We start from the raw sequence: 72,089 nt of genomic DNA on the forward strand, positions 1-72,089 counted from the left end.
TTGTGTATAAGCTTGTATTGTATGTGGAGATCTGATGTCCTGGTATGTCTGATCATTTATCAGTACAGTGGTGCGATTAAATGCTGGCCAGTAACCTTGTAGTTGTGTATAAGCTTGTATTGTATGTGGAGATCTGATGTCTGGTATGTCTGATCGTTCTTGATGCGCCTGAATGTGAAGACGCATATTCAGTATATTGTGTGTATTTGCAGCCTCTTGTCAATTCAGTCATCTTTAAAACTTTCAGCCTGAGCAGTGTGTGATGTTGCATAACATTCATAGGATAAGTGTTTTTTTAACATTTTTCTTCTTTTTTTTTTTTAACTCCGCTAGACTGGAGCTTACTTTAATCAGTCACTCTGACAGTATAGACTTCAATTTTTGTCCGTGTAATGTTTGCAGTCATTGTTTACATTACTTATAGTTTTGATGATGAACAGTTTGTAATATTTTTAGTTAGTCACAAGTGATAAAAGTTCAGAAATGTGTCTCTATAGATGTAAGCTGGCAGATTAATATCAACTAAGCTGTATCCCTGTTGTAAAAGATTCACTGTGTAAATAAAAATGCCTGACCAAGGGGTTGACAAGAACTTGCTGTGTTAAGTGGTTTGACTGAGTGGGCCCCCAACTAACAATAGAGGCTCTGTCCAGTAGTCCAATATAAAGGCAGTGCAAATTGCTAATATTGTTTGGAAAGAAAGCAGGTTTAAACCAGGTTGTATAGGTGCCATGTATCTTTTCATCGTGTAATTGAAAAAGTAAAAAACAGTTAGTTGGTGGATTTTTTTCTTTTTTCCTTTGTGCATGTACATTGTTAAAACATTGGAAAAGGGACCATCTCCCACTCCCTTGTTTCTCTGTACATGTGTGCAGTCAGCAGGGGGGTAGGAAGGGGGTGTCTCCCACTACCTTACTTCTCCTGCTGGTTGGGACAGTTGCAGAGAAAACACTGTTGGTTGTAGTGTTGCTTTTTGCATGTATGAATGTGTATAGCTTCTCTCTTCAAACTACATGGTGGTCTATCTTGTTTTATATATATTGATGTATATTTTGATTGGACTCTGTAGTACTATATATTTGTTTTATCTGTGAAGGCCTTTGGGAAGAACAAATAAAGATATTATTATTATTGTACTTGTTATTATTATATATTGTTTTGTATGATATTCTTCTTTCAAGGTTTTTACCTGCATAGACCAGGTCATATCTGATTGCATCTTCTTTGAAGGGTTATGGCTTAACAACATGCGTAAGAAAATAATTGTGTTTCAGATATGGGTGTCTGCAGTTCTTGGGTCAAGTGTACTAGGCCTCATACTCTCTTATGTTGCGATTGTCTGTCATGTCTGTGCTTGGGTCAAGTGTGCTAGGCCTCTTACCCTCTTGTGTTGCGGTTGTCTGACATGTCTGTGCTTAGGTCAAGCATGCTAGGCCGGTGCTTGGGTCAAGTGTGCTTAGCCTCTTACACATGGGATGTGGTTGTCCTGTGCTTACATGTAGGTCAGGTGAGCTGGGCCTCTTATTCTCTAGTGTTGTGGTTGTCTGTACTTGGTAGAGTGTATTTCAGATTGACCGCTTAACCTCTTGTGCTTCAGATAAGGTTGATAGTGTGGGATTAACTCATGAAGGCATTGTAGTTCATTTCTGAACACTAAGTAAATGCCTGATGGTATAAAACCGTACATGATTCATGAGTAGCGAGTGAGCAGAGGGGTTGCTCACGTAGCGAGTGAGCAGAGGGTTGCTCACGTAGCGAGTGAGCAGAGGATAGCTCACATTAGCGAGTGAGCAGAGGGTTGCTCACGTAGCGAGTGAGCAGAGGGTTGCTCACGTAGCGAGTGAGCAGAGGGTTGTTCATGATATGTGGTGTCTACATCTGTGTTCCAGATGTGGTTGATGGGGCTTGTATTGGGGCTGCTGGGTTACTGTGTGTGGTCACTTCCTCCAAGTCTCTCCTGCCCCCAGGGTGGAGTCTACAGACAGCCAGGTGAGAATGTTTCCTTGTTTATACAAGGAATTTCTGTGTCTGGGTTCACATGTCCAGTTGACCTATAGCCAGGCTTTGAAATGTTGTTGTTTGATATAAAAAAAGCACTTTCAGAATCACATACATGTAAAAGCCTTAAAATGACTTAACTTGTAAGAAATTACTCCAACTTTACTGAACAGTTCTAACTGGCACTGTAAGATGAATGAGTCTATCAGAATCAAGGAAAATGCGTCACTTAAGAAATCTTAAACTTTAGGTAAAATACAGTAAGTTCTATTTCATTCTAAGGGATGGATATTTGTTTTTTCAGATTAATTCACTCATTTTATTATTTATATAATGTGAAATGTGAGGATTTCCTTCACTAGTAAAAATGATATCTCACTGGCTTCATAGGTTATCATTTTCATCTCTCACTTGAAAAATATTGAAGATATTCAACTTTCACTGTGCAATATCTTCTATATATTTGGCTCTATGCGAGAATAATTATGAAGGTTCCCACTCTAACTGCTGTGTATTAGATTTGTCTGCAACAGATGGAAGTTCCATAATTATTCTAGCATTTATAAAGCAGGATATATAAGAAATGGATTAATTAAATATGACAGTTTGTTAGGTATAGTTGAAAGACATGCATTATTTTTCTTGTCAGGTCGTTGGTATTTGGTGAAGAAGATTGTGTTTTACATCCTGTTCCATGTGAGAAAATGGCAGCAGAGGCCAAGATCACAGGGTTCCGTGCGCGAAGTCTGGGGAGGTGGGCATGGTTATGGGGTCAGGTCACGCCCCTCTGTTGAAAGTATGGAGCGAGTCCAGCCATTAGCAGAACACCCGCAGGTATCATGGGCGTGATATGCAAATACAATGAAGGCTGTATGCAGATATGTTAAGTGTGTTAAAATCTACCTAATGAGAACATCACAGTGAGGCAAATCAGGTAGAAGTTTGCTCCGGATTTCATCCATTTCCTTTGCCTGTAAATTAAACCTAATTCTTTTCATATAAATAAATAATATTCTTGAGTACTGTATTAATCAAAGAAATGAATATCATAAGGATTGAAACTGCACAACTCTGAATTTTGCAATATGAATGATGTGGAGAACTGAGTGAGCCAATGCTTGAGGTACTTAACAATTTATCAGTCATGCGTTGACAAAGGAGTCCTTAGATTGCATGTAATGTTTCTCCTTGTTGCATGATGGATTTTCACAGCTTTTTTATCTATTGCTGCTTCACTGAGATGACTTACCGAAGGCAAGTAAGCCGCCCCACCTGAGCGATGCTTGGCTTTAAGGTTTTAGGTGTGACCCGACTCAGGACTGACCTGGATCTACCGCCCCCTGATGCTCACGCCCTACCAACTTTTATTGGGGCCGGTGTGTATGGGGAACTGAAAACACATGCACAAGACATGCTTCAGTCCCCAGTGTCATGCTGCTGGTTTAATTATAATGGACTTGTGGAAGCGGGTATTTTCACATATTCTACTGATTTGTACATTTTCATGATGTCAAATCCTGCAGGCCTTAGACGCTGTGTACTTTGCTGGCTTTAGTGAGGACGGCACGAGTATGGTGTGTCGTGTGGGTCGCCGTCACAACCGCAGAGCAGAAGTATGGCTGTTCCTGGAAATTCCCGGGGTGGGGTGTCTTCAGCACCCAGTCCACCCTGATACTCTGGTCTGTAATACTGATGGGGCCAGCTTTACTGCAGGAGGTCTACGACTGGAGATGTGTGAACCAATGAGAGCATGGAGGCTTAGTTACTGCGGCCCTCTCAGGTATCTGCCATAAACCTGTAGTAAATCAGGTGTCAGGAGTGGAAATCAGGCTTGGGACCTGAAAGTGAAGTAATAAGTACTTGGTTTCTTCACACGGTTTAGTATGTAGTTTAATTTTTTACTATAGAACTGGCAGATCAAAGGATCAAACGGGAGACAAAATCTATTTATTTATTTTGTTTGATGATGTTTACAGCCAAACTCAAGAAACTCAAGAAACCCAAACACTCGAACATTAAACAGGTCAGTTTATTGCGTGGAAGAAACCAGAATACCCCAGGGGTGTAAATTACTGCCAGTCCACCTCACCAGGTACCTGACATACCATCAGGTGGAGGAATTCTAATTGCTATGTCATTTTTACTTTGTCATTGTAATTAATCTTCAATGTATGTTTACCAGACATCATAAGTTTTCTGTTTTAGAAAGGGACTGAGTAATGCTGTCAATAAAGATGGAGGAGAGTTTGTACATGTGAAGTTTTCATTTTTGTAAGTGTCACTAAGATGGTTATATTCTGTTAAGAAAAGTGAAAAAAGTGCTATACATAATCAGAACATTAGATAATGTAAAGAGGTTCCTCTGTGATGTTTAAACAGTTTGTTTTCTGTGGAATATCTCATGTAATGTGTATCTAGTTTATAATGTGTATCAGAGTGACTACAACAATGCTCAACCACATTTATGTATCAGTGTGACTACAAAAATGCTGAACTACATATACATGTATAAGTATGACTACAACAATGCTGAACCACATTTATATGTATCAGAGTGACTACAAAAATGCAGAACCACATTTATGTATCAGTGTGACTACAAAAATGCTGAACTACATATACATGTATAAGTATGACTACAACAATGCTCAACCACATTTATATGTATCAGAGTGACTACAAAAATGCAGAACCACATTTATGTATCAGTGTGACTACAAAAATGCTGAACTACATATACATGTATAAGTATGACTACAAAATGCTCAACCACATTTATGTATCTGTGTGACAACAAAAATGCTGAACTACATATGCATGTATAAGTATGACTACAAAATGCTCAACCACGTTTATATGTATCAGAGTGACTACAAAAATGCAGAACCACATTTATGTATCAGTGTGACTACAAAAATGCTGAACTATATATACATGTATAAGTATGACTACAAAATGCTCAACCACGTTTATATGTATCAGAGTGACTACAAAAATGCAGAACCACATTTATGTATATGTGTGACTGTAAAAATGCTGAATCAGGTTTATATGTATGAGTGCAACGACAAAAATGCTGAACCAGGTTTATATGTATCAGAGTGACTACGAAAATGCCAAACCACATTTATGTATAAGTGTGACTACAAAAATGCTGAACTACATATACATGTATAAGTATGACTACAAAATGCTCAACCACGTTTATATGAATCAGAGTGACCACAAAAATGCTGACCGCATTTATGTATAAGTGCGACTATAAAAATGCAGACCCAGGTTTATGTGTTTAAGTGCGACTGTAAAAATGCTGAACAACGTTTAGATGTATAAGTACAACTGTAAAAAATGTTGAACGACATGTACATGTATGTTGTGTATTACTTACCAGGCTCTGTTTTTAAATTGGATTGCAATGTACTCTTTGCAGGTGGAAGTCTTTCAATGATCCGTTTGATTATGATGTTGATGTTCATCCATGGTGCCTCTCTGACGCCATTGCCCGTGAAATTTGGACGCAACAGTTATGGGATGAACTGAAGAGGTACATGAAGTAAATGAAACAATATATACACTTTACCGTCATTTCCCCCACTTTTATGTTATGCAAAAAAAAAGAAAAAAAAAATAGAATAAATATACTGAAATCAACTGTTATTTAAACTAATCCTGTAAAAATCTGAAGTACATGTTATTCTTTTGATGGCATTATGTCCCATGCATTTGAAACTAAGTGGACTGAACGTTGTTACCCTGTAAACCCATCCAGTATTTAGGAAAAAGTCCACCCCAGTTATCTTCCCTGATACACTTTGTTTTGATTATCCAGCACACACCAGAGCCACTATGAGCAATGGGGAGAGTTGCGAGGCCGACTGGTGATTGAGGGTGTAGAGGGAAGGTCTCTCCTACTGAAAAGTGTTAGAGATCACACCAACGGTAAGCTTTGAGATAATGTAGAAACCAAACAGGAATCTTCGGGAACTAGTAACCTACTGAGTGGTACGTTCTTGAAAAGTGACGTACCCTCCGTTCTCTGCTAAAGTAGATGGTTTTGAGCGTGTCTATCTGCCTGGAGAGTATTTTGCAGATGTTTTACATATGTCACTGTTTATAACTTATCACTGAGTTCACAACACAAGATCATTCTCTCCGTTCACAGTTGTAATACTCCATTTGCCACAGCAAAATAGAACTGCTCACTTCCCGCCAACTTCCCACGACTTACATGATTTTACATTGGTCTCGTAACTCTTCTGTGGTGAAGGTATTAAAGTAACCATTAAACGAGGAAGTGACTGTTGTCAACAAATGGTTGACACATAATCCATACTCTATCTAAATGTTGGAATATTGAAATGTTGATTGTGTGAAGCTCATGTTTCATTATTCATATTAAAATACACTGTAGTGCTGATCACTACAGTGACTCCCACTTTAACCATGGAGACATCTTGTGAATGTGGAAGAAATGACATTCCTGCTGATCTAAATCTTTGATTGCGTGTTGCTTTAGTTGAATCTTGTTGTTGCACATATACGCTGTTAATTGATTGCAACTCTGGAACCAAGTTCAAGGTTCAAATAACTTAATAAACGAATCAAGTTCAAGCTATGGCCTTCTTTGTTATGGCCTTCCTTCTTATGGTAACACAGGTGTTACCTGAATAAAAATAGAAAGTCTTGTGCAAAGCTTATAGCTTTTGCAGATGTCTGTTAAACTCTTCAAGTATCAATACCAGTAATAATAAGCTTGTGATAATTAAGTTTGTCTGATGGGACACAAATCAAACTTCACTAAAACTCCTGTGTTACCCTGTAAAGTGGATGAATCAATCAGAATCAAGGAAAATGTGTCACGTGAAGACAGCAAAGTTTTAGGTGAAACACTGTAATTTACTTATGAATAATACTGATATAGAGGTCTGTGCATGCTTACAGCTGTTTTGATATGAATATAAGAAATCTGATGGAAAAGAGATAAGTTTGCCCTTTATGCTGCAGGTGTAAGAAATTGGAGTTCATTTCATCGATATATTCTCCACTTCATTTATGTAGAGGTAAGCATAAAACAGTATTTACACTAGTCACATGCAAAGGTTTAAAATGTTGTTTGCTCAAATTATAACTCAAACACATCAGTTTTAAATATGCACTGCAAATTTACTTTGGATGAAATATTTTAAAGATTCCTTGGGAATTTACGCTTCAGATAATACTAGATGTACATGTAAGCGTTATAATACAACATGGCAGGCATTACGTTATACAACATCTCATTAGACTCACATTTGTACTTCAAATGCACTTCACGATTTGCACTTATTACTAAGGTATGGTAATACATGCATTGTAAATACAGGTAGGATTTAATGTAGGAGGGATTATTTGATAACGCATGTGAACATTAATTTTAACATTTTTCTAATTATCATCAGATGTAACAAAGGTTTAAAGTTTTATACATGTATTATGGTTACGTATTGAAGTCTTTTTTTTTTTAAACTATTATTATTTTAAACTATTTGAGTTATGAGATATTTATTCATTTGTTGCATGTGGATTCTTTCTTCCCCAGACCGGCATGACGCTACAGTGTGGGATAATTAGCATTCCAGGCAACTTGTCACAGTAAGTCAGTCAGTCACTTGTTGACAACAGTGAGCAGGGGATGTGTTTTTTGGTTTAATGTACGTGAAGGGCTCTTTAGCAGGATAAGAGCATCTTTTATTCAGGTGCTGAATATGGCTGGATTAGGTACTGTTTCTGGTTTGCTGAACTTTATTGATGACAGTAATGTTACAGTATTATAAATTAACAGGCCAAGATTTCCTGCTGCATTGCTAACAGTTTATGTGTAATACTGTAGCTTCTGCATACATTTTCACCTGTTTTTTATTGATTAGCTTGATGGTGGGCTACCTGTCCTACCCGAGTGGTGACACTGTAGCAGTGAGTCACGTGTCACTAGACATGACAGAAGTAGGAGAATATACCAGCCCACCTGATCAGTACACCTTCTCCATCATGGCAGGTATGACACCTCAGTTGACACAATTCACTATAGACAGATGACTTGTTGTAAATTGATGATGTGTGATCCCTCTAAATTGTGTGCCCATGGTTCTTTCTTTTGGCTAGTTTCTAGTGGTGTTTTTAAAGTTTCTTTTAAAGTGAACGTAGAATTGAAATGAAATGAAAATGTCACAAATTACTTATCAAAGTTAAAAGAATCACTGAACTTTTTTCTTCAGGATGTAAATATTCTGTCCATTTGTTACATTTGTATTTCCATTGTAAAAGGTATACATTTTGTTATGCAGATGGAAAGTTTTATTTGATTGAAGTACATGGTAGGACCAGTCCAGTGTGGTACCATGATGATGACAGGGGAGCAAAGGTGGTGGAGAAACTATGTAACGTTATTATCAACGGGAAGAAAGGGTTTGGAATTGCAGAATTCTTCTATAGGTACATTTGGGAACTTTCATCAGGTCTGACATTAATTCTGTCCATTTTCAGTACTCAGAAATGTCACGAAGGGGCGTGATATAATGCTAGAAAGCTGAGGGATTAAAATTGTATCAAAAATAGGAAGACATTTGCACCAAATACAGAATAGGATATGTTGAAATACTGTATTAAAACATGGTTACGTCTGGTCAAGTTGTTATCAGTCTGCAGCAAGCAGTTGCCATTATTTGAAGTTTATTAACTCACTTAATAAAAGTAATAAAATGAATTAAAACACAATAATAGGAGCCCTAGTTGACTTACAGGCATGCGGCTGTTGAGCCCTTGACCAACAAGGTCACAGGTGAGGTTAGCTCTAGCTACGTTGGCTGTCATTTAAAGTCAGGATGAATTTGAGGCTTGTCTGATTCCTGCATGGGGATGGGCGGTAGTTTACCTCGGGTACTCAGGTTGCCTCCACCCATGAACCCGAGAGCCTTCGTATTGGTGAAAAGTTCTTGTTTTTAGCATTAAACACCTATGAAATAAATAAATAAATCAAAAGTGTATCAATTGTCCATAGTTTTTGTCCTCTACTTTGTTGTACAGATAATTGATGCCAGTACAGGCCACAGCCAAAAGTACAACCTTAAGACAATTACACAGGCCATGACAAGACTTCTCTGCACGTATCTAAGCGTTCGAAGCACTACACCTTGTTGAAATGGCAATGTTTAATTGGCTCTAAGAACGTAGTACTGATGGTGTTTTCACAGCCTTTCTTTGGTTTGTAGGCTGACCTTGTAAATTTGTTATGTACAAAGATGGCATAATTGGGGCCTTTTATAAATTGAGTAATTAATGCAGAATTCTTTGAATTGGTCAAAATTTAAATTCACAGACTGGTTTTAACTTTTTCCTGCAGAAATCCAGATGGGTCTGTAATTACCTCCCCTGAAGCCCCTCTCCCACTGGTGACAAGTGTAGATGACAACCTTGTAAAAGGGAGACAATCAGCCCTAGTGTTGCCATTCACTGACCCGGCATGCTGTAGCTCACAACTAGTTGGGGGAAAAGGTGCTCAGTTAGCTCAGCTGACAAAAATACAGGAAATGGTGAGCAGGAAACAAACATAAGACCCCAGTTTTCAAATGCACTATTAAAGGAATTCTTTGATGAACCTCATAGGGTTTCACATCCATTTTTTAAAATAATTAATGTAATCATTCTCTGACAGAACATTGAGTATGATCATAGCCAGGCTTCACTATCCAGCAACTATTAACTGCTTGAATATAATCGTTCTTATGGTTCGTAACTTAATTGCTCTGCCAGTGGTGTTTCGTAATTGCTTTTCAGTATGTATATATATATATATATATATATATATATATGCATTATTTTGCATTACCTTCAGCTTGGGGTGTGTGTTCCTAAGGGATTCTGTGTCACAACATTTGCCTACCGACAACATGCCAAGGTCAGTCCATATGATGCACAGTAACAGTCAAAAAAAACCCCATGGACAAATATGGCTAATGATTTACAAACCATCACCCCTTGGGCAGTCTGGTCCATTGCATGAATCCAGCTGCTGTCAGTTCAGTTAAAGCTTAATTTAGGCCAGGAGGTTTGTCAGGTACCTGACAGAGTGCGGTGGTTTTCTCCAGACTCTGTGACGTTTCTACCAACCATAAACCTGACAACTGTTATATAGTGATTGAATTTGTTTGAACCTATGTTTAATAACTAAACTAATTAAACTAAAGATATTACAACAATGACTTAAGGAATGTAGTATGTAAACAGCAGTTTGGACAAGTACATATGTATGGCTGTAACTAAATTGATGGTATCAGTATACTGATTGTCTTTGTTTTATAACTAGACCTATAACCTCATCTTTCTGACTTAATGTGAATTTAAGGTACATTGTAACTGTATCAATACTTGATTGGTACACACTATATATGCATTATATGTCTGGATCAGGTATAGATATATTATGTGAATGTGTTTAGCATTCAGTTATTTATAATTGTGGTCTTTAAATCTCATTTATGATTAAATTAGCATGATTTTTCATTATGAAAATTATAAACTATCTGAAGTATTTTTTAAATCAATTTCAGAATTCGAGATGTTTGTCCAGTGTCATCGGTAAAGTGATTGAGAGGTACATACATGTAAATGAATCATTTAGGATCAACTGTTCTGAATCAGTGATATTTATAAACAATGAAGAAGCAAGCACATCTTTTGCTGAAAGTCCATTGTATGGGATGATAATCAATTTTGTTTCAAGACATATATTTGACTGCAATATTCTCAAGGTATGTCAAATCTGTACAACATGACAATGCCAGAGTATGTTTGAGAAGTTTTAGTGATGAAATGTATACCATTTTTTTTTTCAACTTTATACATTAGTCACTTGAAAGGAGAACAGGCTCTCAGATCTGTATGTGAGGAGATAAATCAAGTCTTCAGACAAGCTGGTATTACCTCTGACATTAAAGAGGCTATAACAAGGGAAGTAAGCCACATTTGGGGAGATGAGATGGAGACAACAAGATATGCTGTTAGATCATCTGCATCAGGTGAGTATAGCTTGTTACTTTTTCATCTTACTTAAAGTAAAGCTGTAATTATGCATATATTGTGTTAAGTTCACATGTAGGTTGAATTAGTCATACTACATGTGGGTTAAATTTGCACAAGCCTTGCTGACAATAAATTGTTTAGCAAGTAAACTAGTGATTTATTGCTTTGACATTTTCTTAGGAACCTAACAAATCTCCCAGCTTTATGCTGCAACCGAACCAGCAAGAGGTGGATTTGAAGACGGGACAAGGCCTCATAGTTGTAGTCAGCCAGAGCTTCATTCATGTGAGCCAGTGAGGCTTCTGTTTACTTTTTAAGAAGCCAGCTGATATGTACATGTATTTCATTTTGTAATGAATTTTTGTTGTTGTTCAGGCGAGGATGGAAGTGAATCATCCACGGCTGGTCAGCTAGACAGTTACCTGGGATTGATTGGCAGTGAACAGGTGGGTGTTCTGTATAAACTTAGCTACATTGGTCAGTGAGGGGAGATGAATATGTTTATGAATATAGGACAGGAGACCTTAGAACACTACAGCACTTAGCCCTTGCTTCAACTAAATGTAGTTCTGGAAACGAGCCCACAACTATGTATTTTAAATGTAGCAATGTGTTTTTTATTTGAAAATTCTGAAACATGTTACAGCATGCTTTTATGATACTGCCACTTGTCCAAAATTGAGACTCTCTGAGGAAAGGAATGTTTAAATTGCTCTGTAACCCTTTTCCCCCTTTTCTTGATTCTTTAATACTCCCAGAGAGATTAAATATCTTTCTAGTTCTTTACAAATGTTGTCTAAAGTGTTATTAAAATGTACTGGTATTTTCCATTTTTTTGGCCCAAAACCTGTTTTCGTGTCTAGTTTATCTAAAATTCATATATATATATATATATATTTTTTATTGAAATATGTTGTTTTTAATGTTTCTATCTCATTATTTTTATATTATTTCAAACAAAATAATTTTGAAATAAGAAACACATTCACACATATAAAACACATAGTTGTTGGCTCGTGTTCAGGATTATAATAAGGGTGAAAGCTTGTCCTTTAAGGCTCATTTTTCCATAAGGGCTCATATCCATAAGGGGTCATGTTCGCGCACCTTCTTTTGTGTATTGGAAATCTTATGATGTTTTTGTCACTGGTGGCTAGCTGTCTACTGTATGTTGCACCGCTTTGTCCATCCATGTACATAGATGAATCATAAAGCTGTAAATGTAATAAAAATTCTTCAGTCCCATAACAGAATATCTTTGTAATGCAGATTCATGAGCGTAAGTAAAATTTGTTGGTCAGGTAGAAAAACTCAATGGAAATAAATGTCAGCTGGCATACAATTTATTTTATTATAAATATGCTTCTGAAAAAAAATACATTGCAATTTTTTTGCATAATACATATATCTGCTGCCTTTATCATGATTAAGTTGGTGAAATTTATTTGTGCTCAGATATTTTAAAGAAAATGGCATATTTTGACACATTGTAATTTTTGTCTGATGAACATATTAATTTTAGTAAAACGTGAGTTTCTGTCTAGTGTAATGATGCTCTGTAAGAGTGTATCTTGTGGATTACAACAATTGTCATTAACTATTTGCTCTGTGTTGTCTGTTCAGGTGTTAGAAGCTGTGGTGAAATGCTGGGCCTCTGCTTACTCTTACCAGGCTGTACAGTACAGAATGTAACTGAGCTCTTTCAATTATGTAGACAATTCAGTCTTTTGTTCAGTTTGTAAATCATCTTTTTAATGACCTGCTGTCGAAAGTAATTTAAAAAAGATGTAGAAATAACGGTTTCAAATTTTACCGACAAATATTAAACATTTATTGACTTGCAACCAGATTTTCAAATCCAAGTGAATTTCAAGCATTAGTGTAATTCCTCTATGGACATTCATTACCATGTATAATTTTTGCATGTAATTCTATTATTAAACGTTTATTCCTTTGACACCAACTGGCTTCAGTGCAGATTAAAGGTTTAAATGTCTACCCTTTGTCACACTTCAGTGCACACATACCTGTAAGCCTAATGGTCATGCACAGCAGCCAGTCCCTGTTGATTCTTTTACGCAGTCTTAACTTCTTGTTTTGTTCTGCTCTTTGTTTTGTTTCCTGCAGATTCTGTTGGTTTCTTTGGGGATCTGTTTGTATGGTTTCCTCTATATTTTACATGGTTTCCTAGGCTGCCAACATTCTCCCCTCTTGTTTGATTAGTTTCCTGGGAGTTGCTTGGTTTTCTCTGGTGTTTATTTGGTTTCCCTAGGGATCTTCTTGGCTTTCTCTGTGATCTGCTGGGTTAATTCCTCTGTTGTCTGCATGGCTTCCCCAGGGGCCACTTTCATAAAGTGGCGTACAACATTTATTTATCATACATTTGTCATACGATATTTTGTACGTCAATATTAACGTACCATTGTCCTGTATGTGCAATATCATAAAAGTATGACAAAGTGAAAGTGGCCCCTGGCACATATAAGCTTGGTTTGCTCAGACATGTGCTTGCTTTCATCACTGTCACATAAGTGAAAAAATCTGGAGTGTGGTAAACATCAATTTAATAAAGGCCAGTACATAAATTCGAGAAACTTTGTTTTTCTTGGGTCTTCATATACATCTTACATGTGTTATGTATACCCCAGACAACAGGGTCAGGACATGGGCGTGTCAGTGGGTGTGGTCATACAGGAGATGGTGGCAGCTGAAGTCGCAGGTAAAACCTCATTATTACACCCATGACATTCTGTGATGCTACCCTCATTGTTACCCCCATGACATTCTGTGATTGGGTACCCTCATTGTTACCCCCATGGCATTCTGTGATTGGTACCCCATTGTTACCCCCATGACATTCTGTGATGGGTACCCTCAGTGTTACCCCCATAACGTTCTGTTATGGGTACCCTCAGTGTTACCCCCATGACATTTTGTGATTGGTACCCCGTTGTTACCACCATGACATTCTGTGATGGGTACCCTCAGTGTTACCCCCATAACATTCTGTTATGGGTACCCCATTGTTATCCCCATGACATTCTGTGATTGGTACCCTCATTGTTACCCCCATGACATTCTGTGATGGGTACCCTCATTGTTACCCCCATGGCATTCTGTGATTGGTACTCCATTGTTACCCCCATGATATTCTGTGATGGGTACCCTCAGTGTTACCCCCATGACATTTTGTTATGGTTACCCCATTGTTACCCCTATGGCATTATGTGATGGGTACCCTCATTGTTACCCCCATGACATTCTGTGATAGGTACCCTCATTGTTACCCCAATGACATTCTGTGATGGGTACCCTCATTGTTACCCCCATGACATTTTGTGATTGGTACCCCATTGTTACCACCATGACATTCTGTGATGGGTACCCTCAGTGTTACCCCCATGGGTACCCCATTGTTATCCCCATGACATTCTGTGATGGGTACCTTCATAGTTACCCCCATGACATTCTGTGATGGGTACCCTCATTGTTACCCAATTGTACCCTCATTGAGCTGAAGGTTTTGATTCCTGTGTTTCAAACAGGGGAGCCCTTTGGCATATAGCCTTACTGCCAATTCTAAGTTATTTTGAAGACCTACATATATATTTAATGACCTGTGGAGCAAGTATAGCTATAACATTGTGTGATGTATTACCATGGTAATATGTGTCTAAAATATACACAGATTCAGAATTGATTTTAAATGATTGAATGTGACTGTCACTGGTTGTGGTTTGTATATTTCTCCGCTTAGACCATGCTTTTTGAGTATCCAGGTCTATGGCTAAAAGTTGGCAGCAGATTTTCCAGGTCTGTCAAGTACATGTACGTGTCAAAGGACTTTGTCTGGGTGAAAGTCGTATCGGCTTCACCCAGCGGCTCGACTTATAAAACATAACTCACCGTGTAAATTCTTCATTCTGTCATACAGTAGTATTACACATGTTTCTGCAACAGCAGAATTATGCATGTGCAGTACATAAATTGAAAAGAGTCAAGTTGGTTTGAATATACCTCATTTTTAATTATAAAGCTCCACATGAAGTACGTAGTTATCGCCTTCAGGTTCATATACCCGTGAACAGCGTAAAGGCTTAAAAACTGTATACTCATTGTACATTGATATGGTATTTCACCTTAAGTTGAGTAGTTTTTATGTGACACAGTTTGCTTTGTTATTTTTATTGATTCATCCACCTTCTGGGTTCTCTAATTTTGTGAAGTTTGGTTAATTTCCTGTCAGAAAAACTTACGTGTTGGCATCAAAATATCATTTTAAGACCTTTATGTGCTTCTCAAAGTGAATTTTTACATAATATATTTTAAGTGAAATTTGGTATATGCGATTTGGGGTGTATATATTCTTTTGATAACAAACAAATTGTAGAGACAACCCAAAGTCACACATGTATATATTTTTTCCTATTGATAGGTGTGCTATTCACCAAAGACCCTGTGACAGACAATCCCAGTATGATGATCATCAATGCTAACTATGGACTTGGGGAGGTACCTAACATGCAGTGAAGCGTTAATTAATATGTTATGACATTTTTCCATGGTGACAAAAATCACCATGTATCTTGTTATGTTTATTCGTGTGGATTTACATGAAGTCAAGAAAATTACCTGAAATTGTACCAACCTATCTTAATGTTTAAATGATGCACGATGATGTTCTGCTGCTGCTAATTATTAACTGACACTTTATAATGCTTTCAGTGTTTCTATATGTTAACGCCATTCATAGCATGTAAATCTTTACTAGTTGTTTTGCAGATGATAATTAATTGTCTGTCTAATTAATTGACTGTTTTGACAGAGTGTGGTCACTGGTGTCCAGTGTTTCTGATGTTGATCTCATTCAGTTGATTTACAATACTGACACTTGTTGACAGAGTGTGGTGTCTGGTGTCTCTGATGTTGATCCCATTCAGTTGATTTACAACACTGACACATGTTGACAGTGTGTGGTGTCTGGTGTTTCTGATGTTGATCCCATTCAGTTGATTTACATCACTGACACTTGTTGACAGAGTGTGGTGTCTGGTGTTTCTGATGTTGATCCCATTCAGTTGATTTACAACACTGAAACTTGTCGACAGAGTGTGGTGTCTGGTGTCTTTGATGTTGATCCCATTCAGTTTATTTACATCACTGACACTTGTCGACAGAGTGTGATGTCTGGTGTTTCTGACGTTGATCCCATTCAGTTGATTTACATCACTGACAATTGTTGACAGTGTGTGGTGTTGGTGTTTCTGATGTTGTTTCCTTTCGGTTGATTTACAACACTGACACTTGTTGACAGAGTGTGGTGTCTGGTGTTTCTGATGTTGATCCCATTCAGTTGATTTACATCACTGACACCTGTTGACAGAGTGTGGTGTTGATGTCTCTGATGTTGATTCCATTCAGTTGATTTACAATACTGACACTTGTTGACAGTGTGTGGTGTTGGTGTTTCTGATGTTGTTCCCTTTCAGTTGATTTACAACACTGACACTTGTTGACAGAGTGTGGTGTCTGGTGTTTCTGATGTTGATCCCATTCAGTTGATTTACATCACTGACACCTGTTGACAGAGTGTGGTGTTGATGTCTCTGATGTTGATTCCATTCAGTTGATTTACAATACTGACACTTGTTGACAGTGTGGTGTCTGGTGTTTCTGATGTTGATCCCATTCAGTTGATTTACATCACTGACACTTGTTGACAGAGTGTGGTGTCTGGTGTTTCTGATGTTGATTCCATTCAGTTGATTTACATCAGTGACACTTGTTGACAGAGTGTGGTGTCTGGTGTTTCTGATGTTGATGCCATTCAGCTGATTTACATCACTGATACTTGTGGACACAGTGTGGTGTCTGGTGTTTCTGACGTTGATCCCATTCAGTTGATTTACATCACTGACAATTGTTGACAGTGTGTGGTGTTGGTGTTTCTGATGTTGTTCCCTTTCAGTTGATTTACAACACTGACACTTGTTGACAGAGTGTGGTGTCTGGTGTTTCTGATGTTGATCCCATTCAGTTGATTTACAACACTGAAACTTGTCGACAGAGTGTGGTGTCTGGTGTCTTTGATGTTGATCCCATTCAGTTTATTTACATCACTGACACTTGTCGACAGAGTGTGATGTCTGGTGTTTCTGATGTTGATCCCATTCAGTTGATTTACATCACTGACACCTGTTGACAGAGTGTGGTGTTGATGTCTCTGATGTTGATTCCATTCAGTTGATTTACAACACTGACACTTGTTGACAGAGCGTGGTGTCTGGTGTTTCTGATGTTGTTCCCTTTCAGTTGATTTACAACACTGAAACTTGTTGACAGAGTGTGATGTCTGGTGTTTCTGATGTTGATGCCATTCAGTTGATTTACATCACTGACACCTGTTGACAGAGTGTGGTGTTGATGTCTCTGATGTTGATCCCATTCAGTTGATTTACAATACTGACACTTGTTGACAGTGTGGTGTCTGGTGTTTCTGATGTTGATGCCATTCAGCTGATTTACATCACTGATATTTGTTGACAGAGTGTGGTGTCTGGTGTTTCGGATGTAGACACTATTTGGATAGAGAGGCACTGGGATGGTCACATGACAGTACACAGCAAGGAGATTGGACAGAAGTCCTCTGTGATGAAACTATCAGGTAAAGCTTGTGTTGCCTGAGGTAGCACAGTTGATAACATCGTTACATGTCTGCCCAGTTTTTCACAAGTGTATCATTTTAAGATCTAACCATTACACCAAGGACTGGTATTAACATTTTATACTGGCTTGTCATTCAGTACGCTTTTGAATAATTGGCCCTTGATTACATTTATCAGACATGGTAATTTTCCGCAGATCCGCCGATTTCCACAAATTTTAAAATCAGCAGGGGTTATTTTTGTGAAAGTTTATTTTTGCTGAGAAAATGAAAGACTTGGGAGGTGTGTTGATAGGCCCGCCCGTATCAGGTCAGAACGTCTGTAATCCAGAACAGCCGCTACTAAAACGTCCGCTAGCTGGATTTATAACGTGCGTTTTCATTGGTTCCTGGAGTACCATTCTGTCCTTTCTCTTGATCTGTTACATTCAGTACTTTATGTTTACCGCTCTTGTTTAAAACACGTGAAGTTTAGGGTGGAAAATGGCGAAAACATTAACAAGAGATCTGGAATCAGGTGTCTGTGAAATAGATTAGACTGTTAAGAACAAATTTCGATGGGAGTGGCTTGACAGAAGTGTTACAGTTCGAGTTAAAATCGGCAAGAATTTTGAAATTCGAACAGAGAAGTTAGCTAACTTCATGAAGAAATGCGACATTCCTGGCAAAGCAACCTGCTCCTACTGCAACAAATTTATCAATTACGGCTCTCGTTGATGTGATGCGTTCTTAGACGATGACACGAAAGTAGCCAAGCACTTGGAGAATGTTAAAATTTGTTTGACAAACTATTCATTTGGATCAGTGTTCGTTAAGAAAAGTGCCAGTGGCGTTGTTTGGTCCGATACTACATGATGGGGCACATTTGCAACACCCGTCCCGAAGAGGGACTCGGGGACTGAAGTCTTGCTGATAGGCAAGTTCATAAATTGACTTTTTTTGATTTTTTTATTATTTTTTTTTTTTATTGTTTCGTTGCCAGATCTTGTGCTTGTGCGATTTTTTTATTGATGGTATCACCCCAGAGTGATTATAGATGCAGACAAACTCGTTGTTGTTGTTGCACATATTGATCATCAACTTAAAACAGGCATTTTTACTAAAACTTCAAGAACTATTCGCTGTATATTTTAGAAACTTGAACTATATTGTATAATAGTTAACACCATAAAACAAATTTACTGAACGAATGAACAAATTATGAACAAATGGGCTACCCAATACTAGTTGAAAAGTTTTTTTACTCCATTTTTAATAACCTTTGTTTTCGTGACATTTAAAATGCTGTCTGTTGTTTTAATTTTTAATCTCTAGTTTTGCTTTCATAGCAGTTATATTCCCATGTAAAACTTCAGGTTCCGAGGGGCTTCAGCCCCTGAAACCCCCCACCAGGACACCGCACTGGACCTGGAAAGGGCTTGCAGCTCCCAGACCCCTGGCTAATTTTCAGCTGATTTCAAAATTTACTGTTGCCATTCCTGATTTATGTGAAATTTTACATGAAAATTTATTGAATTCCTATGTTATGTTTATTTTTCTGTTAACACAGCTTATGAAGTTTCTTTTATGCGTACATGTAATGTTTTGATCACATAACTCATCTTTCTTTTTTTATTTCTGTTTTTTTTATTTATTTATTTATTTTTTATAATAAGAAAGTGATTGAGTTATAATTTCTTCCATAACCCTTGTTTATTTTGTGTGTCATTAATCAACATGTTGCTTTGTTAACCCTTAACCATTGTAATATTTGTTGTACTCTCTAGCAAGTGGAGGTATAGAAAATACTAGTGTAGAAAGTCACATGTCCTCTGGTTGCTGTCTTACCGATGAGATCACTTTGAAACTTGGAAACATTGGAGTCCAGGTGAGTTTCCACAGGTTTTTATTTGAAGAATTGCATATATGTGTACTTAGTACTTTGTGTGAAACATGGGTGGTGGTTTCATAGTGGTTCCTTTTTTTTTTTTTTGACTTTTTAAAGTGTTATAATATTTCAAGAGGATATATTCTTCCTGTGAAAGTTTGATTTGGAATTTAATGCCACATACATGCAGTAGCTAATAATATAGGACTTAAGCGGATTCCTTGGAAGCCATGCCTGGTGGTGCTGGCGCATATAAATGATCATATGCTGTGGGAATAGCAAAGCAGTCCACAACAAATATGCATACATGCGATTTTGTTGAATCCAGGAAGTCAGGAAATGGACATATGTACACGTACCAGATTCACTTTTCATTTACTCTATTTCACCTAGCTGTTTCCAAGTGACACATTTTGCCAGATTCTGCATTGTTCATCCACCTTATAGGACCAATTGAGATTTTTTTTGTGAAGTTTGATTATTTTCTTATCAGAAAAGCTTAAGTACTGGCATTAAAAGTATCATTTAAAGTGACGTGGTCACCCAAAATTTTGACTTTTAAACAAATTCTGATTGCAAGATCTTAGCAAAATTTCAAAGTTTGTTCATAAGCTAAGTCACTCACGTTTGAATAAAAAAATTCATTGAGTATATAGTTTGTACAAGTCCGGAGATGTCCTGCCGCTATTCGAATTCAACACAAAGAGCGCGGTCCATTTTGCCTCATTAATATTCAATCAAAAGGGCACGAAGCATATGAGCAGTGTTTGGAAAGTTCCAGGCAAAACAAAACATGTCTTCTCTGTGCGAGTAATCTCTCCTACACAACCGATATTGCTCCATCTACGTATTATACCGAAGATATACATATTGTACCAAAACTGGCATGCAATAAAAAGAGGAAACTTGGCTAAAAGTGCTACTTATAATAGAGTTTTAAGGCTGAACACAGTCATCCACGAAGTAAACTGCAGGTACATGTAAGTGGCAAGTTGGAGAAGCACTAACTAAGCGACATCTTCGTACTTCGTGATACACTTTTCTTTCTTTAGTGTACTCCACCGTTGAAACTGACCACCAGTTACAACTCTAGACTTTTTTTTATGTCTCTTTCAGGCCGATCCTGTCATGAGCGAGCAATAAGTACTTCTTTTTATGCGTAAAATCAGCGTGTGCTCCATTTCCACTGAATTAACAGCGCCTCATTTACATATTCTGGCAGGCTTTTCAATGTTCAGCTTTTTTGTTGATTTTAAACATTCACTTAACATACAATGCTGGGTGTGGGATTATAATGAAAAGCTTGTAAGTTTTACTTCTTGAGAAAAATAACCGATACTCATGTCATTGTGTAATAACGCATATATTTTGGCGACCGTGTTGCTTTAATGGTTGATATGTCCTTCTGATTGTGTATGTTTACATACTAAATATGCACTGTATTTGTTTTCTTTGAGACTTTTTGTAACTAGATGAATATGTGTCAGCCAATAGTGTGCCAAACTAAGATAAATTTGGGAACCCGCCTAGAGCCCTGTTCAAGATGATTAACAATCAACCTCATGCCATTTGCAGCAGGGTTAATACTTTCATGAGATCAAAATTCTTTTCACAAACCAGTATAAATCCCGATAATCATTTTTATTTTTCCAATAGGATATTATCACATGTTATACTTTTACATGTATATTCATTTACCACGTCCATATAAAAATATGCATGTGTAATAACATGAAGATATGGATTTTGTACTGCAAGGGTGTATGACCTGTCATTCTAATATTTCAGCTGGAGAAGCATTATGGCTCGGAGCGGGATGTGGAATGGGCACTTAAAGAAGGACAGGTGTACCTTTTGCAGGTATGTTAGTGGTTAAACAAGGCTGAAGGTAGTCAGGTGCTCTGATAAAATCTTGAATATGCCTTCATAAAATCCACTAAAAGAAATCTTGCCATTGTGGATTAATAAAAAGAATAGTATAATGATTTTTAGCAATATCTGTTTGTTGTTCTTTTCACCTGGTCACCTGTACATCTACTTGGTCAGGCCCGTCCAGTGACCAGTCATGACCTGGAGACAGACGAGGACTTGATGCACGAGTTTGACAGTGGCCTGTCCAGCAATCATGTCTGGCTGACCACTGGAAATATTGGGTAAGGTCACTTCAGTTTTGAATTTATGTAACAAGTTATAAAAGCATTCATTGGGATCAGCTTTTCAGTCCTTATACCAAGTGTAGCCAGAGGACATTTTCAGTAACCTCAGAGTTCATGATATCCAAGCTTTACCAAGAGATTAAATCGACATACTGCTATAAATGTGCCTAGAAATTGAAAGTATTTAACTTCCGGGGCAAGAAAAACATGGAAATGCAGGAGGTTTTGAGGTTGAGCCTGGAAAAGCATTGAAATTTATAACCAGCTTCTGTTTGCCTGATCAATAGACAGATTACAGAGTGAACCGGACTTTAGATTGTCTATACATATACATGTAGTATCCTATCTTTTTCCAGCATCTTTGAAATTCTTTGATACACAGCTGTGTTTAAAAGAGAAAATATAACCAATAAGATCATTGAGATTGCATGAAGCTTGCATATTTGTGAAACATTTTTTCCAAATAGCCTGGCAAATCTGAATTTTGGGTGTAGAATAGATCTGTAAATTTAAAGTGCACGAATTCACTTCAGTAAGTGCGATGGTAAAATGTATCAGGCTTGTGTGTGTACCTGCATTTACATGCTAATATTTCAGTTAAGATTATCTTTTCCTCAATGAATATCAATTATACATGTACCTACCTGTGAATTGTTGAAAGACCCTGTCATTGATTGATGCGTACTATGTTAAATCTGTCTGTCAGATGGTCCTTGATTGAATGTCCACAGTGAGATGATGCCAGGAGCTGTATGCCCTCTGACCTACAGTGTGTTCGCCCGAAGTGTTGACAAGGGTTTGCAGGTTGGCCAATCAAATTGTTAAAAAATCTGAACCGCGTTGCTAATTTTGAATTGACCATCAGCCATCCCTACCTTTTATGAGTTTGGGTCACACAAAATTAATCTGAAAAACAGAAGTTATGCAATATAAATGATGATAATTTATTTATTTCACTAAGCTTTTATGCCACAGTCAAGAACATTTTGCTTATACGATGACAGCAAGCTGCCACAATCAAGAACATTTTGCTTATACAATGACAGCAAGCTGCCACAATCAAGAACATTTTGCTTATACGATGACAGCAAGCCTTAAGGTGGGTGTTTCAGAGTGTCGTTTCAGATTGTTGGTGGGCTGATACCTATATTAACTGCACAATGTCTTTCAGAGTTTCATGACAGATTGTGGGTTGGGTGATACGTATATATTGACTGCACAATGTCTTTTCAGAGTTTCATGGCAAATTGTGGGTTGAGTGATAACTCTATATTGACTGCACAATGTCTTTCAGAGTTTCATGGCAAATTGTGGGTTGGGTGATACCTATATATTGACTGCACAATGTCTTTTCAGAGTTTCATGGCAAATTGTGGGTTGAGTGATAACTCTATATTGACTGCACAATGTCTTTCAGAGTTTCATGGCAAATTTTGGGTTGGGTGATAACTCTATATTGACTGCACAATGTCTTTCAGAGTTTCATGGCAAATTGTGGGTTGGGTGATACCTATATTGACTACAGGTGTTTCAGAGTTTCATGGCAAATTGTGGGTTGGGTGATACCTTTATTGACTACAGGTGTTTCAGAGTTTCATGTCAAATTTTGGGTTGGGTGATAACTCTATATTGACTGCACAATGTCTTTCAGAGTTTCATGGCAAATTGTGGGTTGGATGATACCTATATATTGACTGCACAATGTCTTTCAGAGTTTCATGTCAAATTTTGGGTTGGGTGATAACTCTATATTGACTGCACAATGTCTTTCAGAGTTTCATGGCAAATTGTGGGTTGGGTGATAACTCTATATTGACTGCACAATGTCTTTCAGAGTTTCATGGCAAATTGTGGGTTGGGTGATAACTCTATATTGACTGCACAATGTCTTTTCAGAGTTTCATGGCAAATTGTGGGTTGGGTGATAACTCTATATTGACTGCACAATGTCTTTTCAGAGTTTCATGGCAAATTGTGGGTTGGGTGATAACTCTATATTGACTGCACAATGTCTTTCCGAGTTTCATGGCAAATTGTGGGTTGGGTGATAACTCTATATTGACTGCACAATGTCTTTCAGAGTTTCATGGCAAATTGTGCGTTGGGTGATACCTATATATTGACTGCACAATGTCTTTTCAGAGTTTCATGGCAAATTGTGGGTTGAGTGATAACTCTATATTGACTGCACAATGTCTTTCAGAGTTTCATGGCAAATTGTGGGTTGGGTGATACCTATATATTGACTGCACAATGTCTTTCAGAGTTTCATGGCAAATTGTGGGTTGAGTGATAACTCTATATTGACTGCACAATGTCTTTCAGAGTTTCATGGCAGATTGTGGGTTGGGTGATACCTATATATTGACTGCACAATGTCTTTCAGAGTTTCATGGCAAATTGTGGGTTGGGTGATAGCTATATTGACTGCACAATGTCTTTCAGAGTTTCATGGCAGATTGTGGGTTGGGTGATAACTCTATATTGACTGCACAATGTCTTTCAGAGTTTCATGGCAAATTGTGGGTTGGGTGATACCTATATATTGACTGCACAATGTCTTTCAGAGTTTCATGGCAAATTGTGGGTTGGGTGATAGCTATATTGACTGCACAATGTCTTTCAGAGTTTCATGGCAAATTGTGGGTTGATTGATAACTCTATATTGACTGCACAATGTCTTTCAGAGTTTCATGGCAAATTATGGGTTGGGTGATACCTATATATTGACTGCACAATGTCTTTCAGAGTTTCATGGCAAATTGTGGGTTGGGTGATACCTATATTGACTGCACAATGTCTTTCAGAGTTTCATGGCAGATTGTGGGTTGGGTGATACCTATATATTGACTGCACAATGTCTTTCAGAGTTTCATGGCAAATTGTGGGTTGGGTGATAGCTATATTGACTGCACAATGTCTTTCAGAGTTTCATGGCAGATTGTGGGTTGGGTGATAACTCTATATTGACTGCACAATGTCTTTCAGAGTTTCATGTCAAATTTTGGGTTGAGTGATAGCTCTATATTGACTGCACAATGTCTTTCAGAGTTTCATGGCAGATTGTGGGTTGGGTGATAACTCTATATTGACTGCACAATGTCTTTCCGAGTTTCATGACAGATTGTGGGTTGGGTGATAACTCTATATTGACTGCACAATGTCTTTCAGAGTTTCATGGCAAATTGTGGGTTGGGTGATACTTATATATTGACTGCACAATGTCTTTCAGAGTTTCATGGCAAATTGTGGGTTGGGTGATACCTATATTGACTACAGGTGTTTCAGAGTTTCATGGCAAATTGTGGGTTGGGTGATAGCTATATTGACTGCACAATGTCTTTCAGAGTTTCATGGCAAATTGTGGGTTGGGTGATAACTCTATATTGACTGCACAATGTCTTTCAGAGTTTCATGGCAAATTGTGGGTTGGGTGATACCTATATATTGACTGCACAATGTCTTTCAGAGTTTCATGGCAAATTGTGAGTTGGGTGATACCTATATTGACTACAGGTGTTTCAGAGTTTCAGGACAGATTGTGGGTTGGGTGATAACCATATTGACTGCACAATGTCTTTCAGAGTTTCATGGCAGATTGTGGGTTGGGTGATAACTCTATATTGACTGCACAATGTCTTTCAGAGTTTCATGGCAAATTGTGGGTTGGGTGATACCTATATATTGACTGCACAATGTCTTTCAGAGTTTCATGGCAGATTGTGGGTTGGGTGATACCTATATATTGACTGCACAATGTCTTTCAGAGTTTCATGGCAAATTTTGGGTTGGGTGATAACTCTATATTGACTGCACAATGTCTTTCAGAGTTTCATGGCAGATTGTGGGTTGGGTGATACCTATATATTTACTGCACAATGTCTTTCAGAGTTTCATGGCAAATTGTGGGTTGGGTGATAACTATATTCACTGTACAGTGTTTATTAGAATTTTATAGCTGATAACCATGTTGACTTGTTGGTTGTCTTCAGGGTTTCATGGCAGATTGTGGGATGGCCAGCCTCAGCTATTTTGCAGAGAAGTGTTTGCCTGCCTCATGTAATCACCTGTTTATTAACCTTCATGTGAGTATTCTATAAGTTATATACCGCATTGTAGGGGTATAAGGCGTGATAATTTGTCTTTAGTAAAAAGTTAGGAGAAATATAACTTCAGAAGTTTTGTGATAGTGGCCCCAGTATTTTCATGGGATTTCATAGGTGCATACAGAGAAAGTACCCAATGCCTGAGGCCACTTATCCACTGTGGATTGACCAATCAGGCTCTATTCCTTGCCTTTTTGTCAAACACTCAATGTAGATATAAACCAATCAGAATTTTCTCTGAATGTGATAAATATATGTATTTTCTGCGTGCACGTAAGCCATTGAGCCATTTTTGGGTCCCAATAGAGAATATGTATTATTCTTGTTTTGAGCTGCTATACAGATGCAAAAGAAGATAATGAAGTTGTTCATTAGTAGACTACAAGCTTGTCAGTTAAACCAAACACGGTTTTATATGTTTGTTTTGATCAGCACATCAGCAACATGTATATGAATGCAGCCCATGGTAACAAATCTTTTGCCAACATATCATTGCTGGGGGAACCACTGGAGGAGTTGACAGTGGCCTCGATGCTACAGTACATCCAGCCCCAGGGGATATTCTCACGGCTGTGGAATTCCCTGTCATTTTTTCTGGTAAGTGGCGTGTGCTTTGTGTATACAGTGTTCAACCAACTAAACTACTACACGGACTTAGCCTTCAAAAGCTGTGCTGCATTTATAAAATTTTATGAAAGAACATAGTTTGAATATCACTCACACTATGGTTAAAATAGATTTACGGTGTATGATTTAATGGGTATAACTTTAAAAATGTGTCACATGAAAACAAAGCCTTTGGTAATTTCTGTACAGTTTACTTGATGTGATGATGATATGTTTCTGAGATGATGGTGCACGTGGCAGGTTTGTCATGAAGTAGAACAATTTCTGATGGAATGATGTCAGAAGCATAATCCTTGTATATAACTTAAATCTAATTGGTGATTTCATGTAAGGTCTGTGATTTTACTGTAAATCTTTTCGCATTTTTGGAAGGTGTTTATTCAACCTTATTCTAACATTATTTAGTATAGACTGATAGAATTATACATGTTGTGAAGCCTTGAATCTGGGGAACCCAATATATGTAGTTTTATCTTCAAAATCAGATTAAAAATGTGCATAAATTGGACTGAAGCTTGCTCTTTCATGTGCAAAAAGGTCGAGGAATTAGGGTATATCTGGCGACAGTTGCAAAATTCTTGAGTTTGGCGTTAAACCCTGATTAGGTGAATAGATGACCTTGTTCTTTGATTGTGTCAGTGTCAGAGAAGGGCCTGTAGTGAGTGTGAGATGTGGGACAAGAGATTGTCTTCTTACATCCCGACACGATCAGGAGATGCGCTGTCCCTGTATGAGGGGATCTGTCGGCAGCTGAAGGATTATGAGACGGTAGGCATTTCTTCTTCTTCTTTGTAGGGAATTCTTCTCCATATCTGTCTTCTAATCATTATGGTTCAAAAGGGCAGATTTGTGTACACTGTAGCAGCATTATCTAAAAACCCATCTTTTTTTTATCTCCACTTCAGAACACTTAAGAATTCTTCAACTTTATATTAAAATGCAGTAAGTGTAGATTTATGAACTTACTCAGATTTCACTAAATGTGAGAAATTAAATAAATAAACGTTCAAACTGGTACATGTCTACATATTTAATGTAGAAGATATACTTCCTGTTGTATGTAGATACTTTTTTGACTGTTTAAAATCCAACCATGGTAATAGTGAAATAATGTTTAAGAGTTGTGTTTACTAATATATGTGATGTGACATTTTTAGGTGTGGAAGGAGACAATGATAGTGAGCAGTAAATCTGGAAGCTGGTCTGTCATTGTACTTTCTGTTTTGACTGGAGGCAGAACAGGTACTTGTAGATAGGTAATGATACCTGCACCTGCAGGGTTCATGTCTTGTCTGGTCTGTCCTGATGCTGTCTATTCTGACTGGAAACAGGTACTTATAGACAGGTAATGATAGCAGCACCTGCAGGGTTCATGTTTTGTCTGGTCTGTCCTGATGCTCTCTGTTCTGACTGGAGACAGGACAGGTGCTTGTAGATAGGTAATGATAGCAGCACCTGCAGGGTTCATGTTTTGTCTGGTCTGTCCTGATGCTCTCTATTCTGACTGGAGACAGGACAGGTGCTTGTAGATAGGTAATGATACCAGCATCTGCAGGGTTCATGGTTTATCTGGTCCATCCTGGTGCTCTCTATTCTGACTGGAGACAGGACAGGTACCTGTAGACAGGTAATGATAGCAGCATCTGCAGGGTTCATGGTTTGTCTGGTCTTTTATGGTGCTCTCTGTTTTGACTGGAGACAGGACAGGTACTTGTAAACAGGTAATGATAGAAGCACCTGCAGGGTTCATGTCTTGTCTGGTCTGTCCTGATGCTCTCTGTTTTGACTGGAGACAGGACAGGTACTTGTAGACAGGTTATGCTAGCAGCACCTGCAGGGTTCATGTCTTGTCTGGTCTGTCCTGATGCTCTCTGTTCTGACTGGAGACCGGACAGGTACTTGTAGACAGGTAATGATAGCAGCACCTGCAGGGTTCATATCTTGTCTGGTCTGTCCTGATGCTGTCTGTTCTGACTGGAGACAGGACAGGTACTTGTAGACAGGTAATGATAGCAGCACCTGCAGGGTTTATGGTTTATCTGGTCCATCCTGATGCTCTCTGTTTTGACTGGAGACAGGACAGGTACTTGTAGATAGGTAATGATAACAGCACCTGCAGGGTTCATGTTTTGTCTGGTCTGTCCTGATGCTCTCTGTTTTGACTGGAGACAGGACAGGTACTTGTAGATAGGTAATGCTAGCAGCACCTGCAGGGTTCATGTCTTGTCTGGTCTGTCCTGATGCTCTCTGTTCTGACTGGAGACAGGACAGGTACTTGTAGACAGGTAATGATAGCAGCACCTGCAGGGTTCATGTTTTGTCTGGTCTGTCCTGATGCTCTCTGTTCTGACTGGAGACAGGACAGGTACTTGTAGATAGGTAATGCTAGCAGCACCTGCAGGGTTCATGTTTTGTCTGGTCTGTCCTGATGCTGTCTGTTCTGACTGGAGACAGGATAGGTACTTGTAGATAGGTAATGCTAGCAGCACCTGCAGGGTTCATGTCTTGTCTGGTCTGTCCTGATGCTCTCTGTTTTGACTGGAGGCAGAACCGGTACTTGTAGATAGGTAATGCTAGCAGCACCCCCAGGGTTCATGTTTTGTCTGGTCTTTGATGGTGCTGTCTGTTTTGACTGGAGGGAGAACAGGTACTTGGGTATTAATAGCACCAAGATTCATGGCTTACCTGGCCTGTCCTGGTGCTCTCTGTTTTGACTGGAGGCAGAACCGGTACTTGTAGATAGGAAATGATACCAGCACCTGCAGCGTTCATGTTTTGTCTGGTCTGTCCTGGTGCTATCTCTTCATGTTTTTTCTGTCATGGAGCATCCTGTTTTTCCTAGAGGCATTACATGTACATGTATATCAGAATGATACCTTTACCTTTACATTTGTTTTCCTAGAAACAATTATATTAACCTATAATGTGTGAAACGATCCAATTAAATATGATTAATTACATTTTAGCTGAAATTCGGTGTACAATAATAAACTAAGAAATTAACAGCATTGCATATACTGACTGAGCATCTGTTTTCATGGTACAGATGTGAAGAGTGAGCACTTCTCTGACATGGCAAACCTGTTATCTAACTGCACTGATGTCATCTCTGTCAATGTTCCTCACTTACTACAGGTTGGTTATTTCTTTTCGCTGGTCAGTAGTTTTCAAAAATTACATCACCTTTACCTTTATTGACAAGTAGACAGTCACTGGTCATGTTGAGAGTTATCAGAAGTGTGCATTATTTCATTTATCTCCTGAACAGTTTACTATTCTACCATAGATATAGCTACAGCATATAGACAGATGTTTCCTGACCGAAAGGCTATGAGTTAACAAAGTTTTCAATATGAACTGTCAACCCTGCTGTTTTTGACACCCAGGCTGTATTGTATATGTTTTATTTCAGATCTTGGCTGGGAATATTGAAAATGAGGGATCAAAGGAATTGTTTGTTTCCATGACAACTGAGGTAGTATTGCACTGTACTTGAGCTTTTAAGTGTTGTTAGACTTAACATCGTGTATTTATGAAGCCTTTTTACATGATAGGCAATATGTTTGCTGCCAGATTAGTTTTGTATGTTTATACCGTGACTGCTACATACTAAATTACAGCTCAAAAGAAAAGCCAACACTTGACCAGATGTGTATATGCATTGATAATGGATATGTGGATATGTATCCCACATAAAGTTTATAAAGCATGCCTTTTTATTTTTATGATGTTGTATAACTAAGATTACTGTTCAAAGTAAGTGCTGCCATGTTACAAATTTTAACCAATCAGAAGCAAGTTCTATGTATAAATGATGAGTTATATTTATGTAACTTGAAAACGCACCTACATGTATTTCTGCTGACATCATGCTAACGCTGTTTCGCCTTTTAGCAGTTTGAGTGTGAAAATCATGTTTGCGTCTTCTTAAATATGGCATGTTTTCGTAAGAATTCCAGAGTAAAACTTGAGTTATACACTGCAGCTACTGTAATTATTCCACCTTTTCACGTGTCTGCAAGGTGTTTATTTAGAGCATTAGTCTGTGTAGACTGCTAAAATTATACTTATACCTGTAGCTTTTTCTCCAAAATTAAATTTAAAAAGTGCACAAATTGCACTCAAAGTTGCTCTTTCTTATGTGAAGAGATTGAGGAATTAGGGCTCCAAGCATGCCATAAAAAATGATTGTGCCCGTTTGGCTGGTTACACCCCTCTTTCAAACTAAGGTTGTACTATTTGTGTCTGTGTTTTAACCTTTTCATACATGTACATAGACTAGTTTGTATGACAAACATGGCCAAAAACTCTAAACTATGACAACAGAATATGGTTTTATGCCCCCTCAGGATGCAACTGCTTGGCTCCAGTCGTCAGCTAGTGGAGAGGCAGGAAGGAAGTTTGCAAGCTTTCTACAGGAGCATGGACATCGGTGTATTAGAGAGGTCGGACAGGCACAATAATTGTCACGGTGTTTTATTTATTTATATGTGGTTATTTATTTTATTTATTTCATTGGTGTTTTACGCTTTACTCAAGTATATTTCATTTATATATTGGGGGCCAGCATTATGATGGGAGGAAACTAGGGACGATCCAGAGGAAACCCATGACCATCCTCAGGTTGCTGCCAGACCTGTCCACGTACGGCCGGAGAGGAAGCCGGCATGAGCTGTATTTATGTTTATGTTGAAGGGTTTACATTGCAGTCATAAAATAATGCTACAAGATTGATGACCTGATTCTTACAACTTTCCATATTATGAAGCTTATTTGCAATGTTACATGCTGCTCTTGTCAAAGTGTTTTTCATAATTAGTTATGTAATGATGCTGAGGAATAATTTTAATAATTTGTCAAATGTATGAATGTCAAATGTACATAACATTAGTAGAACTTTGCATGACTGCTAATTTTTTTCCCAGGCTGAAATGCTGGAAAAATCCTGGAGGAGACAACCTGAGAAATTAGTCAAGATATTACAGGTACGAGGTCATTTTCTGATCAAATGGATTGATTAAATCCTGTATTATGCTGTGATGGATTCTCAGTGTGATGACTGAAGGTTACACGAGTGCAAAGTTTTCCTTATTATTTATGCAGTAAATTTGTCACCTTCAACCTGTAAAATATATATCCCCTAACTTCAGCATGGTACCATACCATACCACCACATGCAGCTTGCACTTTTTTCAAGAACATCTACCATGACCATCCTTTTTTTGGAGCTGTACTTGCAGGAAGTGAAGTCATAGCATTTTGTTACCCATTTTTGAAAATATTTTTCAATCTGTCCAAAACAGACAAAATTCTGACATATTTTAACTACAAATTCATGCAATGATAATGGATGTGTGTAAACTATAAGTCTCTTTTTCATTCAACCTTGACATACATGTAACAACAGTGCATTCAGTGCACATCATGAATGGCCCATGAAACAGTCTACATGAAACCAAACTAAGCCAAAGGGTATCCTGTCATTTAAGATTTTCTTAGTTTCCCTTGTTTTATTTTTGCATGGAAGATGGGTATTTCAGACATCTGAATTCTAGTCAGTAATATCATGCACCCTTGTTACAGTTCATTCTGAAGTTAATTGGTATTCAGTAATTATCAGTCATATACCTGATTACAGGTGATAACCTGGTGTTCATAAATTATTGTAGTAATGTCATGTGCTTTTGTTACAGTTCCTGCCTGTAATTCGCTTAATTGGTATTCAATAATTATCAGTCATGTACCTGGGTGGTACACAGTTCCTGCTGAAGTCGCTTAATTGGTATTCAGTAATTATCAGTCATGTACCTGGGTGGTACATAGTTCCTGCTGAAATCAGTTGGTATTCAGTAATTATCAGTCATGTATTTGTGTGGTACACAGTTCCTGCTGAAATCAGTTGGTATTCAGTAATTATCAGTCATGTATCTGTGTGGTACACAGTTCCTGCTGAAATCAGTTGGTATTCAGTAATTATCAGTCATGAACCTGTATGTTACACAGTTTCTGCTGAAATCAGTTGGTATTCAGTAATTATCAGTCGTGTACCTGTGTGTTACACAGTTCCTGCTGAAATCAGTTAGTATTCAGTAATTATCAGTCATGAACCTGTATGTTACACAGTTTCTGCTGAAATCAGTTGGTATTCAGTAATTAGCAGTCATGTACCTGTGTGTTACACAGTTCCTGCTGAAATCAGTTGGTATTCAGTAATTATCAGTCATGTACCTGTGTGTTACACAGTTCCTGCTGAAATCAGTTGGTATTCAGTAATTATCAGTCATGTATTTGTGTGGTACACAGTTCCTGCTGAAATCAGTTGGTATTCAGTAATTATCAGTCATGTACCTGTGTGTTACATAGTTCCTGCTGAAATCAGTTGGTATTCAGTAATTATCAGTCATGTACCCGTGTGTTACACAGTTCCTGCTGAAATCAGTTGGTATTCAGTAATTATCAGTCATGTGTATGTACCTGTTTATTACAGTCGATGCTGAATTCCAGTTCTGCCCTGAAGTCCGCAGCGGAAGGAACCAGTGTGGAGCAGGCCATAGCCACCATATCCACACCTCTTACCTGGTTTGGCAAGTAAGAGTTGTCTGCTCCTATCTAATCATTGCAAACGTGACAGCTGTGTCAAGAAGTGTTATGTACATGTACTAACACTCAGCAAAATGGCGTATGGCTGTGACGATTTCTGTCGAAAAGGCTGTGGTTTCATGGCCAGTGGGTTTAGTCCAGAGTTTGGTCATGCTGAAGACTTTATGAAACTGGTCATCGTTGTTGTTCCTGGCTGGGTGTTCATGATGAAACTATTCTGGTCAGTCAAGATGATGTGACCGGATGGAGTGTCATTTCTGGTGTGCATGACACGGTGTTCTGGAGGGGTAGAACACACAGAAATAGGTCAGCATTAAGGAGATATGTTCATGGAATGACCTGTAGCAATGTTAATAGTGATATGAAACAGTAAACAAATGTACGAATTGGTCAATAACAAAATTACGTACTCCATTGTTCCTCCTCACCGTTGGTTGGTTGATCATGCATTTCTTTATATTATGAGTTATATTAGTCACATTGTGCAGACAAATTACATGAGAGATGAGTTTGTCATTGTGTCTGCTGTCTTAATTTGGTGTGCCATTCCATTAAGGCAGCACCATTCACTTCTTGGCATTGGGTTTGGAGTGCTGATGATGGCGTTTTTGATGATAAATCAAACCCCAAACAAACAATTACTAGATAGGAAGCCACATTTACTACAATCCTGTTTTTTGTCTAAAGAGCTCCAACCTGTAAGCACCAACCAGAATCACCATTCTAAAATACATAAGGATGCACACAAGGAAAGAAGCAAAAAGACAAACAAAACGAAACATACATTTAAGACAAGTTGTGTAAGTGACATAGTTATCTAAGAATACAGTTAACTGTTGCTTACATGTACAAGGTACACTGTTATCTTTTCTGTTGCAGACAGTTGTTGAGGTTTCTTTTGCCCAAGGCCAGGTCAGCTGTTGGATACAGGGAGTGGGCTAAGGTACTAATCAGTCATCATTAATTAATTAATCTATTTATTTATTATTTATTTATAGGTCTAGGGCTTTTAATAGTTCATTTCGATCAAGGAATACTCATGCAGTGCACATTTGTAGAAATCTATTTTTCAGCGTATTTATGTTGGGGTAAATTTTATTGAGAAGCTGAATTACCATAAATGAGCTAAAATTTCGCCCACAGATGTGCATTTTTAGAGACAAATAAAATATTATTTTTGGGACTGAAACTTGCAATTTTCCAATATCATCCCATGTCCCTAGCAAACCTCAAAACACCTCTCTAAGTTCAATGCAACTGTCATAATCAGGAAGTGTGGGCAAATCAGTCATGGACGAAATTTACGGTCATTTCAATAGGGTAGTTTAAATTTAATGATATATTAATTCTACTGGTTACATTTAATAGCTAGGAAATTTATGTTAGGAACCTTATGTCCATGTCTGTATCATGTTGTAAAATGACATGATGAAGTATAACTTTCACTTTTTGGCTATAAGAAATAGTGTATAAATTGGCTTTCATTATGTAGACATGAGAAAGTTGCATCATCATTAGTCATAAATGTTTACCTTGTTTACCTCCTCTAACCTGTCCTCATACCCTCAATGCACTGCTGTTGAGCGAAATGAGATAACAGTGTCTGTATGCAACATTGTTTTTAGTCCTTGTCTATCAAGATGAGTGATGTGATGAAGGAATCCTACTGGACCCTGGCTGAGAGTATGTTCAGAGAGGTGAGCTAAAGTACACACAGAGAGTTTACATGAGCTTATCTTGGTAGCCATGTTGGAACCATGCTTTAATAGCAGTCGTATGTTAATATTCATCCAGCATGGCTGATGATTTTGCGTTCTTCTAGAGGAACAATACATTTGGCTGAACTTTTACTAACTGTTCTTCTTATTGACTTTCTTGTCAAAGATATGAATGTCTTTGTCCAATAGAAAGGTAAATATATATCGTACTCATTTCCTGGATATTCAATGAATGTATCAAGAAGTATACATATATATGTGTAGATGTAATCTTTATCATGGAAAACCTAGCTGTGTTGTTTAATGGGTGTGGGCTTTGCCGTGGGAATTCTGATTGAGATGATGGCTATATGCGAGTCATGCAGTCACAAAAGAGAATTGGCTAGATTGAAGAAAAAGAGTATTAAAGCAATCACCCAAGCTGAACTTGATACCTGTAATTGTTTTGCAGATAGACTGGACATATGTAATTTTATATCTGGTGTTTATTTAGGGGAGACTCCCAGATGAAGAGCTCCTGTTTTTCCTGACTCACTATGAGATTGGCAAACTTCTCCTGTCTCGTTCTCCAAGACTCATCAAGAAGTAAGCAGTGCGCATAATTTGCATTATGGGACTTTGATGCACTGATCATCAATTCATCATAAAATTTTTATCAACTTTTATTTTGTCCTCTTTAGAATTCTGAAAGTTCCAAACTGTTTTTGGCAGTTTTTCTGGTGCAGTTTTCTTTTACTTTTCAGGTGTGATACCTTCAATTGCATTAGATGTATCTTTAATTGCATTAGATGTACCTTCAATTACATTAGATGTGCCTTGAATTGCATTAGCTCATTTCTCTTGCAGGACACTAAACCATGTCTGACATGGCCAGCAGAAAGATTTTGTCAACTACATGATGTCATCTCAGTTGAATTTCAGGTGAAAACTTTCCTAGAACCTTTTGTTTCATCTGTGCAGGGCAATTCGGAGGAGACAGGTGTTCTCCAAACAGATGGATCTGGCTTTTCCTAAGTACTCACAGGGACATGCTCATCCAGTAAGTGTGCTGCAGGCGTACATTGTTCCATCAGTGACTAACTCTATTTGTCATTAGTGGGCCATGACTGATCAAGGTTGAGCTTTGTCGATTTTCCACAACATTATGGCCATTCTGTTTATCCTGTTTTAGACTTCTGACACTTTCCTAGACTTTGTCTTCTGAATCAAGACAAGTTACATATAAAGTTTTCGCTTTAGCCTTTTCGTCCATTTTCAACAAAATTATGGCCATGGTTTGGTGCTGTTGTAAACATTGGACAAAGAGCTCATGAAAGCAGTACTTCAAGAAACAGAATTATAAATATCTAAGGACACTTTAATACCCTCTACACAGTATACAGTAACACGCAGTTTGTCAGCAACAGGTACCCTATACATTTACCTCACTACTACATGTATTTCTGGCCTTCCGCTTTTATAGTATATACAGGAATCTGTAGGTATGGCATGTGTAAATGTGAGCTCCCAACTTGAAAGTAAATCCAATTTAATACCTTTCATGGTCATTCCACTGGCTTCCCCATTGGCAAGCTTGTGGCTCACCTGGGATATGTCCCCAGGGAAAAACATGTCCTGTAGTTATACTGTACAGTTCTATTGTGTATTATAGTTGTAACTCTCAAACACAGGTTTCTAGCCAAGGGGCGTCTCAATGTCTTTTAGATGTCATATTGTGATGAAAAGTAACATCATAGGTCTAGATAGAGAAAATAGTAGAACATTGGATATGAAACTTTGTCTCCTATTAACTAAGGCACTTTTTTCTGTGAAATTTATTTATAGAATTATTATCAAAATGATTAAAAATGATTTGTTTGTGTCATTAAAGAAACAAGCTTGATAAAAGCGTCCAAACTATTTTTCTACATCCCATAATTCTCAAAATATTGATTGCAGAGGTGGTTGAAAAGTGTGACGTATTAGGGTAAATGTATGCTTTTAAGAACACCAAGGATGTAGCCAGATTTTTCTATTAACTACTATATATCATGGGACAAATGTCTTCATTTAACTGTTTTTTTCAAGGCACCACATACAGCTGTTTAATATGCATACACTGTGTTGTAGATGTCAACCAATGTGCTAACAGAACAGGTAACCACAAGCCTGCAGCTGACGGGTAAGTGTTATTGATAGATATAGGTGCTTGCTACATGTGCAGTTAATTACATGTGTATGTCATCTGATCAATAACGACCGTTAGCGTGATGAGACTCTCAGGCCAAAATAGCAGCAGTATTATGCACATTTCCCAGTACTAGATGGCTGATCTACAAGGTATTGAAAGAAATTTGCGAGGATATTGTGAAGGTGATTGAGATAATGACCATAATTGCCAGTGTGATAATTAAACATACAACGTGCAGTTAACATGCACTGAAATCAGAGCATTTTGAAAGCTGTCAATGCATTTTTGCACCAGTGTTGCAAATACATTTATCTACACTTGTAATATAGGTGCACTCGTATAGCATCGATTTTAGAACAGGCTACTGACTTATTTGGAGAATTCATCACATGTTGTTTTAAATATCGCTGCAAGCCATACTTATTCATTCATCCATTTGTATCACAAATTCACCTCAGTACACATTGAGCTGTGAGTTTTAACGCACGTTATTGATTCGATCATCTAGATAAAAATCATGTTGGCTGGGTTGATCAGACCATCAGCCTCGAGGGCTATATGAGGTAAGAGTGTACCTGTCTACATGTACATCTATTCTGAATGAAGTCATCAGAGCGTTTGTGTAAATAAACCCACGTACAGTGTAAACTAGAAGCAGGGTTGGACATTCAGATAAGGGAAGGGATGTCAACATTATGGTGGGAGGGAACAAGATAGGGTCCGAGAGAAACTGATGACCATCTGTATGTTGCTGGCAGTCTCGAACCTTTTGGCCACATTTATATGTAAAGCATAGCAAGGTCAGACTATTGAGTACACGGTAGGGAAATACCATATGATTCTTATACTGTTGATATAGTTGATTTGATTGCAGGCATGCCAGTGAGCCAAGGGGAGATAACTGGAACAGCCTGTGTTGTCAAAAACGTGGAAGATGCTAGTTCAATCCAGGTATTTAGTGATTGAGACAAGTATGAACAATAAAAATATATATATGGTTTCTCTGCTACTTGTATTCTCGTTTTCATTATACCCATGGTGGTATAGCTATTAAGATGTCTTTATTCCATTTAATTGGTGTTTTTATGGTGAATAATGTTTCATTTTATGATATGTGTTGGCAGTCAGGTTTATGTGGGAAGAAGCTGGGCGAAACTCAGGGAGTGTCACTGAGTGTCACATTACCAGCTACCTGACAAACCTCCCAACTTAAAGCAGCAGCTAAACCAGCAAATGCTAGATTCCAAAACATCAAATTAATTGATGAAGGGCTTGCTACTACCTGAGCAATTGATATGATGACTGTGCCCAGAACCCCAAATATGTCATATATCTTTAATACTATTACATATTAGAGGGCTGCCTGTTTGGATTATTGTTTGAATATTGTTTCTATATGGGATGAGTACCCGGTACATCTTTCTTTTATATCTCATTATTAAGCATGGAACGACAAAGAGCTAAGAGTGACTGTGTAGAGATACATGGATTACGTGTACATGGAAGGGTGTACGGCTGTCATAATATTTTCACATATTTGAGATGAACCTAGAGTTCATTGAGATGATATTTTGTTGTATCAGCCAGGTAACATTTTAATTGTGCCTTACACTGATGTTGGATGGTCACCATATTTTCCTATGATCTGTGGACTGGTGACAGAAATCGGAGGACTTCTCTCTCATGGTGGGTATATACGATAAACAGCTCAGTATTTTTTCCGAACACTAAAATTGGATCTAGTATTATCAAGGTGTACTTTTTGAGGAAACATATAGTGTATGTGGAATCTGATAATGTATGAGGAAAGTGTTGAAACCATTAGGTGTATGTGGAGATGTCGACTACTGATGTGTGAGGAAAGTGTTAATGCCCATGTATGAGAAAACTGCTGATGTATGAGGAAATTGATGATAAGGACACCATTGATGTATGAGGAAACTGTTGATGATAAGGAAACCATTGATGTATGAGGAGACTGTTGATGATAAGGAAACTGTTGATTATAATGAAATCATTGATGTATGAGGAGACTGTTAATGATAAGGAAACCATTGATGTATGAGGAGACTGTTTGTGATAAGGAAACTGTTGATTATAAAGAAATCATTGAGGTATTGGGAGACTGTTAATGATAAGGAAACTATTGATGTGTAAGGAAACTGTTGATTATGAGGAAACCATTCATGTATTAGGAGACTAGGAAACCAGTCATTGATGCATGAAGAGGCTGTTAATGATAAGGAAACCATTGATCTTTGGGGAGACTGCTGATAAGGAAACTGTTGATTATAAGGAAATCATTGATGGATGAGGAGACTGTTAATGTTAAGGAAACTATTGATGTAAGAGGAAACTGTTGATTATAAGGAGAGCATTGATGTATGAGGAGACTAGGAAACCATTGATGTATGAGGAGACTGTTAATGAGAAGGAAACCATTGATGTACGAGGAAACTGTTGATTATAAGGAAACCATTGATGTATGAGCAGACTGTTAATGATAGGGAAAGCATTGATGTATGAGGAGACTGTTAATGATAATGAAAGCATTGATATATGAGGAGACTTAATGATAAGGAAACTATTGATGAATAAGGAAACTGTTGATTATAAGGAAACCATTGATATATGAGGAGACTGTTAATGATAAGGAAACCATTGATATATGAGGAGACTGTTAATGATAAGGAAACAATTGATGAATGAGGAAACTGTTGATGATAAGGAAACCATTGATGTATGAGGAATCTGTTAATGATAAGGAAACCATTGATATATGAGGAGACTGTCAATGATAAGGAAACAATTGATGAATGAGGAAACTGTTGATGATAAGGAAACCATTGATGTATGAGGAGACTGTTTATGATAAGGAAACTGTTGATTATAAAGAAATCATTGAGGTATTGGGAGACTCTTAATGATAAGGAAACCATTCATGTATTAGGAGACTAGGAAACCAGTCATTGATGTATGAAGAGGCTGTTAATGATAAGGAAACCATCGATGTTTGAGGAGACTAGGAAATCATTGATATATGAAGAGACTGGTAATGATAAGGAAACCATTGATGTTTGAGGAGACTGTTGATAAGGAAACCATTGGTGTATGAGGAGACTGTTAATGATAAGGAAACCATTGGTGTATGAAGAGGCTGTTAATGATAAGGAAACCATTGATGTGCATGGAAACTGTTGATTATAAGGAAAGCATTGATGTATGAGGAGACTGTTAATGATAAGGAAACTATTGATGTATGAGGAGACAGTTAATGATAATAAAACCATTGATGTAGGAGGAGACTTAATGATAAGGAAAGCATTGATATATGAGGAGACTGTTAATGATAAGGAAACCATAGATGTACGGGGATGAGGAGACTGTTAATGATAAGAAAACCATTGATGTATGAGCAGACTGTTAATGATAATGAAACCATTGATGTAAGAGGAAATTGTGGATGATAAGGAAACTGTTAATGTATGAGGAAACTGAGGAGACTGTTAATGGTAAGGAAACTATTGATGTACAAGGAAACTGTTGATTATAAGGAAACAATTGATGAATGAGGAGACTGTGAATAATAAGGAAAGCATTGGTTTATGAGGAAATTGTTGATTATAAGGAAAGCATTGATGTATGAGGAGACTTAATGATAAGGAAAGCATTGATGTATTAGGGGACTGTTAATGATAAGGAAACCATTGATGTTTGAGCAGGCTGTTAATGATAATGAAACCGTTGATGTATGAGGAACTTGTTGATGATAAGGAAACCATTAATGTATGAGGAAAATGTTGATGACAAGGATAACCATTGATGTATGGGTAAACTGTTGATGATATGGAAACCATTAATGTATGAGGAAATTGTTGATGAGGAAACCATTGATGTATGGGGAAACTGTTGATGGCAAGGAAACCATTGATGCACGAGGAAACATTTGATGATAAGCTAACTATTGTTGTATGAGGAAATCATTGATGATGAGGAAACTGTAAGCTGATTTGCGAGAAAGTTTGATAAATACTGTAATTGACCTAAACATTCACCCAGAAATTGCATTTTTAGAGGCAGATGATAAAACAAAATACTCTTTTTGTTGCTAAAACTTATATAATCCTACAGGTACCTTCCAAAATACCTTTCCAAGATTCAATACAATGCTCAGCATCAGGCAGAATGAGTATCTTTTTTTGTCATGAAAGAACTTTTAGGGCAACAGCAGTATGTAATATGAAACTTTAGTATCAGTTTGGCTTTCTGCACTTATTATTATGAATACATGTATTTGTACATAATTTTACTCTCGTAAGAAAATCTCACATTGTGATTTTATGATCTTTAGTTTACATTGACTTGTTGTATGGTGAGGAAATGTCTTCTGTTTGTGTGTATCAGGTGCAGTGGTGGCCAGAGAGTATGGACTACCCTGTATTGTTAATGTACCCGGGGCAACCGCTGTCTTCAAGTCAGGTTTGTTTGTTAAGACTTATTGTTTGCCTTTCCTAATGATCAGTCAAGATCATTATCTTCCTGATGATCAGCCAGAATCATCATTTTCCTGATGATCAGTCAGGGTCATCATTTTCCTGATGATCAGTCAGGGTCATCATTTTCCTGATGATCAGTCAGGGTCATCATTTTCCTGATCAATCAGGATCATCATTTTCCTAATAATCAGTCAGGGTCATCATTTTCCTGATCATCAGTCAGGGTCATCATTTACTTGATGATCAGCCAGGGTCATCATTTTCCTGATCATCAATCAGGATCATCATTTTCCTAATGATACGTCAGGAAGGAGGCACTAGAGAACATATTACAACCTGAAGATATACTGTATTACAGGTATAAATCACAGGTATAATTGCACAGCCAGTTTTTATGGCATGCGTATGTGTACATGATGGGAAAGTTTGTCAGTAACTTGCCAAAGGTTTGTGGTACATGTACATACTGCATGGCTATTCTGGCTACCTCCACCCATAAAACTGGCGATATATTAAAGTGAAAAATTCTTGAGTATGGCATAAAACAAGCAGATAAATAAATACAGAACTATATGTATGTGATGGATGGTTTATTACTAGAGACGCAGCTTTACATGAGCATGTATACTGCTGCCTTCAGTTGTAAGTCATGTCAGTGGGAAGGTCTACCAGCTACCTCAGATGGTTGTAGGCTTCACCCAATCTTTGCCTTGTTACCTCCCACCATAATGCAGCCGCCGAGGAATAGGTGAAATATTCTTGAATTCAATGTAAAACACGAACCAAGTAAAAGAATGAATAAATATATGAGGAAGTTTGTCTGGAAAGTGGTTTCCTCCAGGCTCTGCTTAGTTCCCTACATCCACAATGCTTTCACAGACAGGAACGAGAAATATTCTCAAACCTACTTAGAACTACAATCAAACGAATAAATTAATATTTACAAGACCTAGCTGGCTCTATTTGAAGCCCTCTGCAGCTGCAGGATTCCACTTCTGTCTTTGTTGTGATAGCCCTGTGTGATGAAGATATACATCCATAGCAATAGTTAAGTGGGAACTTTTACTGTGCACTCAACAAACAAATAGCATGAAATTGGCAAGATTTATCCTTTATTCACAGAGAGTTGTTTTGTATTTTTCAGGTGATGCTGTTCACTTGGATGGATCTAAGGGTATTATTGAAAAGGTGGGGTAAAATGCTAAGAGAAAGTACGTGTACCGTGAAAGTTCAGTGTGGACCTCAGGGATAGCCTTTTTATTCAGAAGGCACATAGGGTAAAGTCATGAAGGGCACTGAGCATTTGTCCATCTGGACATGGCGAATCATTTTAAAAGTGAGCTAAAATCTACATGTAACAGAAATCTGTTTCATCTGGACATTACCGATATTTTAAAGGTACAGTAAAATGCTAATAGAGGGCACTGTGAACAGTTCCATTCAGACATCACTCTGAGGCGTCGGGGTAGTATTGATAATATTATAAAGGTGCAGTAAAATGCTGATCAAAGATTCTGTGAACTGTTCCATGTGGAAAGGTTTCGGGAGGGATTACTCATCAGTGACATAAAATGCTAATAGAAGGCACTGTGAACAGTTCCATTCAGACATCACTCTGAGGCGTCGGGGCAGTATTGATAATATTATTAAGGTGCAGTAAAATGCTGATCAAAGATTCTGTGAACTGTTCCATGTGGAAAGGTTTCGGGAGGGATTACTCATCAGTGACATAAAATGATAATAGAAGGCACTGTGAACAGTTCCATCCAGACATCACTCTGAGGCGTCGGGGCAGTATTGATAATATTATAAAGGTGCAGTAAAATGCTGATCAAAGATTCTGTGAACAGTTCCATGTGGAAAGGTTTCGGGAGGGATTACTCATCAGTGACATAAAATGCTAATAGAAGGCACTGTGAACAGTTCCATCCAGACATCACTCTGAGGCAGCAGGGTAGTATTGATAATATTATAAAGGTGCAGTAAAATGCTGATCAAAGATTCTGTGAACTGTTCCATGTGGAAAGGTTTCGGGAGGGATTACTCATCAGTGACATAAAATGCTAATAGAAGGCACTGTGAACAGTTCCATTCAGACATCACTCTGAGGCGTCGGGGCAGTATTGATAATATTATAAAGGTGCAGTAAAATGCTGATCAAAGATTCTGTGAACTGTTCCATGTGGAAAGGTTTCGGGAGGGATTACTCATCAGTGACATAAAATGCTAATAGGAGGCACTGTGAACAGTTCCATCCAGACATCACTCTGAGGCGTCGGTGCAGTATTGATAATATTATAAAGGTGCAGTAAAATGCTGATCAAAGATTCTGTGAACTGTTCCATGTGGAAAGGTTTCGGGAGGGATTACTCATCAGTGACATAAAATGCTAATAGAAGGCACTGTGAACAGTTCCATCCAGACAGTGAGGTCGTGGGATTTTATCTTTAAGGTGGGTTAAGCCTCAGATAGAGGGCTCTGTGAATATAGCCTCAGCTGGTATTCCAGTCTTATTATGAAAAAGAGAAAGTTGTCTTCTGCCATAAAAGGTGGAATGGTTTTCGATATAAAGGTAAAAGAATTTACAATGTGCATCACTTTTTTTCAAATTTACTGTAGATTGTAAAAGATTTAATCAATTTTAACAGTGCTTATAACCTTATGTGATATTATTTTTCTTGACTTTATGTATAATTACATGATACATGTGTCAAGGACAAAAATTTTTACAATGTGCCATTGTATACTTGATCATATTTTCCTTTGTTATGTCAAATTATTTCTGGCAAAATTATTCATGTTTTCCAATAGATGTTGTATCTATATAGCCTGTGAATGTTACACATTGCTATAATTCATATGTGAGTTTACAGAATTCTACACTTTTATTGAAATGAGGATGTTTTATTCGTGTGCTTCTTTCATACTCATATAATGCATTATACATACATATACATATATATACATGTTTATAGATATATTAATTCCCAATATGTAAGGTACTTTTTTCCTGTCCAAATTTTAGTCCAAGAACAATGTTTATGTATTTTCTTTGATTTACACGTAATTGTTTTTTATGGTTAATTTTTTGTGGTTAATTTTTATGAAAACATATTATCACACAGTAGCTATTGCTGTGCACATTTTGTAATCCTTTTGTTATGTTGTGTTAGTCACCAACTGTGAAAGTCTAAATATACTATTATATATCCTGTACTTATTCTGTACGTAATAAAGTCCTCCCACCGTAATGCTGGTCGCCATCGTATAAGTGTAATATTCTTGAGTACCGCGTAAAACACCAATCAGATAAATAAATCTGTACTTAATAAAGTGATATTGTGGAAAGACCTTGTCTTTTCTTGTAAGCATTTAATGTTTCTAATGATCAAATCAAGGAGAAAAAATTCTCAAAATGCAAGTACAAGGAGGTTTGATTTTGAGCAGAGAATGTAAAGCCTGAATAATAAGGGAGGTTGTTTGTGAAATGTTTGTCTCATCGACACATTTTCACCATGATGGACCGATTTTAACAAGAATGATAAGATGTAAATTGACAGCTGTACTGAAACATGGTAAAAGCCAAGCTTAATAAAACAAAGGATTTTAAGTTTCCTATACGATGTACAAGGATGGGAAAGACATTCACATTGAGTAGATATTAAATATTTTGATTTTCAAGTTGTGTATTTTTACGAGAAACCATTTTTATCTCCGCATGTACTAAAGACAAAGATAATACTAACGTGAAGTGTGTGTTAGAAGAAAGACCATTAAATGCTGTCCATACAACATTTTCCACCTATAGAGTGCATTTTAATCTTTAGATTATATGGTGGCCTTTTCTCATCATATTGGGACCAATGCCCTGATGTTTGAACTTAACTCAGTAGATTTCTAGATTTCCTCATTCAGACTGTCCTTGGCAATCCAACATCCTTGGCTATATATATATATAAATGCATTCGCCGAATGGACCTTGAAAATGAATCATTTCAAGCCAAGATATATGAAGGCGTGGAGGTGGAATAGAGACTATTCTGCCTCTATGATCTGTGTCACCACAGGCCACCGTAGGGACTAATGTTTTAAAACCATTTTTCGCGGTCGGAAAAATTCTAACAAGATAGATCAAAGTTTTCTTGGACAGTGTTTAATGATCTTTCTTCTGATATATATGCTTCATTTTAGAGTTTTCTTACCCTTTAAGATATAGGGGCTTTCTTTTCGATATGTAACAATTCAGATACACACTAACGCAGATTTTGTATACATACATTTATACCGGTATAGTACTTTATGTGTAACGAACAATAGTGCTTCACGATATTGATGCGTCCAGATTTTATTGAATTCGTGCCAATACCCACCCAATGATATGATATAAATACTGCCTGCCATGAGAAGTTGTTTGCTGGAAACCATATGTTTTGTTGACAGTAGGCTGCTCTTTATTATAGTTTAGGAAACATTTAGTACATTTATACCGGTATAGTACTTCATATGTGTAACAAACAATAGTGCTTCACGATTTTGATGTGTCCAGAATTTATTCAATTCGTGTGAAAACACACCCAATGATATTATAAATACTGCCTGCCATGAGAAGTTGTTTGATGAAAACCATATGTTTTGTTGACAGTAGACTGCTTTTTATTACTGTTTGGGAAATATGTACATTATTAGAAATGCTGGCCAAAAAAAATCATTTTTACTTAAGGAGCAGCGTGAAAAGGTTCTTTATTCCACGAAATGTTGGTCAAAAACACTTTTTTAATTCTGAAAGTGTGGTGTAAACACTGATATACCTGTGGAGTAGGTATTCCAGATTTTTTCTCTCTTGTAAACATGATAAATATGCAAATGCTTATAACGCTAATCAGGATCCGGCCATCGATGTCAACGACACTCTTGTTGGGTGAATATTCATGACAGTTAATATAGAAGGTGTACCGTTTAAATTTGTTGACATACTCCATCTGTGTCAGTGATATGAGAATTGATTCGATGATATTTTGGTATTTTGGTTTCTGTTGACATCAGAATTATTAAGGCTATATAATCTGTATCGATTAAACTCTTTATATGGTTCTCAAAGCTGGTTTTCAGTGTTCTCATGATTGAGTGCTGAGAGAGATTGATTCCTCTTGGAGTTAATGAAGAAAGACTTGATACTCAAGTCTGCAAGGTCGTCATCATTCTGAGGACTTGTACAGCTCTTGTATTCCTGTATATGTAAATACTGTAGGGCCTTTGTGTGCCTATGCTTTAACCGAAATATTCATCTGTAACAAATATTACTTGACATATATTGACGCATTTTGCCAAGGCTTTGAGAATAGGCATCTGGGGACACGACGCGACGTGTACGATATCAACCAGAAAAGGTTTCCAGATTTTGAATCGAGTGGAGGCAGAAATTTATAGTGGCCTGTGTATACCCTGGCGAATTTGAAAAATCGGGTGCTGTCAGATGGTGGAATCAAAATTTAAAAAATCGACGTTAAACAAGACAACCCAAAGCTAAAAGTAGAGAGAAAAGGAAAACAAAAAATGCTCGAAGAAGCAAGCCAACGGCAACCATCCGAGCCTTCAATCGTCCCTTTGCAGGCGGCCATCTCGATTTGCAGCGCCGCTCTTTGGACGGGTCACGTGACACACTGAAGCCGTGCCAAGCTTATAGTTATCATCTGCGTACTTGCCATTCTATGAACAGCTGCATTTTGGAGCTTTATTATTACCATTTCAAAGAAACTAATGCTAACTTGTACGCTATCGACTCTATAAAACAAGGCTCTGTCCATTATTCAGTATGTGTGCCATCGAAATCTTAGACGGTTTCGAGTCACATCAAGCGGTAACCTGTACAAATATGAACAGAGCATTTTCATTATTCCGATCGGATAAAATAATATGTTCTGCCCGTCCTAATCCAACTAACTAAACTACCGGGTAGTCTTGAATTTAACCCGAATAACTAAATCGCAAGAAAAATTCTTGTGTGCCATTTTGTATCCCAGAAAACTTGCAAAGAACAGTTTTCCTGGCCTTTTTCCTTTGAAACCAACGCATCCCAGAAAACATGCCAAGAACAACTTTCCCGGCCCCTTCCTTTAAATTTTCTACCGCATGTGTACCCCTAAAAACTTGGTAAGTTTTTATGGATACATATGCGGGAAAACTGCCCTTGGCAAGTTTTTAGGGGCAGGTTTCCCGGTCCTTTCCCTTAACTGTACTAGTACATGCATCATGAAAATGCCAATTCAGGCCTATCCCAAGGCGCAATGTCTACTTTTCACTGGTTGAGTGATAAACCGGGCTTCGACTTGCAGCTTATTAGCTATTTATAGGTATTCAATATAATTATCGGAGTGTTGGTGTATGGACATGCGCATTAGACTGAGATTGTCGAGATGACAGGCACATGGCCTACATGTCAGAATCACCTGGAAATACCTGACTAATTAACCGTAAGAAGGCAATGTAAAAGGTGATATATCACCTCTGTGTATAACGGAATTTTCATACAGGATTAGATGTGGGATTATTACACACAGCTAACTTGCTTGTTGGTTTTCAACGCGAAATTCACACCGTTTGTATGCACTAGCAAACTGTTTCATCACATCGCAAAGAATTCTCATTTTTTCCAATTGACGGGTCATATTTAGGGTGAAGGATACAAGAATGTCCAGGATAACCACTAAGCTCTGGAAACGTGGAACTTATGCAGACTTTCACGCCATGCATTGGTGAAAAACAATCGTCTGCGTAGGTAGGGCCTTTATGTATTTATTTATTTGATTGGTGTCATACAGCGAACTCAGAAGTATTTCATTTCAAGGTTATGGTGGGAGGCAACCGAACAGACACCGGGCGAAACACACGACCATTCGCATGTTGCTGCAGACCTCCCCCCGTACTACCGGAGAGAAAGTCACGATGAGCTGAACTTGAACTCACAGCGACCGCATCAGTGAAAGCCTCCCGAGTTATTGCGCCGCGCGCTGGTACGCTAATCACTCCACCACGGAGACTTGAAATGACACATTGTCCAACAAGTGTTCATTTATGACATTTATTTACCTCTGAAAATGCTGCGGTTGTGAGTCTTTATACCAAGTTCCGCTCACGGCATCTTTTAATATTCTTTATTTTAGATATCTCACCTAGTACATTTATAGGCTCATATGTCCCTTCATAATTGTTTCTGTAGGTTCTTGAACAATAAGGCTTAAAATAAAACAGATATAAAAGCCGATCGTTGTCACAGTAACCTGATCTGGCAATTCTGCATTCCATGGAGGGATTAGAACTTTCAGAACACTTTTTGCCATTTTCAGAGGCAACATTAATCACACCGTAAGTATGATAAATAACTTCAGACAAGATTGTTAATGACATGCCTGTGTTGTGAGAGGCATTCTGTGTTATATAATCTCGGCCCATCAGCTATAATAGCAATGTTCTCGCCACATCCGATCGGCATGTGATTAATGAGGTAACGGGTACGAATCCAGCTCTGGCCGGTTCTGCGAGGGCTTCAGGTCAGGGTGTTTGTCAGTCTGTCAGATCCACATGATTAAATGCAAATACCGCAATCTGTAATGTAAAATTATAACGAGCTACGCGAAACGTTAGGAGTGTATTGCCTTTCATTTTCAGGATATTTTATTTCTCCTGATCATTATGTGTTCGCCCAACTTGTTTGTTTCATTCTTATCATTGAAAGTTTAACGCTTCGCTCGTGTTATTTTCACTTCATGATATGACACCGGTCGGATATATGGGTAGAGGAAACAGGCGGGTATGGACTGGCTTCCATCGCTAGGTACACGTACATAACCAGACCTACTGTGCAAACGAGCACTGGGAGCTAGATTCGACCCTGCGACCTCCATGGTCATAGTCCGACAGGCTGTGGTGAGAATGTTGCTACTCTGAACCTACGAGTGCCAAACACATTGTGAGGCATGTTTTTTCGTATGACATCTTTAGCCATTTTTTTTTTAAAAATGCAGGTTCAGCAAGTCCAGAAAAGCTTCCTTCGTGTATTGTAGCAGTCTGACTAATCGACTAACAACAGTTCTTTATGTCGTGTCCATTGCTATCAGCGTCTAACAGTGTAGTGTATTAGCATGAATGGCAGTTAACCTGAGCTATCCATTACTGCATTGTACGTTGACCTGTATACACGTACGTCCTGTTACACGCTCCGCTATATGCTGTACGCGTCACAGTATACCTAGTTGCTTACTGCATTTTCTTTACACTTATTGCGCATGGGCTAACAGAAGCACGGTTATAAATTAAGAAATGCATAGCAAACTTACGATATGCTTGATAATAAAGGGGTTTGTGTCACATAAACATGTTACAGCATGACACGCGCATGACGATCACAAATTTAATAGTCCCCGCAAGACTACAGCCTGAAATGAGCATGAGACATGCTGTAACTGCTCTGTATCCCCGAGATACCGGTAATCATTGGACTCGGGCACTATATGCCTGTAGTCAACTTCATAAGCGCACTTCATATATGTCGGGAATATAGGTGTTCAACGTGAAATAGTTTACATTGTTTGCTAAATCCGAAACCCTGGTGATTAATTGCTTCTTCCTTTTTGTTTGTCATAGTATTTTTTATTGTCTACACTGACATCATGAATATCAAAATAATAGCAAATCTAATTCCTATTCCTGTAGAGCAACTAGCTTAGTTATCTTATTCGCTTGGATCAGAGTTTTAGGCCTATAGCATCCTTAATAAGTTGTCTTTCTGAACACGTGTTCTACTTTTCCTTCTACATTTGAAATCTTCGTCTATATGTATGTATATGATGTGCAAACATCTCGTGTTTCTGTAACAGGTATAGAGTTGTGACTATGTTTAGATATAAATCTTCATACAAGACTTCACTCTGAGCTGTGTTTACAATGTGCCCTTCATGAGGATACTTAAAATCACTGACAACTAGCTTGGCGTAACGTAATTCAGCTTATAACACCGCTTTCACCATACGAAACAGAGAGTGCTCAGAATACCGTTAACTATACGTACTCTAGCGTACATATAGGTCGTCCTGAACTTCTATCGCAGACCAGGTAAATATTTAAACAGGGTTTTCTTCAAGCAAATTGTTCATTAAACATGCAAAGATCGAGACATAGCAGATTAGCCACCGCGACGTACGCCAGTATAGCCATTTTAACCGATCATTTCGCTAGTTTAAATGGCAACCTTGGAGAGAAAAAAAACTTCAAAAATGCGTTAAAAAGCAAAGTGGAATCTTAATATAGCTACTGATATCAGTCGACCTGATTAACTGGCTCGATTAACATGCAGGTCAATAGCGATATGTTTTCCGCTCTGCTGGCTATGTCGGTCATGCGGTCCAGATTGGTGTTAACAGAGTCGCTGGTGTATCATTTTGTGTATAGACCTGGCGCGGAGGAGACAGATTGCCGGGCTTCAGTAGTCATGAATGGGCAGAGGCTGTGTGTTCAACACCCACATCACTGAATATTGGAAGAAAGTATCAAGATACCTGTACACTTTGATGTCGGTCAACTCTTTTAAGACTGAAAACATTTCAGCTTAGGCCTACACTCTTCCCCCGTAAGATCTCAGGTATTTCCGATGAAACTGGGTTACCTGGCACAGGTAGATGTTGTACCACTAATAGATCGCCGCCCATTTCCGTGTGTTTATAGGACTGTACCTGTTCGTCCGCCTGTGGCTGTTACAAGATCATCGTTATATCGCTGACAACAACTGTTACTAAGTACTGAGGTGGGTCTACACAAGCTCACCTCAGCCTATTAGGCAAGCAGTGTCCTTACACGAACTGCGTTGCGTGTTGCATGCCTCGGCACTATTGTTGTTTATCGACCTGAATAATCATGGCGGGTGACTGGCTGCAGGCGACTGTGCTAGGTTTGCTACTTATTGCTGCTCACTTAGATCCCTCTGGAGCTAACACAGACAAGGACATAAGAATTTACCCGAATAACAAGACGACCGCGATACCAGCTTGCGCCATTTTAACGTCTGACCCCGAAATTCGTGATGAACTGGCTCTGCTACTGGAGAGAAAGGCAAAGTCCATAGAAATCTCCATCTCTTTCGAAGGATACGCTAAGAACCCCATGCAGGATGATGAGAGGATATTTTACAAACCGTGGTTGTGGGTTCGAACCACGGGCAGACATGGGCAGGCGCTACTTATGTTGCCATTCTACTACAAAATGATGTCCGCCGGGATGTTGGCAATCGGTGCCGAGACAATGTCGGCTAAACTCAAAGATGAACCCCAGGGCTGCCTCGCCTCCCTCAAGTTCCGAGAAAGAGTTGCCCTGATGAGGGAGTTTCTTCTCAACGATTTTAAACCAGTGTCCCAGGGACTCACAGGAAGCCTGTCTGAGACTGAGTACGTGTGTGTCCAGACGTTGAAGAACGTGAAAATGTACGGGGATTTCGTACATGACTGTTGTCGCTACGGGCCCGATGGCGACAGCATCTGCATTGACCTGACTCAGGAGTTCTGGGTCAGCGTGCTGGAGGGATTATTGACCTTCATGAAGATTGCCATCTTCCTCTTCTTCCCACTCATGCTGCCAGGATCTTTTTACAGACCACGCTATGTACAGGACCGCTACAAGTTAGAGCTAGAGAAACCTGTCTACATATCCGTTTATGTCACGGATAAAAAAATTGATGCTGACGCTGTGAAATGCCTCAAAAAATTGGATGCCAAACAACTTTCCTTATGGCCAGAGTTTAACCACGTCATCAAATCAAAAGGGACGTCTAAAGTTCCGATTCCCCGAAACACGCGAGTGAACCTCCCCGTCCAGAATCTTCATCTACAAGTTCAGCAGAAGAGGATCATCTCCAAGACGTACGTGCCAGTAAGTGTCCTGACGTATCTCTATAACAACTTCGTCAGATGCAAGGTCAAGCAGGTTGTGCCGTTCAACACCTGCTGCAAAGCAAGCATCTGTGGAACTTTCAAACCCAAGCGCTTCCCCGATGTAAGCTGGCTCAAGTTCAGCCAGTCCCTGGTAAGATTTATAATCCTCATGCTTCTACCGCTGCCGTTCTACATCCGGCTGGCCATGTATTCGTTACATGAACACGAGGAGATGGTGGCCAGAAAAGAGGCACTGGAGATTCGAGGGCTTAATGAGCCATTTTCCGGTAACGCCGTTCAGTATCTTTCTCCAACGCATCCTCTATTCATCATCATTTACATCGTGTACATTATCGAAGGTACTGGCATAAGACTTTTGTCCAAAAATATGCGAGAGCGCTTTAAGTTCATCCTGCGAGAGTCATTCCGGGAAATGAAAAGCATTGATATTAGAGCAAAGTTAGCAAAAGCTGGCAAGATTTTGATTTACCCGCTGGAAACCTTCGGTTGTTTTGGCTTTGTCATAGGAATTTTTTATTGGATGTTTGCAATACCGCTAGTCATCCTGGCAGCCTGTTTGTATTTTATACCCATGATCTACCTAACTTGGCGAGTGGTTTACAGTTTCATATGTATAATCACCGAGTTGTATCAGCGCCGAGGAAAGGAAAACACCATGACCAAAAGTAAAACACTCAGAGGTCAGTTTAAAAAGCAAAGAGATGATTTGGGTACTCGGGATTTCCTGCCTGGAAAGTTTGATGAGGAGCAGTCAGACAGGCATGGGTTTCTGAGGCTGAAAAAGAAACCATTTGTTCGCGAAGTGATGCTCCAAATTTTTGTAATGGTGTGCTCTATTGCCACTATTTACGCGACCACAATTCTTCTGGTGGAATGTGTGGGATTCTTCGTAGAGCTATTTGCCTTCACCTTGATGGGAATAATTGTGAATGCTGGACAGACAATGAGGTATGTGTCACTTTTGTTCCTCCTCTGGCTTTACATGCACGATTGCTTTAAAACTGTCCACGAAAATTACTTAGCCTTGGGTACAACAATCATTGATGAGGCAATGGGGAGAGTAGATCAGCTGGAGGAAGTGGCTTGTAAATCAGCTGCCGAACAGGCCAATATGGGCTTTGTTATTAAATCCCAAATGGACAAAAAAATCCCTCAGCCAAGGCTTGAACTAGACAGCGAGCACGAACTACCGCGTTGGAAAATATTTCGGCCATTACTTTTCCTTGACAATACAGACAAACCGTACGTTTCCGTGAAATTTTTCGAATCCTTCAACACAACATACGCTGCTGGATGTCCCGGACCAGTTCTAAATAGCTTGCTGGTGGCCACTCGGAAATTTCTTATTATGGTAGCCTTCTTGAGCTTCGTCCTCATCGTCGTGCTCGCGTTTGGGGATTCGTACAACATATCCACCACGAACCAAACCTTGGCAACAGTTGTCGGAGGCATGCTGCCTTGGCTGCTGAGAAACTTTGTCATGGGAAAGAAACAGTCAATAGCCATAAGCTCATTCGGCTTCAAATTCTTGTTCGATATGTTTGCCAGAGAGCACTCCAAGAACTGGGGAATCAGCGACCTGATTATTTCTGAACCACCCGAGGAGGAGGAAGAATGGGATGAGGTGGACATTCCGGACCAACCAAAAGCTGATGTGCCCGCCGCCAACACTGAAGAGCCGGAAGTGGAAGTTTTAGATCATAAAGGCGATCCCAAAACTAACCATTCGCCCAAATATCGCTTTGCGATACCCAAAACCTACGATGGAGAATCTGTTCGGGTAAAGCCAGTGGACTTGCTTATTGATCTTTCACACAGTGACAAAGAAGTTGAGTTCGTTGCCTTGGATATCAAAGACACGCCACCGGATATAGACGGTGAACCAGAAACGGAAGAAGACAGGGCTGGGGCGAACTTGGCGGACACGAGCGCCACGAAAATGTTGTAAAAATTTGAGTGGAAGATCCAAAAAAGTGCCCTACTCAATTTGTTCACTCTTACATTGCCATGTTTTCATTATGGATCATTCGTAAATCACAGACTCTGTGTATTTAGACCATTTGGATCAAGTCCAACAAACATTGCCCTTCTCAGTATCTGACATGATGGAAAACAAATGTTTCCCCAGCCACGTTTGCCTTTGATTCAACTAATGGGTCATCCACACCCTCCATTTGTGAAATATAGGACGTATTTTTGATAGACGTGCATTATTATTTTATTATTTTTTGGACAGATTTGTGATTATTTGTGACAAATTTCGAAAAAATGAGTGACTGGAAAAGTTAGTTACTCCCATCGCCATCTTGATGACCCAATGCCGCGAAAAAAAAAAAAGAAAGAAAAGAAAAACCAGAACGCCGGATATGCTCATTTTGCATTCCGCCTTCACCATTAGAAATTTGTTCTCATCGTGGAATATTTAGTGCGTAATCAGTATGCCAAGAAGGTTTTTGTTATATTTTAAACATTACATTATGTGACGTGCTGTGTGTCATATGTGACATCTTTATTCATTTATTGGGATATAACATATGGCCTACATCTAATTACGTCCAGTGTATAGCTTTTAGTACTTTTTTGTTGTTTTTGATTCAGTTGGGGTCATCGGAAGGAAACAGTATGCATTTGTATGTGAGTATTAACTGGTTGCTTTCGTTTTTCAGTTATGTGCATATTTTATACTTTCTTTTTAAAAAATAGTATGGCGTATATCAACGATATTTGCGTAGATCTCATAATAGTAAAATTTACTCCATGCACCACTATTGCTACATGTATGTGTTTACTGTTGTTTTATGATCAGATGGTTTTATTAACTGCTCAGTCATTAATGGAATACTATCTAGGACAATCCCAAATAAGTGATTTGTTGTATACCTGAAACATGATACGTTTCAATCCATACTAGAACCTGTACAGAAATCCACCGACAGGACAGAAAACAAGACTGACCTTGCCAGTGACAGGTAAATGCGTGCAGGAGCTAGCTTATTTCACTGGAACTGTGTGTACATTTAGTCTCGTGTGTACAGCTGTATTTGGCAATTGTTTGGCCGACAGTACAGATAAATATATCTATGTCTACACGTGATATAATGGATATATGCCATAGACTTAACCTGGTTATGTCACCGACCCATTACTGGCCCATACATACATGTACCGGGTACATAACTACGTCGTCTGCGCTCATTCCCGCATTACATTAACCTAGATTAAATGCATTAATGCTATGAGCTAGACAAATACGTTTTACATGCAAATCGAGTTTTGTGTTAATTACATGATATCGCACTACGCCTGTCGTCGATTTCTTGGGGAAAAAAACCCGGACGTTGCACTGTATATAGGTTGTAAAATGCCATAAAATTAGTGTTAACATCTTAAAATGTTGCGCCGCGTATGATGATTGCTTGTCCGTTGAACTAACATAATGTGAGATTTTGTAAGATTTTTACTATTTATTAAGGCCGAGTACAACGACTGAAAGTGTTAGTTTTACACAAAATGGTGTTAGATTACGATATGTTTCGAATATTTTGTAAAGTATTTTCTGACATTTTAGAAAGTATTATCTTAACATTTCAAATAATTTCCTTCCTCCGCCATTGCCAAAATGTTGGTTTCTACATTGTTACATGTAAAGGGTGCCAAGACGCTTTTACTCTCTTCACGACACACCATTCGAATCAATCAGTTCTCCACCGATACGGATTTTAATTTCTGATACGGGCAGTATCTGTTAGTCAGTGAACCCTCCCTACGAGCAAAATACCTGAACAAACAAGTACAAATTTTCATTGATCGAAGCGGAGTCTTCATTAAAATTCACATAATTTACACAAAACAGTTGCCGACTAGACTACTTCTTCGTTACATGGCCTCACGTATTGCTTACAATTCAACCATAACTAGTCTCCAGACTTAAAATCTGTTCTCTTTCAACGAATTTGGTAAAACTTGATGTGTAGTCATCTACCGGTTCTCTCTTCGTTCAGTCACAAGAACTCTGCCACAACATGTTAGGGTTTACGACGATACGGTCGTTTGGATTGGTCTTCCTGGATGATGTGAATTGGCCATCTGCATCAGATACGTTCGCTCTTTCAGCAGGGGTAGTAAACAGAAAGCTACAGGCCTCTGCATGAGGATAGCTTCGTTCTGGCAGTCTGTCAGCAGTTAGGAGTTGTGGACTATGATATATCTAGTTCAATTTAGCTGCAATTCTCAGAAGTATATTAATACTCTAAAAACAATCGAGCATTATCTGAAATTGACGGATATACTTGGCGCATTTACCATTGCTCTACAAAACAACACAGCATTGTCGTCTGAAATTGAAGGATATACTTGGCGCATTGACCAATGCTGAACAACACAACACGAGCATTGTCGTCTGAAATTGAAGGATATACTTGACGCATTGACCATTGCTCTACAAAACAACACAGCATTGTCGTCTGAAATTGAAGGATATACTTGGTGCATTGACCAATGCTGAACAACACAACACGAGCATTGTCGTCTGAAATTGACGGATATACTTGACGCATTGACCATTGCTCTACAAAACAACACAGCCATTGTCACCTGAAATTGACGGATATACTTGACGCATTGACCATTGCTCTACAAAACAACACAGCATTGTCGTCTGAAATTGAAGGATATACTTGGTGCATTGACCAATGCTGAACAACACAACACGAGCATTGTCGTCTGAAATTGACGGATATACTTGACGCATTGACCATTGCTCTACAAAACAACACAGCATTGTCGTCTGAAATTGGCCGATACTTCACATATTTCTAAAAGTCTGTTCAAATGATGTGACCTGCATCAGCACTCAAGAAAATCACTACACACACGTGTGCATAGAACAGATTGCGATTTTAGTGGGAACCTGAAATTCAACTGGCGCTGTGCTATATATACCACACGTGACAGGTCGTTGCGACAAGCCCTATGGTTCTGGAAGGTTACACACTACTGCTAAACTTAGCAATGAAGTGAATTGACAGAAAGCGAAAGACTCAAAATACATGACTTGAACCGGCTGGTATTATAGAAATTGTAGACGATCCTCTGCTTCTCAGTATTTATAACACCAACAACCAAGGCAATTACATATGATGGTTGGAAAATGCATGATCTGCATCTATTCTTATTCCGCTCGTACATTTAGCCGATGTCCACGTCTCATTTCTACGGTTACTGAATTCTTCAATTTAATTGGTGTTTTACGCCGTACTCAGGAAAGCGGGCAGAGCTCAGGGGAAAGGTTGCTACTAGACCTTCCCATGCACGACAGGAGAGTGTATTTCTATTGATGTAGAAACATAAACGCATCAGAAACAAAGCATGAACACATTTTTCACGAGCTAAGTTTATAGGCCTACACATGTTACTTGTATACGTAACTTCTTCTATTAAAGCAAAAAAAAGTACATATTGGGTACCTAAAATTCATACGTGCATATTAGCCCTACAATTCATACGTGCACATTCATACGTGCAAAATTCATACGTGCATATTAGCCCTACAATTCATACGTGCATATTCATACGTACAAAATTCATTCGTGCATATTAGCCCTACAACGGAGAGAATCTTCCTATGGTCCTGCTTGCTGCATCCTTCTCTCACGGCCTGGAGCGTGGATGAGCGGAGCTAAGGGCATGTATACATGTTTTTGCATGATTCCCATTCATCACTAAACGAGTTTGGGTTAGATCGTCTTGACCTGCTATAGAACTGCAATTGCGGGCATCGTGGAACATGCCTGGCGACAGACACGTTTTTATGTACGCGCTCTATAGGTGTAACCGGTACATAGGCCTACTATGGATAACATTGTTCCTTTTACTACTTTATAAGCCCATTACACCACTTTTTCTACGACACTTGTTTGTATGTGATATATAAGAGGATTAAAATTTTACCCCATAATCTGCTTCATATAAGACTGATTTCTACTTTTATTTGATTGGTGTTTTACGCCGTACTCAAGAACATTTAACTTAAACGACGGTGGCCAGTATTATGGTGACAGGAAAACGGGCAGAGCCCGGCGGAAACCCACGGCCATCCGTAGGTTGCTGGAAAACCTTCCCACGTGCGCCTATATGACTGAAAACCAGAAATACTTGCATACAGGTAGGCCTACATGTACATGTATATAGAACAAGTATATAGCGACACTGTCCGACTGCATGCACCGAAGCCTTAATCTCATGCATGCAGATGAAAAAAAAATCGGTCTTAAAAAATTTTTACCTTGAGCTGACCTCAGAGCTAACCCTCAAGCGAGGCAACAAGAAATACCATTTTTAAACTCTTTGGTTTGACCCGACCTGCATGGGTGTACCGGCTGTGTTATACGATAAAAAACATTACTGTTAAACAAAGCTATTGTCTTCCTTAACTGGTTGTGTCTTGTCTGTAGCATGATTACACATTTCATATAAATATACACAGTCTTAAAACTCAAGACTTTAAAATGGTACTTGTTGCTGTCTGGCTTGATGCTCAGCACTGAGAGGCTAGACTCAAGGAAACGGTTTGTCCGGTGTCATTGCAATGTGACTGAGTATAGGGTGTCATGTCTGGTGTCTTGGTGTAATGGTACTTCAATGGTTGTATAAACTGGCCCTGCCACAAGAAAACACAGCATATGTATACACACCTAATGGCTCCTTGTCGTCAAAATGGCTGAAAAATGTATACGACGTAAAAAAAAACCTAGTATACATACATTCTTAAAACGGAAGTGATAAAATGTCAACATTTTTTAAGCGTTGAAATCATTCAATGCATTAAATGTTGTAAAATGTGAGTGCTTACGTCTAAGAATATTACGTCGCGTAATGATCATATTTGCATGTAAGATGACAAGAGTTTTTTAACATTTATAATTGAAAACACATCATCGATATGCGGAAAACACAACAGCTAAAAGTGATATTTTACAGTTAGCAAGGTGTTGACATAACAAAATTCTCAGTTAATTAACGCTCTAGCGCAGCGTACTGACCAGGATCAAGTCCAGCTCAAGCTGACTTCCTCTCCGGCCGTGCGTGGGAAGGTCTTGCAGCAAATCTGCGGATGGTCGTGAGTTTCCACCGGGCTCTGCCCGGTTCCTCCCACCATAATGCTGGTCGCCGGCGTATAAGTGAAATATTCTTGAGTACGGCGTAAAACACCAATCAAATAAATAAATATAGCAGAATAAAGGCTTTCCTTTGTCCACCATTGCGCCAATGGGGGGTTTAACATTACTAAACTTATATGTAACATTTCGGTTTTAAGAGTGTATATATATGGCTACGATGTCCACCATTTGGTTACCATTAGTTACCTGTAACTGTGAGTTTCATGACCTCTTGGTCATATATTGGTAACAATGAAGAGGACATCAAGGGTTATAGAGTCAGTTAATGGCAACTTCAGGGACCAGCTTTATACTTCTGCGCACAGTTAGTAAAAAAGTTGGCAAACCAAAGTAAGAACTTCAATTTGCATCTTATCACAACACAGGCGCAGGTAACTGATTCTGGCTGCACGTCGTTCAAAGAGATGCACCTGTACACAAGGTATATGTAGGTGCATGTTTAATGCTATATAGCTTCTAAGATCATAAGCCTCTCACCAATGTGGTCGCTGTGACTTCAAGTCCATTCTGGCTGCCTCTCCGGCCGTAAGTGGGAAGGTCTGGCAGCAACCTGCGGATGGTTTCCCCCGGGCTCTGCCCGGTTTCTTCCCACCATAATGCTGGCCGGCGTCGTATAAGTGAAATATTCTTAAGCACGGCGTAAAACACCAATCAAATAAATAAATAAATCTAAGATCGTATACTCCGATATAAGTCTTACGGGACTACTCCATAAAAAAACACCACGCTCTGTTAACTTGCAGTCTACACGGTGATGTCAAGAGTGTCTGACAGTGGGAGTTATAGCCGTATGGGTTGAGGTGACGACCGATCATCTATAAACGTATTACTACATGTATACTGCCTCTTACCCTCTGCCTATACATCACCTTACAAGCACACGTCTGTCATGACAGAATTTAAATATTTCAGATATGAAGATATGAACTTTCAGTTCACGTATACATTCTACTGTATATTATATATATGTACTACATGTACATAATTGTGACCACAGTACATATAAAGGCTGTCAGATCGGGGATGCAAAGGTTAGCAATAAACTCTGGTTTACATGGCAGTACATAACCTGTTACATACATACATGTACATGTAGACCCACTAGAATCGTCATATTTACATTTCCCATCTGTATATGTACACACAGATCCTGAACACAAAACGTTGACATATATAGACAGATGTTTAATGTACATACTTAAATTAACTTTAACTTTATTTACGTGTATAGTCTACTTTTGAAAGCATGCAGAACGTCATGCTTATCAGCTGAAGATATATATATATAACGTCAAAAACCTGGCCACAATCTGCTCTGCGCCCACGAGCCTGCATATGTCACCGTCGCTGGACTACTGAATCTAAATTTATTTCAGTACAAGGCCTGACTGAGGACAAAAGTTTCAGTGTACACTAGATATCTGTACACAGAGAAAAGGTAAAAAAAAATAATAAAAAATAAAAAGGTAGGCCTGTAAATAGAATAGAGAGCAGCGTTGGAGGTATATTCGTGCTCGCTGGTTCGTTAAGGATCTTTTGTTCTCTATGATTCATGCATTTTCTGGACCACTACAAAAGCGTATATTTCAGCGTGGAGAATTTTACCTACTGGTGTTTAATTCTTTTACATCTGTATTTTCGCTTCAATCTGTTAACCAGACTCGGGGTTGAGTCCATGCCTTTCGTTTTCGAAATTGATGCTCTAACCTCAGGATCAGCGTAATATCGACAGCCATCCTCTAGGAAGTGAAATATATACGTAATTACTGATGGCCTGCACCGGTTAGTGCAATCCTGTAAAAATCAAATATATAAAGTCTTCCAAGGTTGGCGGCATTACTCGAAGACTTGAACAATCCATATACTGCACTGCTATTATACATATATAGACCTATATGTACTGATGGCAGTCGTGAAAAAGTTCATTAGTTAAACAATTTTTTCCCAGTGTCTCTGCCTATAACAATATATCATTAGGCCTACAATGCACACCTAGGGGATATATATAGGCTACATTAGGGCCACATAGCTGCTATGCAGGCGAAATGGTGCATTTATTTCTGTTGTGGTTTCTCTGTCATGTTTCACATAGGACATGCTCTAGACAGCCTGGCTGTTTACTTGGAAATGCCATTTCGAGCACCTGCTATACGAGGTGTCACAGGTCGTGCACCTGAGGCGACGAACACGAGACAAACAGGTTTGGCTCAGTAACCCTTGTTTTCTAGGCATCCTTAATAACAACATGGCAGTTGGAAACATTTGCAAAGATTTTGTAAAGGGGCCTATTTACACGACGAGAAAAGCAACGCACCACTAATCATGCGAATGTAGCACACGTGGATGTGTTTAGATGGTTTGCCGCGTGTTTGACGCCATATGGCTTTATGTGGCTACGTCTTCCATGCCATACACAATCAGACTCCCAGAAAACGAGTGAAATAATAGTGCAATAGTAAGTGTTATATGCATACACCCAAAGGCCTGCGCATACTATTCATTTCTAATTTTACTGCAATTCTCCCCGAATTTCACGCGCTTGTTGTCGTAAAACTTTGGGTTAATTTTTAAGAAGTCATGGCACAGTTAATATTTTCAGCACAGAATTCTTCAACATAAATTTCGCGTGTATGCCATAGACCTAATAAGCCTGTTATGTGCAGTCCAACAGACTCCGGTTAAATTTTAAAGTCTAACAGCTTTAAAACAGGTATAGGCCAGAGTACTAGCTGCAAACGGTCAATCCAATATGAATGTACATAAATGTACACTGTGACTCGATCGATCGACGGCATGTCTTTAGCACGACAATTCAATGCCGTGATGAGGCAGCACATGCGCACTGACATGCATGTATGCGCGATCGATTGTATACATGCCTGTGTATTATAGAATATGTGAGTTGGTGCATGCGTGCATGTGCGTATGTGTGTGTGTGTGTGTGTGTGTGTGAATGTCGGGACGGGTCGGATGGCTGGGGAAGGGACCTGAGGTTAGAAGGTCTAAATGACTTTCTGGATTCTGTAACAGGTAAACATTCATGCAAGCCAAGCCATAGAGCCAAGTATCAGCGAATAGCCATATGTACACGATCTCACACGGATAATATCATAGAGTTCTGTTTTGTGTATACGTCTACACAGAGAACTTGAACTATTGTTATGCATGTAGACTAGGACTACTGATTTCCGATCCACTGCTAGACGTTATGGACCATTGTAAAGCTTCCCGGTAGGCCTATATGTCGTCGACTTGTGTAAACTATAATATTACAAGTACCGTTGTCATTCCTTTACAAATAGTGTATGTATATACATGTAGGTCTCTTTATTTTATTTATCGGATTGGTGCTTTAAGCCGTGCTCAGGAATAGTTTGTATTTATTTTATTTATTTGATTGGTGTGTGAGAGGAAGCCAGCATGAACTGGACTTGAACTCACAGCGACCGCATTGGTGAGAAGCTCCCGGGTCATCACGCTGCAGTAGCGTGACAGGCTATTACACACATAGCTTGCAACAGGTGCGTGTGCATGTAGGCCTGTATACTTAGAGCTAACACTAAAACTTTGATACTCCTATTTAATATACTGTATATAGAAAAGAGCCGTAAAAGGGACAGGGTGGTTTTCTTTTTTTAACTGTGCGTTTTTATTTTTTCCGCTTTTGCAGTGGGAGTTTTTCTTTATTCTCGGGCCCCGAGATAATAAGCCAATCGGATTACGTTTAGCTTCGCGCTTTTGTTGAAACACTTATGTATGTGACACTATCACTGGATGATTATCTCGGGACTGCAAACAACTAAGTTGGGCCACGAGATAACCGAGCCAATCATTTGCCGCAGGTATCGAGATTTAGACGAACGACGAAGTCGTAATCCGATTGGCTGGTAATCTCGGAACTTTTTCTTGGAGCTTTTCTTTTTCTTTTTTTTTTTCGTCTGCTTAAATTAAAAAGAAAAACTCCCAAAAACTTTTTAAAGAGTTTTTCTTGTTTTGGGGGGCCTGCTTAAAAAAGAAGAAAAACTCTGACTGCAAAATAGAAAAAAATAAATATTGTACAGTTAACAAAAAAAAAAAGAAAGAAAGAAAAGCGCTTGTCCCTTTTACAACTCCGTAAATCTTCATGTTCGTATCACAGAACAAGACGACCAGATATTTTTACGCTTGGAAAAATTAAGATGGAAACCAGTGCTCATTGTATAATAAAAGTAGGAGACAGAAGGCACGTTACGTGCACATGTCTATTGTATGATACACATGTAAGTGTATAGCTGTTGTACAAAAACAAATGAGAAATTCAAACAACACTTGCCTCATAAAAAACTATGAGAAACAAACGTAGTGCTTCAAAAAAAAAAAAAAAAAAAGAAGAGACAAACATTAGGCGTACCAGTAGTTAAGTAAGAATTAGAAAGTTGATATCATCTCAAACTGGGACGAAACTTTACCATACAAATGGAGTGGCTGTACATCGTGTATTTTTTTTTTCTTTTTAATTAGGCCCTGGACAAACAACTGGGCATTTACTGGCCGTTGACCACGACCGTTATTTTACCCACGTGTCTACAGGACACACTGTAGATAGGCTACTGCTGGGAACCTTGTTGTAACGATCATGGCGCATCTTCTAGTATATATATATTTATTTACTTATTTATTTGATTAGTGTTTTACGCCGTACTCAAGAATATCTCACTTATGTGACGGCGGCCAGCATTATGGTGGGTGGAAACCGGGGGAAACCCACGACCATTCGCAGGTTGCTGACAAACCTTCCCACGTACGGCCGGAGAAGAAGCCACCATGAGCTGGACTTGAACTCACAGCGACCGCATTGGTGAGGGGCTCCTGGGTCATTACGCTGCGCTAGCGCGCTGACCAACTGAGCCACGGAGGCCCCAGTATATGTATACATTGTTCCAGTATTACAATTGTAACAAGTTTAGTGTACTGAAACACTTATAAACTTCAGAACCTGGAGTACTTTTTTCCAGGGAGGAACAAAAGTTATTAAGAACACTTTAATCTCATGAGCCTAAATTTAGCTACAATCATAGGGCAGAGCCTGAAATCTATCTAAATGGATAGGTTTGTTCATACAAGCGAACGAAATCTTTCAAATCAATATTATTATTTAGATTTTAGGTATGTGACTATCATAAAACAATTCGGAATTTCAATTTTGCATGAAATTCATCATCAAAATGCTTTTTGGAAAACCTTCTGTATTACGCATACATTTTGTTGAAGGAATGATCGTGTGTCTTAACAAATAAATACGTTTTTTTTCGGCTAATATGGCAGCTAAGTGAGTCAAAATGAAGTACTCGTCATACAGCAATAAACAGAAATTAAGCACTTTAAAATCAGGTTTAGAAAAACCTTCCTTAAAGAAACCATACAAGATTTCTGTAGGAGATAGGCTTAGTTTCCCATCTACAGTTTCTGAAAATCATTTTGATAATAACTCCCAAAATCTTCTCTTTTGCCAACAGGTCACCAGATTGTGTATATAACGGATCTAAATCGGGCCACACGTAAGTGGGGCAACTATAGGAGAAGGAAGAGCAGAGTGCAATATGTAGAAAAACGTTGCAAGGATAAATTGTGTGTAATATTTTAACACACAAAATCGACACACACCAATAAGGGTAACAGCCATACATTTCAGGAACTTATGTTTTAAACGTCAGTAAACTGGTTATTTTTTTTTTTTAAGTAAAGCCTTCATAAAAAAAAATACAACTGACTTGAGGATCAGTAACCTAAATATCTGCAATAGACGTTTGGTATCAACAAAGTATCTCTTTAAGTTGTTGTTTCTTACCGAGAAAGACTGGTTACTTATTGCTCTTGTACATTATTTAACTAACACATTCAATAGCTTTTAACATCATTATTTTGATTGAGACTTCATACCACGAGAGTGGTCTCCTCGTAGTATAAAGCCGCACCACCAGACGGAGTAATCACTACCAACGAAATGGCTTCTCTGTGTTGTTGTCAACGAGACACTGAAGTCACTCCTTTTGTTCAAGAGCTATCGGTATCCCCAGAGGACGAAATAGATGTAAGTCAGATTTTGCTGTAATTTATGTTTTGCGTATTAAGAAATGATGTTGAACTTCCTTGTTCTGTCTCCCACGGCCGTTACATTTACGAAAATATCCGTCTTTCGCACTTCGTCTTGCGATTCGTATGTTGGCCCGTAGTTCTGTAGGGCTGTGATTACGTATACTATCACAGCCCTGTCTTATTCCATAAGCTTACCTTGAAAGCCTCTGTACTTGCCTTGCTGGCTTCAATACACTACTTTTGGCCGCCAAATAATGTGTCTATCCGTTCTTATAGTCGTCTCGGTTATCGATTCCTGCTAGGTGTCCCCATGTATCATCCCTAGTAAATCCTCACACGCATGAAGCAGTTGGAAACTGGATAAATTCAAACTCCAACCGCCATGTTTGAACGCATACTCCTCACAGCCCGTAGGCCTACAAGGGAGTTAACTACTGACACTGCTGGCAATTAGCATATTTTGTACATCTTGTTTAATCTTTACTTTAACTGTTTGAGAGATTTTTTAGTGATCAGTGTTGATTATGGGTTTCCTTTAGGTCATTACTGGTGCGACTGATCCTAAACAATTAACGCATGTGTGTCAAGAGGTCAGATTTGGCCCTCATTGCCCTCATTGTGAGAAGTACGCATTCAAAGATGACGGTTGGAGTTCGAATTTATTCAGTTTCCACCAGATTTCAGTTTCCACTATGAGACACATTATTTGGCGGCCAGCAGTAGTGTAATGAAGTCAACATGGGAAGTACAGAAGTGCTCAAGATAAGCTTATGGACCAGGACAAGGCTGTGATAGTATACGTAATGACAGCCCTACATATCTAGAAGGCCCCCTATATATGTATATAACTTATAACAAAATCACAAGCGGCTTTATGTTTTCAGTTTGGAAGAGGGAGAAAATTGTCAACACGTTTTCTTTACTTTTAATCTGGCTTTTTCTGTTTTAAACGCTACAGAGTAAAGTGTGGCCTTTGCGAAATCTAAGTTACATGTATAAAGCGAATCTAACATCGACTGTCGGCAGTTGGGAGTATTGGAATTAAAATGCGCTGTTCAGTTGCGAAAAAAAAATCCAGTTAATTCTAGTGTAAGGTATATCAGTAAATGTTGTTGAGTATGGACATAACCGGATGCAAAAATTAGAGCAAGTTGGTGAAAATTTGTGACGGAATTTAGCGCAGCAATGAAAGGGAGAGAACTCTGTTAATTTGTTGGTGTGTAGTTTCGGTCCGAGAGTGTACGCGATAATTGAGGCTGTACTTGGTGGGGTTGAATGGAACTTCCATATATTCAATCTCCATGTGTGGCCGGACTTACTGAAAATTTTGAGTGCTTGTAATAATAGACTTATTTTGCAGAAATGACAGAGGAGCTGACTGTAGGGCATAAATCTTAATGTTTCATTGCGAATAGACACGTTTTGAAATTTACCCCCGTGAGCCTCTCTATTCGACGCGTGGTCGTGTTTGTAAAAAGGAAAATCTTTCAACCCAGCCTTAGGGTGTTCTATTTCTTATTTCCGGAAACCCTGATTCAGCACTAGCAACCACGGGACAATGGCATTAACTCATAATTTGTCGATTTTATGCTTATTTCTCCTCAGAGTCTCAAAAGTAAGTATACCACCGTAGTACATTAAGACGGGGCCGGTCTAAATGAACGTCTGACGGCCAATGCACTGAACAGGTTAAAGATGTAGGGTCAAAGGCAAGGAAGACGTTCGATTTTCCTCCCTCCGCATTCATCAGTAGGAAGAACGAACCCGGGAAATTTGATGAGGAGTTTACGGTTTGGTGTACTCTCCTTATGCATAGTAACCGTAAGGTACCTGTAGACTAGGACAGTCTGGTTTAGAGAGACTAGGTTCGGTGTGAAAACATCGGAGTTTAAGGGTGACTGTTAAAACAAAACAAACATAAAAAAAAAAAAAAAGAAAAATACGAGTAAACCACAGGGCAATGTGTCTCATTGGCTTAATCCTATGTGAGTTTTTTACCTTCGAGTTGACGAAGGCAGTCAAATTTTGGCCATCATTTATTGGTCTGTCACTCAGTGATATTTTCTGCGCAGGCTGCCCGTGGGCTGTAAGGACCTATCCATTCAATTTTGGTGGTGATTGAGTATTGGAGAATAGTTTTTAAATTTTAAAAGTTTTAAAATTCTGAATTCAGAATCGTCCAGCTGTGCAATAAAAATTCATTCAGATTTGTGCATAACTAGCTGATATACAACGTACAACTTGCTGACAAATAAATAGCTGCATAACATAACATGAAAAGAGCTTAGGGTTGGTGGTGTGGAATGTGGAGATGATTAAAAGGAAGAGAGTAAAACAACCTATATTACGTGTAGCTACTGTGTATTCTTCTCTCTTCACAGGCTGAGAACACCAAGGTGACAAAGGAGGTGTTTTTTGATATCAGTATAGGAGGAGAGCCAACAGGGAGGATTATAATCGGTCTGTTTGGAGAGACAGTGCCGCGGACCGTGGAGAACTTCTATAAGCTAGCGGCTGGCACTGAAGGATTTGGATATGAAGGCAGCAAATTTCATAGGGTTATTAAGGATTTTATGATACAAGGTAGCTATAGAAATATAAATGACAGTTGCTGTGACACCTGTAAAATTTTGAATTGTGTAAATACTTCAGGTTTACAGCAGTTAATATGGAACTTTGCTACACAGGTTGAATTTTGAACTCTTTGTTTAATGCATATTGACAAATTAAGTACTGATCAGTATTGCTTCCATATCCAGTGGGGAAATATTGCAAACATCATGCCATAAGAGGGTCACTTTAAATCTACATTTAATTAAAGTTCTTTAGAGCTTATTCAGTGGACGTTGGCCTCCTCATCCACATCTAGTAAAAGGGAAAGGCGTGTTACAGTAAATGTTTACAGTGACAAAAATACTGCATGTATTAAGCTCAGGTTTTGCACACATGTAGAGTACAATAGTACATGATGCATGAACACATGTGGGATGCTCCATGGTTAATGCTGTATGTGCATATCAAATACTCCAAAATACTGAATTCACAACTTCTGTACTTCTAAGCTGAAGTTTCACATTCAGTTGTCCTGCAGGTGGGCTCTTTTGCAGCCTTGCTACCAAACCTATGTTAAGCCACAAATTTGCTGTCTTAATCACATGTGAAGTGAAATACTTTTATCTAACATCATTTTGCCTCAACACCCCCCCTCCCCCCACCCACACACACACTTTGTCCCCTTTTATTGAGAATGAATTTAACACTTTTTGGTTCTTTACTTGCCAGGAGGAGATTTTGTGAATGGTGATGGAACAGGCGGTAAGAGTATCTATGGGGACAAATTTGATGATGAGAACTTCACACTGGACCATTATGGGGCTGGTTGGCTGAGTATGGCTAATGCTGGTAAGGGGTCAGCTGTTAGACATGACGCACACTTCCCGTATATAGGACTGTACACTAGGTAGACATGACGCTCTCTTCCCATATATAGGACCGTACAGTAGGCTTAGGTAGGCTTATGCTGGTAAGCGGTCAACTGTTAGACATGACGCACACTTCACATATATAGGACTGTACAGTAGGCTGAGTATGGCTAACGCTGGTAAGCAGGCAGCTGTTAGAAATGACCCACACTTCCCGTACATAGGACTGTACAGTAGGTTGAGTATGACTAACACTGGTTAGCTCTCTGGTGCAATGTCAACTGTTAGACATGACGCAGACTTCCGATATATAGGACTGCATGCTAGGTAGACATGACGTACACTTCCCGTATATAGAACTAGACAGTAGGTAGCCATGACATACACTTCCCGTATATAGGACCGCACACTAAATAGACATGATGCACACTTCCCTTATATAGGACTGCACATTAGATAGACATGATGCACACTTCCCGTATATAGGACTGCACAGTAGGCTGAGTATGGCTAACACTGGTAAGCGGTCAACTGTTAGACGTGACGCACACTTCCCGTATATAGGACTGCACACTAGGTAGACATGATCCACACTTCCCCTGTATAGGACTGCACAGTGGGCTGAGTATATCTAATGCTGGTAAGCAGTCAGCTGTTAGACGTGACGCACACTTCCCGTATATACGTCTGTACAGTAGGCTGAGTATGACTAACGTTGGTAAGCGGTCAGCTGTTAGACATGACGCACACTTCCTGTATATAGGACTGTTAGGCTGAGTATGGCTAATGCTGGGAAGCGGTCAACTCTTAGACATGACGCAAACTTTCCGTATGTAGGACTGTACACTAGGTAGACATGACGCACACTTCCCATATATAGGACTGCACAGTAGGCTTAGTATGGCTAATGCTGGTAAGCGGTCAGCTGTTAGACATGAGGCACACTTCCCGTATATAGGTCTGTACAGTAGGCTGAGTATGGCTAATGCTGGTAAGCCGTCAGTTGTTAGACATGACGCACACTTCCTGTATATAGTACTGCACAGTATTGAAAACGACTTCCATGGCTGTAATTCTGAACATTGACTTCATCGGAGCAATTTTATGTTATAATTTCAGGATCTTGGAGATAACATTTCTTGAAATCGGCGGTCATTGGCTACCTTAATAAAAGTCTAATCCAGACAAATACATTTGATAAATATGATATCCCTGATTGAAAATCTGTTGAGACTACTTCAGTCACTAGCTCTTATGCAATGAAGTGGTGTTTTTGAATCAAACCCTTGACTGTCACGTACCTGGCGAATTACCCTTGTTCCACCACTGCATCTGTTTATCCAGATAATCTAATTTTATATATGTTGGATATTCTCCAGCACATTGTTAAACAATACTGTAATCTAAGGAAGAAACAATCAATTGTCAGTGTGTAATGTTTGCTGTATTAAAACCTGGTTAGCATGCTATGGTGACCAAGAAGTTTCTCACCAATAGGGTTGCTGTGAGCTCAAATCCAGCTCATGGTGGTGTCCTTTCTGTTATACCTGGGAAGATCTGCCAACAACGTGCAGGTAGTTGTGGGTTTGCCCAAGGCTCTACCCGGTTTCCTCCCACCAAAATGCTGGCCTTCGTCGCATAAATGAAATATTCTTGAGATAAATACATTGTGCATTATCACATTTATTACTTTCAGGTAAGGATACAAATGCTTCTCAGTTTTTCATCACAACGGTGGAGACGACATGGCTGAACGGGCGCCACACTGTGTTTGGTAAGGTGATTAAAGGTATGTCTGTGGTTAGAGCGGTAGAGAACCTGCCCACTAACTCCGAGGACTCCCCGATAAAGGAGGTCATAATTACCAAGAGTGGAGCGATACCTGTTGAAGAACCGTTTGTTGTGGCTAAAGACGACGCCAAAGACTGAGGGGTTTGGTGGGGATTTTAGATGCATTCATAAAAATTAACAACCCATTTGAAAAGTGATATCGTCACCTCATGTGCCTGGAGTCTTAACAAAAAAAATAATGATCTGTTAGAATTGATTTTCCTTGGTAACTGCATTGCTTTGTCAGAGAGAGCATGGGGAAGGCCTGCATGTAAAGTATAAGTGTTTGTACACATATTAGAGGAGACAAATTTAAAGACTTACCTGATTTTTCAATGTTTAGAAGCACTTGTCTTGGTCTCACATGTCTGGGGTTGTTTAATCAGGTAGTATACTGATTAAGATTTGTGCTAGTTTGTTAACTCCTATGTGCGGTTGACATGTGTCACAAAAAGTGGTCATTATTAAGACTCCCTTATGGTGCTGATGCATGCTTTTGTTGGACCTCAAGCTCATCTTCACATCCATGTTGCCTTGACCTTTCAAACCATTAAGTCAATCCACGACAGGTATGATGTTGGCATGAGATTAAATTGACTTGGTTCAGTATTTTGACCAGTCCTTTCAACACATGCTGTAAAATACTGATTCAAATGAGGACTGTGGATTTTGTTTTTGTATTTGATATTGTATATTGTGCTAGTGCAGCTGAATGACAAATCAGACACAAAAACCAACATTGGTGGGTATAGATTTTAACATCGGTGGTGTTCTGTGTTTATCGATTAAGGACATGAATCCTGTTAACAACTGCACTATGCATGTTTATGTATTATATTTTTAAACGAGAATTTATTGTGTAATTGTGAGACCAAGGACTAATTTCAACTTGTTTCATTCAGTAAAGAGTCAATATTTTCTCACACAAGTGAGCGTTGTTTGTTCATGAACATCATGCCAATTACATGTTCATTTTGATAACCACATGTTCCTTAGGACAACCACGTGTTTACGGCGAGAACGTATGACGCCGGAACAGACCCTCCGCAATTGATTTTCTCTGATTGGATTACGGATCCATTGGTGTCACTGGTGAAAACAAAGCTCTTTGGTGCAATGTTAGTCCCAGGGGAAAAGCTCATGGGGTGTACTCGGAAGGGCTAACGTCAAGTGGGGCTTTTATCAGGA

The 72,089-nt window shown here is 38.7% G+C and overlaps 3 protein-coding genes across 4 annotated transcripts in view; all 3 read left to right on the forward strand.

Moving 5' to 3' along the window:
- Positions 1-2,671: 2,671 nt before the first annotated feature.
- Positions 2,672-44,542, forward strand: LOC135474843 (rifampicin phosphotransferase-like). The gene is made up of 40 exons (XM_064754458.1): positions 2,672-2,832; positions 3,522-3,778; positions 4,204-4,269; positions 5,429-5,542; positions 5,828-5,937; positions 7,003-7,058; positions 7,577-7,629; positions 7,905-8,032; positions 8,322-8,469; positions 9,377-9,566; positions 9,869-9,931; positions 10,584-10,627; positions 10,882-11,051; positions 11,431-11,501; positions 12,679-12,743; positions 13,704-13,774; positions 15,491-15,567; positions 17,602-17,719; positions 19,486-19,586; positions 21,375-21,446; positions 21,633-21,739; positions 22,474-22,546; positions 25,735-25,827; positions 26,281-26,445; positions 27,115-27,243; positions 27,633-27,717; positions 29,522-29,610; positions 29,888-29,950; positions 30,825-30,920; positions 31,401-31,460; positions 32,963-33,063; positions 33,955-34,018; positions 34,701-34,772; positions 35,287-35,378; positions 35,754-35,832; positions 36,903-36,954; positions 37,838-37,914; positions 38,547-38,649; positions 41,368-41,442; positions 42,604-44,542. Exons 1-40 carry the CDS (start codon positions 2,797-2,799, stop codon positions 42,654-42,656), a joined length of 3,738 nt encoding a protein of 1,245 aa, XP_064610528.1. The 5' UTR covers positions 2,672-2,796; the 3' UTR covers positions 42,657-44,542.
- A 6,129-nt stretch (positions 44,543-50,671) lies between these two features.
- Positions 50,672-55,690, forward strand: LOC135475228 (uncharacterized). Its single transcript, XM_064755041.1, has one exon. It carries the CDS (start codon positions 51,366-51,368, stop codon positions 54,342-54,344), a length of 2,979 nt encoding a protein of 992 aa, XP_064611111.1. The 5' UTR covers positions 50,672-51,365; the 3' UTR covers positions 54,345-55,690.
- A 9,379-nt stretch (positions 55,691-65,069) lies between these two features.
- The window catches only part of LOC135475923 (peptidyl-prolyl cis-trans isomerase B-like), a 7,038-nt gene continuing 18 nt past the window's right edge, over positions 65,070-72,089 (forward strand). Inside the window, exons 1-4 of one of the 2 annotated variants that reach the window (XM_064755887.1) lie at positions 65,070-65,644; positions 68,031-68,232; positions 68,932-69,051; positions 70,768-72,089. The exon at positions 70,768-72,089 is cut by the window's right edge and continues 18 nt beyond it. In XM_064755887.1, the coding sequence (XP_064611957.1) occupies positions 65,558-65,644; positions 68,031-68,232; positions 68,932-69,051; positions 70,768-71,000 (642 nt within the window). In that variant the 5' untranslated portion in view covers positions 65,070-65,557 and the 3' untranslated portion in view covers positions 71,001-72,089. Of the gene's footprint in view, positions 65,645-67,107; positions 67,265-68,030; positions 68,233-68,931; positions 69,052-70,767 lie in introns of those variants that run through there. The other variant, XM_064755888.1, reaches the window with a different exon arrangement.

This window comes from Liolophura sinensis, chromosome 9 (assembly GCF_032854445.1).
Source record: "Liolophura sinensis isolate JHLJ2023 chromosome 9, CUHK_Ljap_v2, whole genome shotgun sequence".
Classification (NCBI taxonomy): Eukaryota; Metazoa; Mollusca; class Polyplacophora; order Chitonida; family Chitonidae; genus Liolophura; species Liolophura sinensis.

What these genes read in the sequence shown, in the direction of transcription:
- LOC135474843 (XM_064754458.1), top strand. Translation starts at nt 2,797, where the DNA reads ATGGAGCGAGTCCAGCCATTAGCAGAACACCCGCAG. An exon ending in AATTAGTCAAGATATTACAG is followed by an intron (nt 31,461 to 32,962) that starts GTACGAGGTCAT and finishes TGTTTATTACAG; the next exon opens with TCGATGCTGAATTCCAGTTC. An exon ending in GATACAGGGAGTGGGCTAAG is followed by an intron (nt 34,019 to 34,700) that starts GTACTAATCAGT and finishes CATTGTTTTTAG; the next exon opens with TCCTTGTCTATCAAGATGAG.
- LOC135475228 (XM_064755041.1), top strand. Translation starts at nt 51,366, where the DNA reads ATGGCGGGTGACTGGCTGCAGGCGACTGTGCTAGGTTTGCTACTTATT.